This window comes from Triticum aestivum, chromosome 6D (genome assembly GCF_018294505.1).
Source record: "Triticum aestivum cultivar Chinese Spring chromosome 6D, IWGSC CS RefSeq v2.1, whole genome shotgun sequence".
In the NCBI taxonomy this organism is placed as follows: domain Eukaryota; kingdom Viridiplantae; phylum Streptophyta; class Magnoliopsida; order Poales; family Poaceae; genus Triticum; species Triticum aestivum.
This window is the reverse complement of record NC_057811.1, coordinates 494,000,536-494,072,624: the sequence shown is the minus strand read 5'-3', so window position 1 is coordinate 494,072,624 and position 72,089 is coordinate 494,000,536. Positions and strand designations below refer to the sequence as shown.

The following is a 72,089-nucleotide window of genomic DNA, read 5'->3' as shown; positions in this document are numbered from 1 at the left end:
TTTTTGGTTGGTTCATTTGTTGTTATACGCTCATTACTCTTTACTCAGTGGTTCATTCTCACATTCATGTAACTAAGGCTTCATTTGGCATTGTGATGGACTCCGGTTACCTCCCTTGTCCTTTCCTACTTTATTTTTTTTTGCCTCACTTTCATCTACTTTGGTGCCAATGTTTCATATTGAATTATATAAAATAAGTACATCACACCACATTTTAGAAACTGGTTAAATCGAAACACAACCGGGTGATCCAAGCTGAGAGTGTGAGCACCTTAAGGCCTTGTATAAAGCTATGTGTTTAGGGAGGTGCTTAGAAAAATAAATCGAATTTTTCTGAAGCACCAGTGCCTATTTCTATAGGGGAGACGCCTAATTAAGCGTCTACCCGGTACAAATAAGCACCGGTTCTTAAGGAAAATATAATTTATTTCTTCTTTCGGATCTGATGGTTGACTCCGACGGGCAGATACAAACTATGGAGAATGACTTGACGCAAAGGGATGTTTGTGCAGCGGCTGTGGTCCACACCACATGTAGCTGCTGGGATCGCGGAAAAGTGGTGGAGGCAAATCACAACAGACATTGATGGCGGTGCTACTCGAACACCGGCCCGGTCTCGAGCTCCGGGGTGAAAACCTAGGTTTGAACTTCGTTGTTTATACCTGGCAATGGCGATATTTTTATGTCGTTACCTTGTTGAAGGCATTGCTCAGATGTGTTCGGACCGATTCTTCAGGGTGAAAACCTAGATTCTGGCCTTGAGTGGTGGATCCGGTGACGGCGGCGGTTGAGCGCCGCTACCTTCCTGAAGGTGTTGCTGTTGAAGAATCTCGTCGTCCTGTGTTGTCATGAGATGGTTGGTGCGGATATGGTCATTGTTGTAGTTTGTCAATCGCGGATCTGATCGCGTTGAGGTTTTTTCTTTTTATTTTCACCGCCTACGCATAGCTTCGGTCTTACATGACTTTGCTATTTGCCGGCGTATTTTTTTTGAGTGTGCGTTGATGTTGGCTGTGTGCATCTTAGTCATGCAGAGGCCGGGTGTGTACTCATTGTGTTTGTATCCCCTTGATGCTTCATTTTGAGCCAATAAATGTCACCGTTTGTCGAAAATTTTCTTCAAGCACCTCTCCTAAGCACCTTGCATTGTACAAGGCCTAAGAGCGCGCGATCAAATCTCGAAGCTATATCGTGACTGCTGGAGCGAAAGGCCCGATAAATATATTTCGTACCATCTTTCAATCTTCTTAGCCAAATAAGTACTTTCTCATGAGTTGGTTAAAACAGTGCAGCTGAAATTAAGAGAGGAACCATGTAGATGTGTGTGAGAGAGAGAGATATATCATCAATTCAGTGTCCACGTACACATCCATGATCGATGGGGGCACGAATGAATTATTTGCATCCGTGTAGCTCCTTTTGCCTCCTTCCCTTCCTCCCTTAATTGGTTAATTAACCACCGCATCACCACTGCCGTCTCAATCGATCATGACTAAGTGATGTGTTAGTCCAACTCAACTGCGCGTATCATTAATCTCACCCCCCCCCCCCCCCCCCCCTGCACATGCAACACACCGAGTGCTGGACGAGCGTTTTCTTCAGGATCATTGCGTGTGCGTGTGCGTGATTCGTCTGCCTTTTTGAAAGACTAAAAAGATGGAACGAAGAAACGTTCGTGATCGACAAAAGGAAGCAGACTTTTTTTTTTGGAGGACAAAAGGAAGCAGACTAGCTGGTGGGTGAGATGGAAATGACATTTTCCTGGGATCTTGGAAATAATCTCTATCGTTTGCAAGCAACGTGGCAGGGAAGCGAGATGCCCATATATAATAGTACGTCGATCTCATGCACGTGTGTTGAAATTAATAATTGCACTCCACCATGTTCTAGCCGACCGATCTCGCTCTTAATTTTACTGAGAACGCAAGGTTAGCTACCTAGCTTTGGCCAACAGGAGTATGAGTACGTTATACTCTTTTTTTTTTTACTTTGAAATGTTCAAATATCTACTCCGAACTAGGAGGCCGGCCGTGGAAAAGAAGTATTCTACGCAATGGCGTCGAAAAATAGCTGTAGATTCCCCTTATCGTAGCATTTTCTAGATCTCTAATGACTAAGCGTGAATATTTTTTTCACATAAAAGACACCATAATCAGCGAATAGGGGCTTAGAACACAATCCTTATATAATGTTATGCCATCAGGGTTTAATTCATAGATTTGGCACTGGTGCTCGTATTTTCCTGGATCCTTATATAATGTTATGCCACCAGGGTTTAATTCATAGACTTGGCACTGGTTCTCGTATTTTCCTGGATTTATTCCATGGCTTCCGACGATGTGCGTTCAGTGGGAGGAGACGTTCCCATCGATTACGAAAGCTTCGGCAATGACTACGTAAATCTAAAAATGTTGCATCGGCTCAGTATCAGGTATATACTCATAGGGGTAAGGTGTGCGTGCATGCGTGCGTTTGTAGGGGTGATTGTATACACGTGCATGTTGGCATATGCATTGTATTGCGTTAAAAAAAAAGTAGCAAACACACAAAAAAACCAGTACGTAGGGTGAACCGACCTATGGTTGGATGGTTAGGAGGACAGTGATATTCCCTACCCACCAGGGTTCAAGTCCTAGACTTGACATTCGTACTCGCATTTTTCTAGATTTATTGTAGGCCTTCCGGCGATGTGCGCTCACTGAGAGGATGTATTCGTCGACTATGTAAGTGTATCTGGAGACTTCGTCAATCTCGAGATGATATGACAGTGCAATCTCTCGGAGGTGCTCATGTGGTAGGGTGTGCGTGCATGCGTTTGTAGGATGAATGTGTGTGTGTATGAACGAGCGTATGCGTCTGTACTATGTTAAAAAAAACAGTACACAATCTGCAGTCAATCTGAAGATAATGTGGCGGCTCAGTCTCTCGGATATGCTCATGTGGATATGGTGTGCGTGCCTGTGTTCATATGCATGAGTGTATGTGTGTACGTATGGCCATATGTGTCTATATTGTATTAAAAAACCAGTGTAATTTATACTGTGTTAAGAAAAATAGTACAGACTAAACCAAATGAAAAATCGGAACACGTGTCAACAGGAAAGGCACTCTCGCCAATACAAACAAACGATAGCGTTGCCAGCTTAGCAGCTTTAATACAGTAGTATATGCAACAGTTGCAGGACCATATGCTGGAGCCTAGCTTGACGGTTACGATCAAATGATTTCAATCAGTCCATTTTTTTTCGAAAAGAAGGTTAAACTCCCAGCCTCTGAATCAAGCGATACACACAACCAAATTGTTATATTGTGCAACAATACCTTACAAGATAAAACTTCGATCCTTCCGAATCCATCTTCTATGCAACAAAAGTCACTTCACCTACAAACGTGATGATAATGACGATCATGATCAGGGCCGGCTGCATACATTCATCTCAATCCAACTGTGTTTCGTTAATTATGTCTTTATGTGTTTGCTCACCATAACATAATGCATGCACTTATAGAAAATTAACTTGTGTCGAGGCCCGAGTGTCCACGTACACATCCTCGATACAAAACAAGTAGGAGAATAGTTTCCCATATGTGTCGTCGTACCGACATTATTTCGTATATGACGTGTCAGAAAGACCGAGGCTGGACACGATACCAATGGAAGAACAAGGAGGCATAAGCCTCCCACAACAAGAACAATTTATTTTGACCCAAGGCCTGTCTGCCCAATATTTCATTCCATGATAACTGAGCAACATTCATGTTCAACACAAAAAACCCATTTAAATTTTCTTTTCCTTTTGTGGAGAAGTGGCCCATTTAAATCAGCTGGCGCAAACCGCCACACTGACCTAACAAAAAAGTCCCACAAAAGGACCTAGTGCTATAGTTATTTGTTTCAGGCAATAGATGGTATCTATATTTTAAGGTGAGCAATACTAACTATTTAAAGCAGGAATATGTGATATGCAATAGTTGCAAGAGCGCACGCATATACAACATCCTACTTAGCTTACTTAGCTTGTTGATTACCATCGGTCCGTGCATGCACCTTTGTTTGGTTCATTCCGTCTGTATGTATTTGTTCACTGTAACATCATGCATGCTTGTTTGTTATTGGATATGCATGTCGGCCTGGGGTTCTTCCACCCTTGAGAAAAATCAGCTACCATCTTAATGAGTTCTCTACAAGGAGCTTTTCTAAGATTGTCATGGAATTGTTCAATCTCAGACACTCTAGTCTTAAAGTTACAGTTGAGAGGAAATTAGGCACTTTGCAGAATATATTTAAGGCCTTTGATCTGAAGCTACTTCACCCTTTCCCAACACAAGTTAAGTTTGTTCTTCCATGTTGCATTCTTCAAATCTGGATCTTAGGGTTTAGTATTGCTGGTATGTGACGAATGAGGATGATGTGGTGGCCGATGATATTGACCAAGGCCATGTTGTGGAGGCACATGATAAAGAAGCTTGGAAGTGCAAAAGGACGGGGTAGGGGTGGTCTGCTTATGCAACATACGACCACACCCGCATTTCCTTATGGTGCATTTCCTGTCTCTCCTCTTCTATTGCCCTTTCAAAGTCACTTGCTGAGAAGAGCCTAGGTTCCCTATTTTCCTCCGTCTAGGCATAGCTTTGGTCTTGTATGACTTTCATTTTTGCCAGTGTGATCATTCATGTGTGTTGATGTTGGTTATGTGCATCCTACTCATACAGAGTCTGGGGGTGTGCCCATTATGTTTGTATCCCCATGATGTTATATTATGAGTCAATAAAAGTCACCTTTTTAAGAAAAAAAGTGCCCAAACTTGGATTCAATTCATTGCAGAGAATGCCCATAGTTTCTTTAGGAGAGAAAGAGGGAGCAAGAGAAAAAAAATCACCTGGCTCATGGCCCATGTACACTGTTCTTTTCCTCAATCCACTCATTCACACGCGGTCCCTATTTAGAGCGTACGTCAATGGATAGACAACAAATGCATACCCCCTATGTCACGTCCACTCTTTTCTTGGTCGGCCCACTTTATTTGGGTCGAATTGTTTTGGGATATCCATACCTTTCGGTTTTGGGAAGGTGTTTATTTATGAAATAACCAGAAGAAACCAATAGGAAAACACGAAAGAGAAAAAGGAATTAGGAATATCCCAAACAATTATTTTGGGTTGAATTAGGAATATCCTAACACCTTCTATACACATTTTATTTTTTTAAATGTTTGATTAACATTTTTAAATCCATGTTCAACATTTTATTTGTAAACACTTTTAAACTACTTTTCAAATGCTTGATTATTATTTTTAAGAAATAAGTTAAACACTTTCTAATACGTGGTCAACGGTTTTTCTATGCACATTTAATATTTTTTCAAATGCTTGATTAACATTTATTAAATGCAATAGTAACATTTTTTGAACACATAGGCAACCGTTTTTGTAAACATTAAACATTTTTAAATGATTGATTAACATTTTTCAAATACTTGTTCAACATTTTTCCAAATGCTTGACTAGCCGTTTTATATACATGATCAAAAAATTCGTCATTGTCAATAAATGGTCAACATTATTTCTATACACATTTAACATTTTGAAATGCTTGACTAAATTTTTTCGAATACTTGTTCAACAAATATTTGAAATTCTTGATTAATATCTTTCATATGCATAATGAAAAGATTCACCATTTGTTTTATACGTGGACAACATTTTTACTATGCACATTTAATATTTTTTAAATGTTTGATTAAGATTTTTCAAACACCTGTTCAAATGTTTTTCAAATGCTTGATCAATATTTTCTGAAAACAATTTTTTCTTACATTTTTTTGTACGTGATAAACATTTTATTTATATACATTCAACATTTTAAAATATTTTGTATATAGTTGTTTTTGTAATATATATATTTACAATATAAGTATTAACAGAAGTACAAAAATAAAGCGAATTTTTTTGGCATACATAAAAAAAAGGAGGCTGTAGCCTCCCGGGTGGTTGGGCTGGCACACACAACTAGAGCTGACCCGACACAAGACTTCCCTCTGTCTTGCTTACAGCGAAACATAGGGGCGCCAGTTGCTTTACCGCACGCATAACCCCCTGTGCGCGTGCGGACCGGACCATTTTGGTCTTTCCATACCCAGTTTTGGAGGGGTCTAGAACCTTCCCTGAACCGGTTTTTCTTTTTATATCTTTGTATTCTTCCATTTCATTTTTATTACATTTCTCAATATTCCATTTTCTTTTTGTAATATATATTTTCTCAAGTTCTTTTTTATTTCTTTTTCATTTTTTTCTTTTCTTTTTCATTCTTGCCAACATCTTTTATAAAGTGGCAAGTTGTTTCGGATAGAGAATTTTTTTCTAAAATTGTGAACATTTTTTTAATTCGTGAAGTGTACTTATTAAACATTAAAAAAAATTAGAATCACGAATGTTTTGAAAACATGTATTTTGTAATTTTGAACTTATTTCGGAAAAGGTGAACATTTTGTGAACCGATGAATATATTTTGAATCAGCGAACTTTTTGGAATCTATGTACACTTTTTAAAGGGTAAACATTTTTTTGAACCGAGAACCATTATTTGAATTGGCAAATGTTTTTGAATTGCTGAATAGTTTTTGAAATTCGTGAACATTCTTTGTTCAATGAAAATTATTTTTAAAATGCAAGAACATTTTGAATCAGCGAAGATTTTTTGACTCGGTGAACTTTTTGTAATTCCTGAACTTTTTTATTTTTGTGAACATTTAGAAAATCGTGAACAATTTTAAATTAGCAATTTTTTTGCTCATACTTACAAGCAAATTATAAATATGTGAACATTTTTGGAAAGTCAATTTTTCTAAAATCCAAAGCATTTTTTTGAGATGTAGAATTTTTTTGAAATCCCAAAATATTTTAAAGAAGAAAAATGACAAAAGGAAATAAAATATAGCAAAAAAAGGAAAAATACGAGATAAAAAAAAAGGCTCGCATCCAGCCCCACTGATGGGCCGGCTCAATAGGGCGCGTGGGAGGGGAGCGGGTGTGCTCCGGCTTGTTCGCGATCGCGTCATGCGCTAAATAGGGGTTCCGTTACATATATATGTAGCTTCTTATAAAAAAAAATACTATGTAGCTCCGATCTTTTTTTTGCGAGAGTAAAGGAGTTTTTATTCCATATAACAATAGGGTTACAATCGTGACGTAATAGTTCCTCTATACACGGTGGTCGTTTGTCAGGCCATACAGCAGTAGTACTCTCTGTACAAATATACATTGCCAACCATCATACTATCATATTTTGCTCACGTTTTATTTTCATTGGAATAAACTCCCTGTCTACCATAAAATGCTTGATCTCAACTAAGTTGAAGAATGCATTATTTTCTTTTCGAATAGTAGTGACGTAATGTTCCTACAAAATAGTTTTTTTAAAGAGGTACTATCCCTCGGTCTCCACCCTAAAACATAGTAATGATGTAATAATTCGTCACTCTGTGTATCTTAAGATGCATACAACCACCAATATAATGTGGAACTTAATCAGCCTGTCACTGGTCGTCTTCTCAAAGACGAAATTCCCGCTTGCATGTAAGGCCTTGCCCTTTCTCTCCGATGGTGTACCTCCTAGATCTACATTGAGTCCGATTGTATGGAGTTAGTCATCATTTGGATAGGAGTAGAGGCAGATGTTGCCAAGATGGCGGATTCAGGCATATTGTTGTTCTATTTTGTAAGGTCTTCGAGAATAATCAATAAAATGGCCGCATGCATCTCCCAGATGCAGAGGCCGGGGGTCATCCTCCTTTTCTAAAAACATGATGAAGTGTACCGGAAGAGATCACTCCACGTCTCTGCTTATGCTAGGTCGATTAGTGAGATAGAGCACTTGATGTCTAGTAGGCAGATTGCATAACTCTTTTTAGTGGTTTCCAAAACACTGTAAGGGATTTATGGAAGGTTTGCCTGCATCGCCTGCACCACATGTTGACAAGCTGTGTCAGGCGGATTGTAATATGCATTCTGAGTAATACGGTCACCTTTTAGGCGAAAAAAAATTAGCCTGTCACTGCAAACTATTCTCTCAAGTATCAATCAGTTTTTGGTTTCGGTAAATATAGTAACCTTTTATTCGGATGTGATCAAGATCTAGATTGGTACGAGTTGGACTAATTCATAGTGCAACCGTGTCATTTGTGTTTCTGCATTAAAGATCTTCCCTTGAGACTCGAGAGACATCGAAGACAAGGCTGTGCTATGCCATGGAAACCATGGGATAATCTCGATCAGTGCAACAAACCAGCCGCCCCATGACCATGTGACAACATGTGCTACTGCCATGGATCCACCTTCGGTTAACGTGAACAGACGGTTCATCGATCGACACATCAAAGCAATGGTGAGTTGTTTAATTGAGATCTCGATCGATTCCCCAAGTCTAGTCAAGTTGTCTGTATCATGTTCAATCCTGCAGGCTCCCTTAACTACCGGGTCTTCTCAAAGCTAGGTCTCGTTTCACAGGTAATTAATGATGATTAGCCAGTTGATCTAGAGCTGGATGATTGCTCGATCTGGAATGGTTGTTGTCCAAACGAAGGTGAGTCATCTTCCTTCTTAGAGAATGCTACAACAGTGGATGCGAAGTGAGCATTGGCTCAGTGATTAGGCATGCGCTTATGCAGACTAACGACCCGAGTTTAATTCTTAGAACTAACTTGTTAGCATTTCAACAGTGTATGTTTAGTGAGTATGTGTCACTTTGTTACGCCAACTCCGCCAGACAGGCGGGCCCAACCGATTAGTGACGTCATCAAACTTGTTAGCATTTTCCATTAGTATGTTTTTGCCACCGTCAACGATAGCGTTCGGTGTGAAGTGTCACGTTTTGTAAAGTGGTGGTTTTTCGAGAGCTATGACGCTAATGTGGTGGTTCTGTGCATTTCACTCCCCGCATACACCATACGGCCACCAACACGCTTATTAGTTAGCCAGTCACTGCTCCTCTTAAGTATGTACAGTGCAAGCCCAGCCACCTCTGCAACCCTTGGTCGCCCACTAGTAGAAAACAAGGCTTTGGTCACAGCTCAATGCACCCTTTAGTCCTGGTTGCATTACGAACTGGGATTAATGTGAGCATTAGTCCCGGTTAGAGTGGCTAGGGAGTCGGGAAGGCATTAGTCCCGGTTCAAATGGGACCTTTTGTCCCGGTTTGAGATAGTCCCGGTTTGTATCTCAAACCGGGAATAAAGATTAGACCTTTAGTTGCGGTTTGAGACACGAACCGGGACTAAAGGGTGCGATGCCCTTTAGTCCCGGTTCGTGTCTCAAACCGGGACTAAAGGGGTTCAAACTATCCCCCCCCCACCCCACCCTTCGAGATGTAGTTATGTTACTACATCTACTAGTTAGGAAAATTTAAAAACATAAATTTGGACATGTTCTGCAAAAAAATTGTGATGAAAAAGTAAAACGACTATATCTTTTGCACACGATGTCGAAAAAAACCGTATTGAGCTGTGACCGGTCGGGAAGTTAGACGATTTGGAATGATGAGGGATGATTAGAGATTAGAGATTAAATTGGGCAGTGACGAGGGGTGATTAGAGATTAAATTCAAATAATTCAAAAAAATTGAAAATCAAGAAAAAAAATCATTTTTTCAAAAAAAATTAAAAAATTCCTTTAGTCCCGGTTGGTGTTACAACTGGGACTAAAGGTCGAGCTCCAGACAGCGGCCACGTGGAACCCCTTTAGTCCCGGTTCGTAAGAGAACCGGGACTAAAGGTTTTGGGCTTTAGTCCTGGTTCCAGAACCGGGACTAAAGGCCCATTTTCTACTAGTGGCCCCTGCCTAGAGTGACACGAGGGCGACGCCTCCATCCGCCGCCGGTCCTCGATATCCTCCCTTCCTCCTCGCCGCCCCATTAGACCGACGACAGGCAAGCCCACGACGCAACCAGGGACTATGGTGGTGGGGCTTGCGCTGCTCCTCCTGATCTGGGGCATAGGGCCATGGATCATGGGCGGCGGCCCCCTAGTATGGCCCCCCGATCCGGTGGCGCGGCGGGGCGGGAGGGCTGCCAGGGGTTGACTCGGGTGGTCATCGATCCACAAGCGGGTTGGTGCCACGACTTGCTGTCCCGGTGGCCAACAGTGTCGATCTATTTCTTGCTCCATTCCCTGCTACATGCACTCTGTCTCACCGGACATGTCCACGCTGCTAGCCGGTCACGGGCAGGGCGGAGTGGGAGGTGGGGATCCGGATTGAGATAATTCCCTGGTCGGCTCTTGTCGCCCGCGACTGCGACGACGCCCAAGGGTGCCAATCTTCTTCTTGGAGACGTCGTTCGGGTCCGCCCTGCGTCTTCCCACTTGACTACTTCTCGCGTGAAAACCCTAACTACGATGGGTGGCGACGACACTCATGACGTCATGTTCTCCTTGAAGGCATCGTCATGAGAGCTATGCGGTGGTGGGCACCATTTGTGTTCGTGGGCAGTTGCAGATGGCGTGCCCATCTTCCTTCACGGGGCATTTGTTCTGGGGGAAACCCTAGATCTTGGTCTCCCGGATCAGATGATGACGGAGACTGTGGTGTCGTTCTGCCTTCTGAGGGAATTGTTTAGGAGCAGAGGTTCACTAGAGGGACCAACGGATGGAGCGGTGTTACATCTACCGCATTGAAGACGACGGGTCTCGTCGGCGTGGAGCAGTTGAGTCTTAGTGTTGGATGTGGTTTGATGGACGCATGCAAGCTGGTAGCGTTGTCTGGCGTCATGGTCCGTCAACGTCAGATCGGCCTGGCAAGATCTATGGAATGATCCCTCCTGAAGATGGGACGGCGGAAGATGGCGGCGGTAGATCCTAGAGCATGCGGTGCGCGTTGTGGGACGCCTAGACCGGTTGGTACTCTAAACTTGCCAGTCGGTCGAGGGAGGGGGGGGGGGGGGCTGCTTCTTGAGGCCACTGGATTAGATGGTGTCCGTTGATGCGGTCAGGACACATCTTTATACTTGTAGGTTTAGTGACTTTTTCACCTCGAAGGTGTCTTTAGGTTGATCTTTGTATTTATTTTGTCAGACTCTGATGGATAAATTAATAACGATGCATGCATGCACTACTTTGATCCAAAGCCCAGGGTAATGTTCCTTTTCGGAAAAAACCTGTACAATATATAGTATGTATTTTTGGTTCCTTGAGAGATGACGAAGACGAGGCTGTGTTGCGCCATGAAACATGTCCAATAATCTCGATCAGAGCTATAAACCAACCCCATGTGGGCATGTGACAACAGGTGCTATAGTGGCCATGATCCACGTTAGGTTAACGTGAACAGAGTGTCCATCGAACCGGCTCAGAACCAATATTGATCTTTTAGATTATGACTTGATCGATTCCTCAAGTCTGTCAAGCCTAGCCAAGTTGTATGTGTCACGTTCATACCTGCTGGCTTCCTTCATTAGTTAGTAGGACTTCGACCCATCCCAAGTCTTCTCAAATCAAGATCTTGCTTAACAGTTACTCCCTCCGTCTTATAATATAAGATATTTTTTACATTATGGGACGGAGGGAGTAATTAATAAGAGTACTTGCCAGTTTGATGGAGAGCTGGCTGATAGCTTGTATTGACATATGATCGATCTGGAATGGTTGTTGTCATCCTTTCAGAGTTTGTTATAGCTGTGGTTGCACTGCAGGCTTTACCAAAATGTTGACCTGTGCGATGGTAATTAGAGAATAAGCTTTTGTGCCACTTTATAGATGGTACTTAATTAATGGAAAAAATAACATACACACTCCCAATTACAATAAATATCGAAATAGAGATTGAAATATTGTCATGTTTACAATCTGGGGCATGCATCCTTCCTACTCCCTCTGTTCCTAAATATAAGTCCTTTTAGAGATTCTACTATAGACTACATACGGAACAAAAGTCAACTTGATTCGTAGCTGGCTAGTAGAAAATTAATTCAAAATACAGTAGTATATCAGCTGCGGGTACAGGTGCCCAGTTGCTTAAGCCATCCGGTAGTTGAATCTTAGATGTAAATCAATGATTTAACAAACTCGGCTAATCAAGAAACTCAAATGTGTTTCTTAATTAGGTCCTCTGTCAATGTCAGGACTTAGCCACTTCTTAGTTACATATAAACCTAGACTGCGTGGAGGTCTACTTTGATATGCATCTTAATAGCTTAATTTGAGAATTCATCATCACACTCAAGATGGAGCTGGATAATAGCTAGCAGCTCAACTCTCAAGTATAAACTTATGACCGGTGGGCCATTGTCTTTTTAGTTGTTTATAAGTATGCCTGCCGATTGAGTAATCGTCTAATGCGCAATTGACATGATATCTGATGGATGATCCCATGATTAACAAAAAGAACTTAAAGACGAGTAAAAGTTAAGAGGAAAAAATATTCACCAAAATTATTGTTAAGAGTTTTGGCTACAATTTAGACATTAATAAACCCTTTTCCATGAAACATCATTCTTTTACTAAAAATGTATGTTCAAACTGTTTATTGGGACCAAAGACACAATAAATAAACACTACTAATCCCTCGCAAAAAAAAAACTAGTAATACTTAGAATAGTAATTGTCCGTCCAAAAGTGAACCTTTTTATTCATGCATATTAGCTCCAATGAATCTACCTTTAATTGATCCAACTATTTGCTTAATCGTGTACAAAAAATATGGATGATGATGTCTAAATGATATGTATATATGGATTAGACCAAGGATATTGTAGTATGTTTAGACAGTGTATTGATGTTTAATCCAAAAATGGTTCATTTAACTTATCACATAATGACAGCGGGCTTCCCAGTCCCAGATTATAAAGACAAGTCCAGCCCGGGTGAGAAGACCATTACCAATTTTCCAGCTGCGCTCTTCCTCCTCCAACCAACGAACAAACCAAGGTTTTCTTGAAGCTCCTCGAGGATGGAGAGCGTGGCACAGTCCATCGTCAGCAAGGTCGGGCAGGTGCTGGTGGAGGAGCTAAAGGAGATCCGTGGTGTCGGCGACAAGGTCAGGCACCTGCGGGACGAGCTGGCAACCATGAACGCCGTCCTCCGCGTCATCTCCGAAGCTGAGGAGGGCTCCGTCAACCACGTCGTACGTGAATGGAAGAAGCAGGTGCACGATCTTGTCTATGACGCCGAGGACTGCACCGACATGTACTCGCTCCGCATCATCCGCCCCATCCCACTCCTGACAGCAGATGACATAGGCGGCACGCGGCTCACCTTCTGGGCCAGATAGCTGTTTGCCCGCATCAAGCACATTGTCGGATATAGGTATGAGAGACTTGTGCTGCAGCGCACGCTCGCTGCTGATATCAACGCCCTCCTTGCCCGTACCACCATCGTCAGCGAACGTCGCGCTCGCTACAGCATCGACCAGGTGGCGCTACCAAGATCTGCCGAAGACCCTATATCGGCGGTCCGTTTCTCCGCGTTTGCCCTCCGCTCTGCCGACCACCCTGTTGTCGGCATCACGGAACAGGTCAACTACCTGGCTGAGAAGATCAAGGCGCGCTCGGTCCATGGACGTCTGGAGGTGTTCTCCATTGTGGGGTTTGGAGGGCTAGGGAAGACAACCCTGGCCATGGAGTTGTGCCGGCACCTGGATGCAGACTTCTCCCGTCAGGCACGGATATCCGTGTCACGAGCATTCCATGCCCAGAAGGACATGAAGGAATTGCTGGTACGACTGCTAAAGCAGATCCTCAAGAAGAAACCATTTGATGAGCAAATCCACCGAATGGATGTGGAAGAGCTGTCCAGACAGATCAAGGAGCTCCTCGAGCACACGAGGTATAGACTATCGTCCCCCAAAATTTTTTGATCTCTGCTCAACATCATTTTTTATAAATATAATACAAGCACAATCAAAATTAAATCTTATGTCGACATCATCTTTATAAATATTGCAAACTCTTGGATCACCTTCTCAAGTACTCTCTCTGTCCCATAATATGAGAGCGTTTTTAACGAAAATACAAAGGTGAACATGGGTGCGCACCCATGTGAATAGTAAATTCATAAAAAATACTGGAAAAAAAAAAATCTGAAATATCGCGGTATGAATCTTAGTCGACCATTCTACTCATCGTGTGAAGTTTCATGATGTATTAACACCCATGGTATTCTTAGTGAAGAAAATACAAATGCGATCATACTATTCATTAAACAGTGTTTTTTAATATAGCTTCGATTTTGTCATTTTTGTCCAGAATACCACGGATGTGATTTCTTCGTGAAACTTCATATGTGAGTATACCGGTTGACTATGTATATTTAAAAAATAAATTCATATTTTTTTGATTTTTCTACCTTTCTTTGAATTTACTATTCATAAAGGGTGCGCGCGCATCCATGTTCACCAAATCCGCGTCCTGTTTTTAACACTATTATGGGACAGAGAAGAGTAGTACGTAATTCTACTAGTCTTGAGGACATGCGCATGCGGCCTAGCAGCTTTTCTGAAATGCAAGCACTAAAAAGTATTCCAGTTTTTAGTAAATTTGCTACTAGTGATAAACTGGGATAGTGTGCAGTGCAGAATTAAGATTTTCTATTTTCTGCTGCAGTGCATTATCTTTCAATTTCTTGTTGCAAAATTGTGTAATAAATATCAGTACGCAATGCATTATATATCTTTCTATATTCATTTTTATTTTTGAGGGGGGGGGGGGGGGGGATCATTTCATTTCATTCAATCAACAGCGGGAGTACAATCATTTGAAGCAACAATGCTAATCTCCTGGGGGGAGTTTGCTAAGCAACAAGCCATACACTGTTGACCACGACCCATCGCTGCCATAGCATGCACAGCCTATTTTTGTGATTTATATTGATATTTCTTGCAACATCTCAGAGACGGCCTCCACCTGAAACATATTCCTTGATCTTCTTTTGAACCTGATTCAAGGAGCTTCATGACCTTTGCACAGTCTGTCTCCATATGGATTGGTAGGGGAGTCCAGTGCAATGCTAACTTCAGGACTCACACGCCGATAGCTCCCCCTCCGGTGCACCCGGGCAGTTCGGGAGTCATGTGCATGCCGCGTAGATAACTGCACCCATGTGATCACGTAGGATCATACCGGCACCGGTCGTTCCATATCTTTTTTGTATCTGTATGTTGCTCACTTCATACATTTCTTATTGCACAAGTTTGGATAGAAATCACCAAAAAGGAGGACATTATTGCAACAAATGGACAAAAAAAAATTAGATTGCAGAGAAATCAAAATCCATTTTTCTGGGAAAAGGAACTGATAAACTCCTTAATTTTTGTAAATGTTGTTGGTATTTCTAGTTGAGCAACAATTTGCAATGCCATTTTTGCACATAGACAAAATTTCTAACTCCAAGCGTGTACATGGCCAATTAAACCAAGTATTTTATTGCACTAGTAGAAAAAGGGTCAAATGTGAAGCACATTAGTGCTGGTTTGATTTTGAGCCGGCACTAATGTGTCCATTAGTGCCGGTTCCAACGGCTAGGCGGGAGGAGCTCTTTAGTACCGGTTCGTGGCGAACCTTTAGCACCGGTTCGTGCCACGAACCGGTACTAATGAGGTTGTGGCCCCACGAGCACCTTTAGTACCGGTTCGTGGCATGAACCGGTACTAGAGTTTCTTACTAAGCTGTTTTTAGTCCCACCTCGCGAAGAGAGAGGCACTAGGAGCGGTTTATAAGCCCTGAATGCAGAGACGATAAAGAAGAGGCGCAGTGCTCACCTTCACGTTGCTTAGCTTCAAGCCTTGAGGCTGCAGTGCAGTCTACACTATTCCGAAAGGCTTGAAGCTAATTAACGAGCATTGCGCCTTTTTTTTAATTTTTAATAACTTATTACAACTCCGGACTTCTTGTGTTACGGCAAAAACTGGATGCACTTCGTGTATAAACTGGACAATACGACAAAAACTGGATGCACTTCGTGTACAAACTGGTCAATCTCTTTCGAAGTATCAGGGCCGGTTTCGGACGAAAACTCATCTGTTACACCGGCACTTCATTTTTTTAAACTTATTACAACTCCAGACTTTTTTTGTGTTCAGTACGTACCATTCAAAGCGACGTCATCAATTTTCAACACGTTCTGACATCATTTGCTATTTTTCAGTCATTTACCGATTTGTTTTCAGAGCTAAATGACCGTGAAATTGAAAATCGCTACAAAATGAACTCTGAAAATGTTGAAACTTGGCATGGTATCATCATTTCACCCGCATAGCATGTGCAAGAGAGTAGAGAGGGTTACGGCAAAAACTGGACGCACTTCGTGTACAAACTGGACAATCTCTTTCGGAGTATCAGGGTTTCGGACAAGAACTCATCTGTTACACGGGCACTTCAATGTTTTTTAAACTTATTTGAACTCCAGCATATTTTTGCGTTCAGTATGCATCATAATAAAACAGAAAATAAATAAAACAGAAAAGACAAAAACTATATAAAAATAGTTGACAACAAATTTCTATTGACAGCTTATTTCCATTCAAGCAAACATGTCCAACGCTTGATAGACAGGACCTACTACAGTCCCGGAGCTGAACTAAACTGCGAGAAGATAAGTCATTATGTTTCATGGCTTGAGGATCTTCATACTGTCAAGACAAATTTTCTTCCTGCACTTAGAAATGTTAGTACTCAAAACGTGCGACCAATAGTGATCGTATTAAACTACGGTCACATCTATTTACGAAAGATGGTAAGATTTTTACTATTTGTCCTCAGTGCATCTTTTGCATACATTATTTTTTTGCTAAACTTTCATTGCTAAGTATATTAATTACTATATGATGTTCTTTAACAGGGACTCCCGATGACAGTTGTGCCTGAGTGGATCGAGACTAAAGGTCACATGTCAATGGTTAGCTTACGGCCAAGATATCCTACATTGCCCATGAGTGCATTCAGGATTTCTAATAGCGATGAATGCTTAATAGTGAAAGATTGGAGCAAAATTGTTAATGATCCCAGAGAAGTACTAGGGGGCACCAATGAGAAGCGCAGCCCACGATTAGGAGACAGGTTCATCTGCATGCTCCAGTATGATGAATCAGGAGAGCTATACATGTTCTATGCTATTTTACCTGAGAGAGAGCAGCAGGAGTGATTTAGCTAGTTCATGCTCTTAGTACTTTTGTCCTTTCATGTCCGTGTTCTTCGTCCTGAACTTAATCTCAACGGGTGATTTAATTTTGTGGTGTTATGAACGCTTATAATATGATGACCATGTTAAACTCGATGATATCTTTGCTTCTGGTACAAGTGAATATTTTTTTCTTTAAGCTAGTGTTGGTGCTGATTAGATAGCGGTAATGACTATGATGGTTAAACAGTGGTAATGACGACTATGATGATTTTTAGCTAGCTAATTTACTGTTGTTGATGATATGATGCAAGAGTTTTTATATTAATATGATGATGATGATGATGAGTTATTATATCATTTATAAAAGAAACCGCAGATTAGTTTCAGCTGGATGGATCCTAGCTAAGTGATCAAGTATATGCCATATCCATATTATACTTGATCACTTAATTATAGGTGATCAAGTATAATATGGATATGACATATACTTGATCACTTAGCTCGGATCCACATGCATCCAGTCGAAACTAATCTGCGGTACTTTCACCTAATGATTTAACAACTAAAATAATCACTAAATTAAATTGAAAACACAAAATTAAAGAAAAAATAAAAAATAATACCAAAACACCCCCAAACATTTAGTACCGGTTGGTGTTACCAACCGGTACTAATGTCCTGCACGCACCTGGGCCTGGCTCGTGCCACGTGGTGGCACTTTAGCACCGGTTCGTGATGAACCGGTGCTAAAGGGGGGGGGACCTTTAGTCCCCACTCTTTAGTGTCGGTTGTGGAACCGGCACTAAAGACCCTTACGAACCGGCGCTAAAGCCCGGTTCTGCACTAGTGTTGTGATCGATGATGTATGGACTGTATCAGCTTGGGGAGCCATCTGCAAGAGATTGCCGGAAAATAATTGCAGTAGCAGAATCATTTTGACAACCCGGACACGGGCGCTGACCGAGGCAGCGAGTGTCAACTTTGTCCATCATAGAAACTGTTCATGAAGAGAGTATTTGGCTCCATGGATGCATGCCCTGATGGATTGGAATCAGTCATGCACGAGGTTTTGAATAAATGTGGTGGGTTGCCGCTGGTCATCATTAGCATCGCCGGCCTTCTGTCTAGCTATGTGTCGGCCGAAGCCAAAGAGATGTGGGAAGTAGTTTCCAGATCAATTGGTTCTCAGATGGAGAGATATCCTACCATGAAGGAGACGAGGCAGATGATTACACTCTGTTATGACCACCTACCACGTCAGCTCAAGGCTTGCATGATACTATATCTAAGCATTTTCCCGGAGGATTATGTGACTGCCAAGGATAGGCTGCTATACAGATGGATTGCTGAAGGTTTAGTCCCTGAGATCTTAGGGTTGACCATGTTGGAGATTGCAGAAGCATACTTGGATGAGTTGATAAGGAGGAACATGATTCAACTAGAGAAGTTTGTACGTATTGATGGCCCTTATTGTAGAGAAGTTGAGGTGGAGGGGTGTCGGGTGTCGGGTGCATGACATCATCCTTGAGGTCTTGGTGTCCAAATCCAAGGAGTCTAACTTTGTTAGCTTGGTGGGAAGACAATGCAGAGGAATGCCACATGGACATGATAGGGTCCGCCACCTATCCTTACATGGATATGACCATGACGAGCAGCATCATGGGGTGTCTGGCATTGGCACGATGAAGGTACGGTATATCCGATCACTGACCACATTTATGCACTATAGCCTCAGCCCTAGCAAACTGTTGGATCGTATAGCCGAGTTCAAATTGCTGAGGGTACTTGACCTTGAGGATTGCAAGGCCCTACAAGACAAGCACATGAGAGATGTATGCGGATTGTATCTTCTAAGGTTTTTGAGCTTGAGGGGTACAAACGTCTCAAAGATACCTCGGAAAGTTGGCAATCTAGAGCACTTGGAGATTCTTGATATAAAAAACACAGGTATCGGGATGCTCCTACCCCAAACTGTGACAGAACTTAGCAAGCTAGAGCGCCTAAGGTCCAATGGGTGGCTTCTTCCAGAGGGGTTGTGGAAGATGAATGCACTGCGCGAGATGGAAAATGGAGTTCTGAAAGGCGGCGATATTAGGGTTGCCAAGGAGATCGGTGAACTTCCACATTTGGTGGCACTAAGTATCAGAATTGAGAGCCAGCACGAGCATGCGGAGTATTTGTGTGTGCTTGCCTCCTCCCTGAGCAAGACAGACGCTCTCCAGTCACTCTATCTGGACCCGTCAGTCCTCCAATGCCTTAGTTTGAATGGCAAGATTAGCCAATTGCCAAACTGGATTTCATCACTCACACACCTCAGAAAGTTTCAAATGGGTTGGACAAGACTTGCTGGCGACCAGTTATTTGATGACTTATGTAGATTGCCCAACCTGCAGAGCGTCCAATTGACGGAAAATTTCTACCAAGACCCAGAATTGGTTGCACGTATCTCACACAACTTCCCGGTGCTGAGGATCCTAGAGTTGTCATCAACTCCCACCTTGACAAAGCTCACATTCGAGGAAGGATCAATGGGAAAGCTCGAGACACTTGTTTTGGGATTTGACAACGAGGAGATGAGCATTGTTGGCATCCAGAACTTGAAGAGCCTTAAACAAGTCAAGATCCGTGGCAAGAAAGGCAACTTGGCAATGGAATGTGCAGTGGAGCAGCTCAGGACTGGCTCCACTGAGTCCAATCCGATCAAAGTGATAGTGGACTTCAGCTGAGGTGTGCATTTTAGGAGTTGTTCGGGAATCCACCAGCTCCCTGGAATATAAGAATTTGTGGAGTACCTGTTCGCTCACTCCGTAGTTTTTAACTAGAACTTCACCTGCTCCGGGAGCGGCGGCGTGGAGCGGAGGGACTCCAAACATGCCCTTAACTAGGAACTGCTTCTCCTCCTGTATGTTTTCTAGGGCCTTAATTGGTGTTTGCTTTTCCTTTCAACTGCATCTATGTGTCTTTTCTAGCTAAATTTCTGTCCACACTTGAGGCTCGATCGAGCATCTATTTGTACTATCGTTCTTCATGTTAGTGAAGTGTGCTACCAAATAAAACAGGTTGTATGTATGTTGTAACGTGGGTGCAAGTATGTCGCAAAATTCATTGCTATTTTTCCAATTTTGCTGTTACTTGTGATGATGGGCTCCTGTGCGAGCATCTCCTTTATTACTTCTTTTTGCTAGGAGTCTGTTGTTTTTGGCTGTCCGCAATATCATCAGTGAGGTGAATGACGGAGGCGAACGGGGCGGAAACGCCGTCACCTGAGGCGGCAGACACGTTCCCGTCGCTGGCGGCCGGCCCTCCGCCGCCGCTGGTAGCCGGCCTTTCGCCACTGCCGTCACATGCCTCGAAGGGGGAGCCGATGGGTGGATCGCTCAGATCGCACGACCCAAGAGCCTCTTTGGCAGGGGTGTCGGGCAGAAGGGCGACAGAGGCGGGATCGCGCGATGACCACGGCTCCCCGGCGCTGCTTGAGATCGGGCGGGGCCAGGAGAAATTCACGCAATGGCGTGTTCACTTCTGCGCCGAGACGGATCCTGAGAATTGAATTGAAGGCCGCGTCCGTTTTACTCCTCATTCGCGTTGGCTGGCTCTCTTCGATTTGGAGAATGATGTCGTTGCCGGCGACTACTTGCAGGACGGCGACTCGATCGAGGTAGGGCGTCGTTTCAAGATTGATGGATTTGACGTGCTGGTTGATGAATGTGTGCAGGTGGATCTTCGTCCGAAGAGACCAGAGCTGATTGATCTGACGGAAACGATGCTTCAAGGAAAACTGGGAGGGCGATTTTGGGCTCTTATTGACAGCGACGATGAAGATCAAGGGAAAGATCACAGCTTCTCACGTACTGAGGTGTGTCCACAGGGTACGGAACCGACGGAGATGCCGGCGCTCTTAGGGGCACCAGATCATCGTCATTCGAATCAAAATGTCAAGCCGAAAATGAAGCTTTGGATCGGTCCAATTCCTAAGGTATTCCGCGAACCCGTCACTTTGTCAGACTTTTTGCCAGATTCTTGGACTCTTGTTACTCGAAAGAAGAAGAAAGGAAAGAAGAGTCGATCGTCACCGCCGCATAGGTCGCCGGTGGCGAGGTCGATGAGCGAGATTCGAACTGCCAGACGGGCCCGTTTGAATTCGCTATTGGGTCCTGAGACTGTGTTGGATGCGGAAACGGTCGTGGGCTCCCTAGCCTCGGGCGAGGCCCAGCTAGGAGTCCAAGCCTTGCCCGATCCAGCACGTACATACATGCATGTATCGTCACCGCCGCCTATCGTTGCTGCGTCTAGGGTTATCGATTCAGGATTCCCTACGCTGGGCGAGGGTCGCGCGCGGAGGATCTCTTGCACCGGCCGCATGGTTGGACGCGGGCCGCCGCCCAGCAAGCGAGGGCCGCCACCCGTCGTTGGTGCCGCTGCTGCCGCTGGTGCTGGGCGTGGCACTCCGCCCGTCGCTGCTGCGGGAGTTGCCGGGGGCAGCCGTGCCGTTCCCATCGCCAATAATGGTGGTGGTGCTGGACGTGGGGGGCTCATCCCGCAGGCGCAGCACACCGGAGCAGCTGCCGGCCGTGGTGCTCAACCACCCGCGCGAGGATCTCTGACGCATCCCCGGGCTATCGCAAGTCAGACTGATGAAACGGTACAGCAGCCAGTAGCAAAGGTGCCGGCCCTTGGCAGGGGTCGCGGTGCTAACAATGGATGGGACGGTCAAGGGCGGGGTGGATACAATAGAGACGGTCCGAGGTACAACCGTTATGGACAGTGGGGAGACGACGGATATGAAGCATATGGTCCGGGGCTGCACCGTGGATCATCATCCGGTGGCGGCCGCGGTTCCAACTGGCACAATGGGGACGGTCCGGGACATTTTCAAGGTCCACCCGGTGACTTTGTTGAGGGCCTATCCGGTCCCAATGACCGTTACCGGGGAGGCTATCGGCGGGGCGGGAGGGGCAGGCGTCCACCTCCACCACGACAGCCTCCACCTCCACCACACGTTGCAGACTCATCTACGGGAGCGGAGCTCGACCACACAGCTGATACGGCAGCCGCTTCATCCTCGTTGCCCACGGCTGCGGTGGATGCAGTCAAGGCGTTGGCAGCGGTCACTGTTCCGGTAGCATCCGGTGCCGGTAAGATTGACAAAGGGACGGACAAATATGAGGGAGAGAAACTTACAAAGTGGGCAATTAAGAAGAAAAAGCTGCCTTGCTATAGATGTGGTGAACCGGGTCATTTCATGGCAGAGTGTACGAATGAGCTTTGTGATTATTGCCTCCGCTCCCAGCATGTGACCGGGGAATGCCCTCTCCTTTCCGGTCCTAAGCCTGGCATTAACATTTTTGGGGTCTGCTGTAAGGAGCTGATGTTTTTTGAGACACCGGAGGTGGATCCTCTACCATAGATGGTTGAGAGTTCCTTCCCGGTAGTTATCAGAGTCACTAATGGACAGTTGACCGAGGCTCAGATTGTCAGACAGTTACGTGAGTTAGTGCCGGGTAATTATCAGTGGCATCTGGAGCAGTTAGAAGGTCAGTCTTATAAGGTTGACTTTCCCACTAAAGAGGATCAGATGCATTTTCTTAAGTGGGGTTTATGCAGAGTTACGAGCACAAACATTGTTATCGCTTTCGACGAGTGGAAGCAGGAGGAACCTGAGGGTACACCTTTGGAGAAGGTGTGGGTTCATTTTTATGGCGTGCCACCTAAATATGTAAAACATTTTCTGATTGCTTGGAGTTTGGGTGGTCTGATTGGTGAGACAGAAAAGGTTGACATGCCATTCACTCGCGCACAAAATGCTGTGAGGCTGTTGGTCAGTGTTGTGAGTGTTGAGCATATACTAGACGTGGTCAGATGGACACATGCTAGAGTCACTTATGTCTTAGAGCTTGATCGAGGATACTGCAGTTTCCGAGGATGGGGATGGGACACAAGACATGGATACGACTGAGGGTGGCGGCGCACCCGGGAACCAGGAGAAGGGGGCCGATGATACACTGCCGGAGGCGGATAAGGGGCCTGATACACAGCCAGATAAGGTAGCCAGCTCTACCAAAGAGGCGCCCCCGTCCACTACTCCGATGAACACGCTTCGCTTTGGTTCATTTTCACCGGGGTCGGCTCCTAGCCGGTTATGGAGCACCAGGGTCGAGGCAGACGACCCGACAGAGCTTGAGCTGCCACCAGTGCCGAGTCTAGTCGGCGATGTGACGACTGCGGAGTCTACACCCGGGGCGCGGGTCGCCCCTGATGGGTTGGCCGCGGGAGGGGCGCCTGGACAGGAGGTCTATAGCGTTCTTCCCACTTCGTCGTCTTCGGTCGAGTGGGGGGTGAGGTGCGGGAAGGAGCCCCGTGCTATAACCCCTCCACAGGACCGCACCATCCACAGTGGCGAGCCGGGGATGAGATGCGGGAAGGAGTCCCGTGTCGTAACCCCTCCGCAGTATTGCACCGAGCAGGGTGGCCGAGGGACGACGGTTTCCGTGGGTGATAAGGGGGACGGGATCAGTGAGCAGGCGGCTCCACGATCCTCCTCCCCCTTGCCACTTGCAGCGGAGGTTCACTCCACCACGCCCTACCCTCCTTCACCGATGATAAGGGAGGGGCATGGGAGTCCTGACCGCACCCCTCGCGACAGGACCACGGAGGAGCTCATCGCTTTTGGTGGGATTGCGGATCCGGTGATGGCTGGTAGGCGTGTCAGCAACCGGATCCAGGGACAGCCGGGTGCGGACGACCTGCAGCTAGCGCGTGCCAAGAGGGCCGCCATGCTTCGTCATGCCGAGACTACTGCAGGTACGTCCTTTGATAAAAGTTGTTCCATTTTACACTTCTCTGAGAATGAAATAGTTGATAAGGCAAACGACTTAGGCATTTCTTTGGGATCAAATGAAACCGAGGTCGTCACATCCGTTAATGATCTTTTAGACTTGGAAGCGGAGAGGGCTTCTGAGATCATTCGTAATCTTGCCTCTATCCAACCTATGAATGACAATGACATGAATAATTTAGGAATTAATGATCTTGCAAATATATGTAATAATCTGTTGCCTAGTGTCGAGGCTGAGGATGAGGAGGATGTTGAGAACACAGATACGGTAGAGCCTCTCTTGATAGATGAGGCAGTGTCTGTCATAGATAATATTATCGTCCCGCAGGGTGTTGAGGAGAAGCCCAAACGACCCTGGAAGAGGAAAATCTATCCTGCTTCGGCAGTACGTAGAAGTGCTAGAGTTAAACTTAAGAAAAAATTTCATGATGACTTATGAAAGGACTCTTTTGGAATAGCAGAGGTCTAGCAGACTTGGCTAAACAACGGTTCTTAGCAGAGACAACGTTAGAGCATCACTTAGATTTCGTTGCACTTTTGGAAACTGGAAGAGATAATTTCACATCCCAATTCCTTCAAACCCTCTCCAGTGGTATCGATTTTGACTGGCACATTCTACCTCCTAGAGGAAGATCCGGCGGGATTTTACTAGGAGTACGATGTGAGACGTTAGAGGTGCTTAATGTAGTGCAGGGAGACTTTTCGGTTAAATTCAGGGTGAGATCAAAATTGGATGGGTTCCGATGGTCGCTAGTTGCGGTATATGGGGCAGCGCAACCTGAATTTAAACCTGATTTTCTTGCCGATTTAGTGCGGATTTGTGGAGATGAAAATCTGCCACTACTAGTCGGGGGGGGGGGGATTTTAATATCATTCGGAGACGAGAAGAAAAGAATAATGACAAATTCGATGGACGTTGGTCTATGATGTTTAACATGATTATCGAGAGCCTCAATTTGAGAGAAATTGAGCTCACCGGTAGACAGTTTACATGGGCCAGTTCGTTACCTGTTCCGACTTATGAAAAGTTGGATAGGGTACTTGCTAGTGTGGAGTGGGAACAAAAATATCCGTTGGTGTCGGTTCATGCGATGCAGAGAGCGATCTCGGATCATACACCACTCTTTTTAGATTCGGGAGAGGCTACCCATGTTGCAAACAAAAATACCTTCTCCTTCGAGCAAAGCTGGTTTGAGCGAGAAGGATTTATGGAGATGATTGCACGCGAATGGGTTAAGCCGGTTACGGGAAGGACACATGTCGACAGATTGCAGAATAAGATTAGACACCTCCGACAATTTCTGAGAGGATGGGCCAGGAATGAGAGTGGGATCTATAAGCAGAAAAAAGAACGCCTAACTCAACTCATTGAGGCACTAGATGTAAAGGCTGAAACCACTCTTCTTCTGTTAATGAGCATCGAACTAAGTCCGAGGCGGAGCAAGGCCTACGTGCTCTCCTGAGAGAGGAGGAACTCAAGTGGGCGTTGCGTGCGAAAACGCTTAAGGTTGTCCAAGGGGACGACAACACACAGTTCTTCCATATGGTTGCAAATGGTAAACATAGGAAGAAGAAGATCATTCAGCTTGAATAGGACGAGGGGACAATAGTGGGGCATGAAAATCTGAAAGCGTATATTTCCAACTATTATAAAAGCCTTTTTGGACCTCCGAATACTTCCACGGTGGCTCTTGATGAGTCTGTGATTGATGATATACCTTAGTTACAGGTAGCGGAGAACGATGTTCTCTCTGCACCGTTTACTGAAAAAGAAGTTCACCTGGCCATAACTCAAATGAAGCCGAATAAAGCATCGGGACCAGATGGGTTTCCAGCTGAATTCTATAAGAAATGCTGGCATATCATTAAAGATGATCTTATGCCTATGTTTCACAATTTTTTTGATGGCCATTTGGAGTTGTTTCATCTCAACTTTGGTACGATAACGTTATTACCCAAGAAGAATGAGGCGGTCCGGATAGAACAATTCAGACCCATTTGCCTGCTGATTGTGAGTTTTAAAATTTTCACAAAGGTAGGAACCAATAGATTGACACAAATTGCTCACTCAGTGGTTCAACCTAGTCGGACAGCTTTCATGCCTGGACGACACATACTCGAAGGAGTGGTTGTCTTACATGAAACACTTCATGAGATTCACTCGAAGAAACTAGATGGGGTTATCTTAAAAGGGAATTTCGAGAAGGCTTATGATAAAGTAAATTGGCCTTTTCTTCAGCAGGCAATGCGCATGAAGGGTTTTAGTGAAACCTGGAGGCACCAGGTAGATACTCAAGTCCAGAAAGGTAGTGTCGGAATTAAGGTGAACGATGACATCGGTCACTACTTCCAGACGCATAAGGGGTTGAGACAAGGGGAGGTGGAAGACTCCTCCCCTCGTGATCCTAAAAAAAACATTTAGCTTATTTTAGTAACATACATGCTAAATCGTTATTCATGTATTTAAACAAATGTCATTTGACATGCACGTGGACTAAAATATGCTAAATCGTTAGAACATTCACGCCCCGTTGCAACACATGGGCAATTGAATAGTATGACGATAAAAAAGGCAGTGCATTCTCTTTTGTTTTTTTCTATTTGGCCGATTTTTCTTCATTTTTCATCTAAGATGCCATGTTACAATTTTTGTGATTTTTTTTCCAAATTCTATTTTTTTTTCAACCCGTGAATTTTCTCAATTTTTTGAATTTATTATCCATGATTTTGTTAAAAAAATACATGCACTTTTAGCTCGAGAACTTTTTCCAAGTTCGTGTTTTCCATATTTCATGAACTTCTTTTAAAATTGCTGAATTTTTTTATTTTTTTTGAAATTTCAGTTTTCAGTAATTGTTTTTTCAAATTTTCGAACTTTTTTCAAACCAGCGAACGTTTTATGAAAATCGTGAATTTTCGTCGTGAGCTTTTTTTAAAGCCGCGATCTTTTTTTCAAACTTGTTAGTTTTCTAGCCGTGAACTTTTTTGGCATCCTTGAAATGGCCTCAAATTTTTTAGAGATTCATCGAATGGCCTCAATTTTTTTCATGGCCTTATATGATAAATTCAAGGCACCATATTAAGATGTTTTGGTTTTCAACTTTTTTTTTTGCATTTTTGAAGTTTTCTCATTGAAAAAAGCCTGATAAATCGCCCGACATGACAGAACATGCATATGGTGGTGGAGTTCGTTCAAACCAGGCATGGGTGCCTATCTTGGGCATGCACACCTGGTGTGAAAAGTTGAGGTCATTTCACGCATGTCCAAAAATGGACCATGTTCAACGAAGAGTGTTCGGATAGGGCAGAAGTGTCTGTCTCAGAGGTCTTATTTTACATATATCAAATGGCTAGAATTTGTTCTGTGGCTTTGTATGACCAATTTATCGCATCATGCCAAGTTGTTTTGGTTTTCAACAGATTTTGCATTTTCTGTAGTTTTCTCGGTAAAAAAGACCGATAAATGGTTGGGCGTGTTGCAACTTGTATACGTTGTCGGAAATTGTCCAAATCGGACATGGAAGTCTTCCATGCGCATGTCCACTTGCTTGCAAAAGTTCGGGTGATTTGAAAGATATCCAAAATATACCATGTTCAACGGAGGGTGTTCTGGTAGGCCAGTACACTCCATCTGAGAGCATGTTGTTTCTCTACATCCTTAAAATGACCCCAATTTTTTTCATTCGCCTTTTATGACCAATTCAAGACATCATGCCAATTTATTTTGGTTTCTCAACAAATTTTGCATTTTCTGGAGTTTTCTCAGTAAAATAGGTGGATAAATGGTTCGACGTGTTGTAACATGCATAATGTGTCGAAAATCGTTTGAACCTAACATAGATGCCTATCATCAGCATGCCCACCTGTTTGCCAAAGCTGGGGCCATTTGAAGGATGTCAAAAAATAGATCATGTTCAAAAAGGGTGTCCGAGTAGACCAGTAGGATCCATCTGAGAACACGTTGCTCGTCTACATCCTTGAAACGATCACTACAAGGAATGTGTTAATCCATGACAGATTTTTAATGACATTCCCAAGAACCGTCATGACCGATGACAGATTGTTTAGTTCGTCATGAGATCCGTCAGGGATTAACGAGATGAGAACAAACCCAACTACAATGGCGCCCTTACGATGGACCGTCACGAATCGGCCAGCTGTACACCAAACAGACCGTCATGGATGGCTCATGCTGATGTGTCAAAGGTCTTCGACCCACATATGTCGGCCTTAGTTTTTTTAAGTTGTTCGAACTGTCACAGCTGGCCTTCTAGTGCTTTGTTTTAGGAAAACGGAATGTTGCTGTTGTGTGTCCCGACATTGCTTTTTTAGGAAAAAAGGGACTGCTGCTTTTTTTAGGCAAAAAAAGGACTGTTGCTGTCTTCCCAATGTTGGGCTGCTCTAAGTTTTTTTGTACAGAAAAACATGACGGGCCTTCTGGTGCTTTTTTTTAGGAAAAAGGAATGCTGCTGTTGCGTGTGCCGTTTCGACATTGGGCTGCGCTAAGTTTTCTTTCGAGAGAAAAATTGTATGATTTCTTTAATAAATCTTTATCGTTAAATTAAAAAAAAAGGAGAAACAGCTAGAAGGGATCAAACTAGGGACATTGCGCCCGCGCACACACACATATACATATATACCTAAATGCTTTTATATGTTCTTACAGATAATGTCCTGCAAAAAAAGTTCTTATAGATAACAAGAGCCAAGTTTTTCAGTTTTAAAAAAAGGTGATTGAACGGGGATTTGAACCACGTAGCAATAACCTCTACATTCCAACAAGCCAAGTTCTTATGTACAACGAGCCAAGTTTTATATATAGTTTTTATAGTACTTTTCACGGCAGGCAACAATATGTTTTTTCTTTTGTGAAAAGACAATAGTTATGTACTGTACTTTTCACGGTAGGCAACAACATGTATAGCAAACATTCGTGAATTCTCCAAAAAAAATTTGCGCCCCTCTAATAAATTAATAACGTTGTTCATGCCCATTTATAAGAATTGTCTATTGTATTTTGATATTATTATCATCTTTTTCTAATAGGTTGCGAATAGGAGTTTTGAGTTATCCCTAAGTATCTTCTGACATTTTCATAAGTTTCTAGGATATGAGCTAAAATAAAACATAATTCCTTAAATATTTTTTTTGAAATGTTTAATCCTTATTGACTTACATATACATCAAAATGGCAATACTTCCGGTATGCACACATAATTCATTTAAACCATAGAAAATATTAAATAATCTCTAAAATTGTTGAAACTCCTACAAAACAAAATATATGTATTATAGTACATGTGTAAATTCTATAGGAGTACGAGGCATGTTTTAATTAAAAAAGGAACATCACATGAATAGAACTCGAACCCGAGACATGAATTTTAAGCGGTCAGCACCTTCCCACTTGGCAACTTGTATTTTAAAAATGTTGAAAAAAGTTTCAAATAAACTCCAAACATGTATTTTGAAAAATAAAATCATCGTATATTTAAAAAATGTTCAACGTGTATCAAAAAATGCATTGTGTGCATATGAAAAGTCTACAAGGACTATTGGATAAAGTTGACATGTATTTTAAAAAAATAAATTGAAAATGGATAAAAATACAAGAAAATGAAAATAAAAATTCAAAATGTTTCATCAATATTTTCAACATTTTTAAAATCCTTATTAACATTTTTGAAATGCAAGATTAACATTTTTTAATCTATCATCTATAATTTTTTTAAACTTTTCAAATGCTTGATTAAGATTATAAAAAAATAAGATGAACATTTTCTAATACATGTTTAACATTTTTTCTATGCACATTTAATATTTTATCAAATACTTGATTAATATTTATGAAATGCAATATTAACATTTTGTTAAACACATGGTCAACATTTTTCCTAAACACATTGAACATTTTTATATGATTGATTAACATATTTCAATACTTGTTCAACATTTTTCTAGATGCTTGATTATCATTTTTCTATACATGATAAAACAATTCATGATAAAAATGTTTTCCATACACATTTAACATTTCCATATCCTTGATTTACTTTTTTGATAAATAATTGTTCAAGAAATTTTTTAAATTTTGATTAGCATGTTTTATATACATACTAAAAAAGTTCATCATTTGTTTCAAACATGGTTAATATTTTTTCAAACATATTGAACATTTTCCAAATGCTTGATTAACATTTTCAAATACTTGTTCAAATGATTTTCAAATGCATGATTAACAGTTTCTGAATACATGATCAATCATTGTGTACATCTTTCGTATATGTGATAAACATTTTATTTTTACACATTTAATATTTTGGAAATGTTTTGTAAAGAGTTTTTTTGTAATATATATATCTATAATGTTTTCAAGTATAAAAAGAAGTAAAAAATAAAGCAAAAACAAAAAAGAAAATATATAAAAGGAGGATGTAGTCTCCCGGGCTGGCCCACCGACGCGAAGCTTTCTATATGGCGCGTATGTGCTTGTCTAGTGACATAATGCATAACCCATGCCTGCCGATTGACCGCCCAGTCTGGTTTTGTGATGGGTCTAGAACTTTCCCAGAATCGGTTTTTCTTTGGATATCTTTTTATTCTTCTATTTTTATTTCTTTAATATTTCTCATTTTGTGCTTTTTCTTTTATATTTTTAGTTCTTATATTTTATATTTTTTCATTTACATTTTTTCTTTCTCAATTTGTCAAGTTTGTTTTTTAATTTATTTTCCTTTTCCCTGTTCTTTTCTTTCTTTTTTGTTTTCCCTTTTGACTTTCTTTTTCATTTATGCCCACATCATTTTCAACGTAGTGATTTTTTTGGGATAGATAACTTTTTTTCTAAAATCGTGAACATTTTTTAATTCCCGAATAGTATTTATTAAACATTGAGAAATTTTTAAGGCGCGAATATTTTCTGAAAAGTTTTGCAAACATTTGTTTTCGTAATTTTGAAATTATTTTTGAATATATGAACTATTTTCAATTGATGAGTATTTTTCGAATCAGCAAACTTTTTAGAGTCTATGTATATTTTTGAATGGCAAACATTTTTTTGAATCGATAACCATTATTTGAATCAGCAATTTTTTTAACTGATGAATAGTTTTTGAAATTCATGAACATTCTTTGTTTGACGAACATTATTCTTGAACTGTATGAACATGTTTATTGAGCGAACATTTTTTTAAATCGGTGAACTTTTCTGTATTCACTGCAATGTTTTATTTTTTTGAATATTTAAGAAAAATTATGAACATTTTTTGTGTTAGCAAAACTTTTGTTCATAATCACACAAAAAAATCAATATGTTAAGTTTTTGTAAAATCATGAACATTTTCTCTAATCCACTAGCAGTTTACGATTTCTGAAACATTTTTCTGAGGTCCTGAATTATTTTAAAGAATAAAAAAGAAAATAAGAAATAGTAAAAACAAAAATATACGAAGTGAAAAAGGCGGGCGTCCAGCCCCGCTGATGGGCCCGTGGGAGGGGAGCGGGTGCGCACTGGCTTGTTTGCCAGCGTGTCACACGCTAAATAGGGGCTCGCGTCCGTAGCTTGTTCTGGAAAAAAAATTACTACATAACTCTCATCTTTTTGTTTGTGAGGGTAAAGGAGTTTTTATTCCATTCCTCTATACACGGTGGACCTCTATCAAGCCATATAGCAGTAGTGCTCTCTGTACTCTCCTATTTTGCTCACTTTTAATTTTTAGAGGAATAAACTCCCTATCTACCATAAGATGCTTGATCTCAGCTACCAATTGATGCTAAGTTGAAGAATGCATTATTTTCTTTTCCAATAGTACTGACATAATGTTCCTAAAAAAATAGTTTTTTAAAGAGGGGCTATCCCTCTGTCTCTACCCTAAAAAAATAGTAATGATGTAATAATTTGTCATTTTGTGTATCTTAAGATGCATACAACCATCAACGTGGAACTTTATTAGCTTGTCATTGCTCGTCGTCTCAAAGCCGAAATTGTCGCTTGCATGGAAGGCCTTGCCTTTCTCTCCAATTGTCTAGAGTCCGATTGTCTGGAGTTAGTCAATATGGTGAAGCGGACTGGAAGAGATCGGTCTGCTTATGCCAGGTCGATTAGTGAGATAGAGCACTTGATGTCTAGTAGGGAGATTGCATAACTCCTTTTAGTGGATTCCAAAACACTGTAAGGTTTGCCTGCATCGCTTGCACCATAATTGCTTGGCTCCACTCTAGATGTGGTGATGTTGACAAGCTGTGTCAAGCGGATTGTAATATGTATTCCGAGTAATACTGTCACCTTTTATGCAAAAAATAATAATTTGGCCTGTCACTGCAAACCATTCTCTCAAGTATCATTAATGAGTTTCTGGTCTCGGTAAATATAGTCACCTTTTATTCGGATGTGATCAAGATCTAGATTGGTATGAGTTGGACTAATACGTAGTGCAACCACGTCATTTGTGTTTCTACATTAATCAAGATCTTCCCTTGAGACTCGAGAGACATCGAAGACAAGGCTATGCTATGCCATGGAAACCATGGGATAATCTTGATCACAGTGCAACAAACCAGCCCCATGACCATGTGACAACATGTGATAGTGTCATGGATCCACCTTCGGTTAATGTCAACAGATGACCCATCCATCGACACATCAAAGCAATGATGAGTTGTTTAATTCAGATCTGGATCGATTCCCCAAGTCTAGTCGAGTTGCCTGTATCACGTTCAGTCCTGCAGGCTCCCTTAACTACCGGGTCTTCTCAAAGCTAGGTCTCGTTTCACAGTTAATTAAGGATGACTAGTAGGAGTATTGATTGAGAGCATATGGTGGATCTGGGATGGTTGTTGTCCAAAGGAAGGTGAGTCATCTTCCCCCATCCGGCTTGGCACAACTGTGGTTGCACATCAGGCTTTTCCAAACTAAAGATCTATGTGATGGCAATTAGAGAACAACCTTTTGCCCTAAAGCACAATAGTATCAGATTTGTAGTCCCAAATACATGACAATTTGGTGGGTGATGGCAGCGTTGGGCACTGGCCATCAGATTTGGCATGTAGTAGCAAATTAATTAGAGTAGTCCGGTAAATTACTTAGTTGACTTTCAGTTGTATATGCATGCTTTCCAAATTGGATTAATGTGAATGGAAGCTCCATTGATTGGCTAATCAAATAAAGGAGTTTCTTTTTTCACAAAGAAAAACTGAGTTTCTTAATTAGGACCTTGGTCCATATCAAGACTTAACTGTTATAGATCGAGACTACGTAGAGGTACGCAAGAAAAACAAGGTCTACTTTGATGATGCAACTCAGCTTGATTTTATAGATCTAATAATGACGTACTATTTTACCACCCTGTAAATAGTAGATTGATGCATATCATACAACAGTAGTACTCTCTGTACAAATATACATTGCCAACCATCATACTATCATATTTTGCTCACGTTTTATTTTTAGCGGAATAAACTCCCTATCTACCAGAAAATGATTGATCTCAACTACGTTGAAGAATGCATTATTTTCTTTTCCAATAGTAGTGATGTAATGTTCTACAAAATAGTTTTTTTAAGAGGGACTATCCCTTGGTCTCTACCCTAAAAAATAGTAATGATGTAATAATTTGTCACTCTGTGTATCTTAAGATGCATACAACCACCAATGTGGAACTTAATTACCCTGTCACTGGTCGTCTTCTCAAAGACGAACTTGCCGCTTGCATGGAAGGCCTTGCCTTTCTCTCCAATTGTCTGGAGTTAGTCAATATGGTGAAGTGGACTGGAAGAGACTGGTCTGCTTATGCCAGGTCGATTAGTGAGATAGAGCACTTGATGTCTAGTAGGGAGATTGCGTAACTCCTTTTAGTGGATTCCAAAACACTGTAAGGGATTATATGGAAGGTTTGCCTGCATCGCTTGCACCATAGTTGCTTGGCTCCACTCTAGATGTGGTGATGTTGACAAGCTGTGTCAGGCAGATTGTAATATGTATTCCGAGTAATACGGTCACCTTTTACGCAAAAAGTAATAATTTGGCCTGTCACTGCAAACCATTCTCTCAAGTATCATTAATGAGTTTCTGGTCTTGGTAAATATAGTCACCTTTTATTCGGATGTGATCAAGATCTAGATTGGTATGAGTTGGACTAATAGGTAGTGCAACCGCGTCATTTGTGTTTCTACATTAATCAAGATCTTCCCTTGAGACTCGAGAGACATCGAAGACAAGGCTATGCTATGCCATGGAAACCATGGGATAATCTCGATCAGTGCAACAAACCAGCCCCATGACCATGTGACAACATGTGATAGTGTCATGGATCCACCTTCAGTTAATGTCAACAGATGACCCATCCATCGACACATCAAAGCAATGATGAGTTGTTTAATTCAGATCTGGATCGATTCCCCAAGTCTAGTCGAGTTGCCTGTATCATGTTCAGTCCTGCTGGCTCCCTTAACTACCGGGTCTTCTCAAAGCTAGGTCTCGTTTCACAGTTAAATAAGGATGACTAGTAGGAGTATTGATTGAGAGCATATGGTGGATCTGGGATGGTTGTTGTCCAAAGGAAGGTGAGTTATCTTCCCCCATCCGGCTTGGCACAACTGTGGTTGCACATCAGGCTTTTCCAAATTGGAGATCTATGTGATGGCAATTAGAGAACAACACGCCTTTGCCCTAGAGCACAATAGGATCAGATTTATACTCCCAAATACAGTTCCTAAGACGTCCTTCTTACACTTTCAGTTCTTATAACGAAGCTTTTTTTTAGCGGGGTTATAACGAAGCTATATGACGGCTAGACACAAAGGTCAACTAAATTTGGTGATGTTAGGCACTGGCCATCACATTTGGCAGGTAGCAAATTAATTAGAGTAGTCCGGTAAAAATTACTTAGTTGACTTTCAGTTGTACATGCATGATTTACCAAATTGGATTATGGTGAATGGAAGCTCCATTGATGGGCTAATCAAATAAAGGAGTTTCTTTTTTCACGAAGAAAAACCAAGTTTCTTAATTAGGACATTGGTCCATATCAAGACTTAACTGTTATAGATCGAGACTACGTAGAGGTATGCAAGAAAAACAAGGTCTACTTTCATGATGCATCTCAGCTTGATTTGAGAATCCAATCACCCATCACACTTAGATCTAGCTGGATAATAGACTTGTGAAAGCGCAACATTGTATTTCGAGTTGTTTAAGCCGGCCTGCTAGTGACTAACCGTGCACCTCATCTAATCACATCCAAATAGATCTCGTGCAGCGCAGATTCAAGCAAATGGCTATGATATTAAGCATGTTGATTAATGTCATACCTAATATCAACATGTATTACATGTATACAATACTAATTTGTCAAATGGAAGCTCTGATCAATGGTAAGGCTAATTTAAGGATGCATTGTTTTCTTTTCTATAATAATGGCGTACTATTTTATCACCATGTGCATCTTAACGTGCATACGCCATACGGCCACCAACATGTCTATTAGTTAGCCTGTCACTGCTCCTTCCTTATCCTAAGCACTACTATATGTACTTTTGGTTCCTTCAGAGACGACGAAGACGATGTTATATTGTGCCATGAAAAATGTCCAATAATTTCGATCAGAACAACAAACCAACCCATGTGGGCCTATGACAACAGGTGCTAGTGGCCAAGATCCACGTCCGACTAACGTGAACAGAGTGTCCATCGATCGGTTCATCGAAGCCAGTAATGAATTTATTAATTACGACGTCGATCGATTCGTCAAGTCTGTCAAGTCGAGCCATGTTTTCTGTGTCACGTTCATACCTGTAGGCTCCCTTGATTAACTAGTCGGACCTCGATCCAACTCCAAGTCCTCTTCAAGCTAAGATTTTGTTTAACAGTTAGTTCATGATGATTAGCAGTTGATCGAGAGCTGACTGATAGGTCATATTGAAATATATGTGATTGATCTTCCCTATCCCTTGGGAGGGACGCTCTCTTCATTTGTGAAGCCATGACAGTTCAATCCGCACTAATTTAAGTACCTGCAAGGCTATTTGTTTACTAGTTTATATTTATTTATTTATTGCGGGGAAAACAAGGTAAAGTTATGTTGCAGGCAGTCACTTCAAAACACTAGCTTTTAGAATAAGTATTCCTGACAGAGTTCCATGAAACGCAAGCTACTGGCACATTGTCTAACGCCTCTTAACAAGTAAAATGATAAATTTTCGCACAAAAAAAGTAAAATGATAACTTTTTTTGCTAAAAAAATTAAAATGATAACTAAAAATATCATCTTTGGACACTAGCAGAGGAAAATGCAGAAACCATCGTGTTTTGGGTTGCTTTTGCACATGTTATGTAGTACTCGTCGTGTTTATTGCAAGAGAACACCAACTATTGGTATAATCATTTTGCAGCCATGTCTAATTTAATTTTTACCATCATTAACATGATTTCTAATTAATGGATCCGACAGTAGACAAAACAATCTCAAAAAGCATAAAATTCATAGGGAAAAGTACTCATCCAAAAAAAATTGGATATGTTTTTTATATGAAGCATCAATGTTCAAGAAAATTACATTCGGATTGTTTTGGACCAAAAATCTCAAAAAAAAAACCACTAAACATCGCACAAAACTAATTGTCAGCCCAATATTTTAAGGATATTTTTTAGGTTCTAAGGAACCTACTTTTGATCAAATAAAAAATTACTTAAACTTGTGGCAAAAACCTATATCTGACTATATGTAAATGAAATTTATACAAGGATTGGAACTCAGATAATATAGCATGTTTAAGCAAACATTGGTATTCAATCAAAAAATAGCTTCACTATAAACACAAATAACCATCCTATTTTACTTAATCTGGCGTATGTACACTAACAACCACCTATTTTACCAATAGTACTATTGTACTTACCACATGTTGAGAGTGTACTTGCCTGATGATAATGCAAGTCCACAGCCCTAGTGTGAGGAGCACCGCCATTTGCATTCTTCCTCTACCACCAAACAAACAATCATAAATTGTAATCATAATCATAATTCAAAATGCGTTAAAAGTCCATACAAATAAACCATTCATCCAAAAAATTGAAATCTTTCGTGGCAATAATTTAGGCAGTAATAGACTAAAAATGTGTGGTTAATAAGTTATGTCAAACCAAGAAAACCTAATGAACATATTAAAATACATAGAAAACTAATTGTTCGCAAAAAATATTTTATTGATGATTATTAGTGTGTCAAGGACCTACTTTTGATAAAATACAAATATTTACTTAAACATGTGCCAAAAATCTTATCGGTGATGTGTAAATGAAATTTATCCATGGACTAAGGCTCAGATATAATGTAGTAAACTTAAGTATATATTGATATTAATTTCATAGAAAATAGATTGATTAGACTAACAACCATCCTATTTTACTTGACCTGATTGAGCCCCGAATTTATTATTTAACTTACAACATGTATGTTGACAGTGCGCTTCCCAGATTATCTAAAAGGCAAGTTCGGCACGGGTGAGAGGAGCGTCTCCATTTGTGTTCTTCCTCTTCCAAGTTCCAACCAAAGCAACCAACCAACTAAGCTCCGTTCAGAATGGAGAGAGCGGCAGTGCCGGTCCTGAGCAAGGTCGGGCAGGTGCTGGTGGACGAGCTCCAGGACATCCGCGGCGTAGGCAACAAGGTCATCCAACTCCGGGACGAGCTGGCCACCATGAACGCCGTCCTCCGCGTTATCTCCGAGGCGAAGGAGGGCTCCGTCGACCACATCGTCCGGGAGTGGGAGAAGCAGGTGCACGACCTCGTCTACGATGCCGAGGACTGCACCGACACCTACTCGCTCTGCATCAGCCGCCCCATGGCGCGCCCGTCCATCTACGCCCGCGCCAAGCGCGTTGCCAGGTATCCGTACAAGAAGCTTGTGCTGCAGCGCGCCCTCGCCGCAGACATCAAGGATCTCCTGGTGCGTACCACTGCCGTCAGCGAACGCCGTGCTCGCTACAACATCGACCGGGCCACGCTGCCAAGAGCTGCCTTCTTGGCCCCCGTCTCGGCAGCGTCTATCTCCACGAATGCTCTCCGCCGTGTCAACGACCCTGATCAGTTCGTGGGCATAACAGAGCAGGCCGACACCCTGGCTACTAAGATCAAGGGGCCTATGCATGTTCAGCATGACGAGAGCACGGCTCCGGTCCATGATGAGGATGGCCAGATCAATGTGGAGGTCCATGATGAGGATGGCAAGAGTCTCAAGGTGCTCTCCATTGTGGGGTTCGGAGGGCTGGGGAAGACAACCCTGGCCATGGAGTTGTGCCGGCAGCTGGACATGGACTTCCCCTGCCAGGCGACGGTGTCCGTCTCACAAGCATTCAATGTAGAGAAGGACATGGAGGGACTGCTGAAACGACTGCTCCAGCAGCTCAGCAATAAGAAAGGGGATGATAAGCAAACCAACCCGATGGATGTGGAAGGGCCATCCAGCAGGATCATGAAGCTCCTCAAGGAGACGAGGTATAGACTACCATCCCCAAACACAAGTTTAAACTCTGCTCAATATCATCTTTATAAATATAGCAATATAATGTATCAAACACTAAAAATCAATTCTGTTAGTATGCGTGAGTATCAATGAAAGTATCACAAACCAAGGGATTGGTTTCTCAAGGAGTATGTAATTCTGTTAGACTTCATAACATGTGCACCAAGGCTCGCAGCCATTTCAAAACACTAAAAAGTTTTCCAGCTTTTAGTTACTAGTACAAGTGAGAAAATGGTTCATCGAACAGCGCTAAATAGGGATTTCCAATTGCTCGTTGCAAAATTGCAAAATAAACCACTTTCGTACATTGCTTATCGTACTTGTAGAGTAGAGCAAACACAAACAAAATTCAAAATGATTGAAAAGTTTTTGCAGCTTTTTTTGGGGAGCGGGGGTGGTCTTCGTCTTTGGGCTTTCGATCTTCATAAACACAATGCTCCTTGTGTGCCATTTTCTGGACGTCTCACGCTACTGTTTCATTTGAACCTGAACCTTTTTTATGAAGGCCCTGCTAGCTGTACATGTACTAAGAATCACGGGCCTTAGTATCCTCAATCCAAAGAAAAATATAACATCTGAGTACACTATCGCAACACATAGACCAAGAACTTTAACTACCGTAGAAGGAATACAGAGGGAGATTGGTGGAATTCAATGTTTATTGCTTGAGCCTTGTGGGCATATATATAGGAGTACATGATCAACTTGGAGTACAAGACACGGTAGAAATAAATCCTAATCTACCCTATACTTCTTAATAATCATGATACTCAACATCACCTGCAGTAACAGACAGTGGCGGCCAGGAAAAATTAGGAGCCGCGGCGGAGGGCAAACTAACTAAAAAAACAGAGAATATGCCATGCTTCTTATTTCAACCTTTTTTTTTGCCAGACTGTCAACATCTTTGCAACCAGAAAATGCAACATGATTTATCAAAGGGTGCGGCTAGGTCTCAGTCGACTGAGATTGAACCAAGTATAAGTCAAATGACATAACATGCAAGAGAAAAAAAGAAAAACCAGAAATTTTCTTTTGCACGAATCTCAATGTAAAATCTCATGGATATAGCATCGACTGAGACTTCGTTAAGTCTTAGTCGACTGAGACTTAGCAAGACTGTTTATCAAATGACAAACATAAGTCTCAAGTTTGTCCCTCAATATTGACTGTAACTATTTGAGAAAAATGTAATACATACTTCAGCAAGCCAAGAATGATTCTTTACATCAAACATGGAAAAAGAGTTCTTGGGATAAGAAACACAGAATTACCTCTTGAATTGAGTCACTGAAGGTCTAAAGCGATGATTCATCTCAACATAAATTAACGACATAAAAAATCTCAGCCTGGTAAAAATGAAGACTGGTGATAGTCCTTCCCTCTAGCTAGCTCCGATAATAACAACTTCAGGTTAAATTTTGATGATCTGGAATGATTAGGCTAGGGGTGTTGAGGAGAAGCAATATCTATGCGGAGTGGAGATCGATTTATCTTCGGTGAACCTGTTTGGAACGATGGAATCTCCAAATTCCTATGTCCCTGCAAATACAAACCAACATTAAAATCTCCAAATCAAAGGAGTGAAGTCCCATCCCAAAAATGTGCGTGTGCGTTCAGCTTACACCGATTGAAATCCCCAAATCTAATTGAACTTAACTCACCTCGCCTAAGGGCATGTACAATGATGTACAGTCAGCCGTATGTAACACCAGAAACACAAGGAAAAAAATGACGTACGGACAGAGAAAGGGAAAAAACACCCAGGCATTGGAATAGTCTGCAGATGACATATGGATGGGCAAATCCTATTTGGCGCTGTAGGCGTCCATTATAGGCAAATTTACAAACGGGCGCTGCAGGCGCTCCACGCTGGGCTGGCCCATTACTGCGTACGTTAATTAGCAAAAGAAAGAAACAGCCACGCTGCCAATCGTACCCGCATCCTCTCTCTTCAATCACCGCAGCAACCACCGCACTACAGTTCGGCACCTGTTGAGCTTCAACTCTTCTTTGCTTTTATTCCTTCTCTGTTTTCTTTTTTTCTTTTTTCTTTTTTCCATTTTTGTTTTCTGTTTTTCTTTTTTTCTTCTTCCACATTTCCTCCCTCATCGATTCTCATGTTTTTTTTTTCTTACATGCGTGAACTTTTTCCAAATCGATGATGTTTTATTATAGTTTGATAAAATTTTGTTTTCAAAATGAATGAACTTTTTTTAATGAATTATTTTTAACAATTGATGACTTATTTTCAAATTTGATGAACTTTTTTAAAAATCAATGAACTTTTTAAAATTTGATAAAATTTTCAACATTGATGAACTTTTTTCAAATTCAATGGACTTATTTTCAATGGACTTTTTCTAAAATTCGACGAACTTTTTTTCAAATTGATGAACTTTTTTTCAAATTCGGGGATCTTTTCTGAAAATTGGTGAACTTATTTATAAATTCGGTGAACTTTTTTCAAAACCGATGAACTTTTCAAATTCGGTAAACTTTTTTTCATATCCGATGAACTTTTTTCAAATTCAATGAACTTTTTTTAATTCAATGAACTTTTTCTCAAATGGGTGAACTTTCTTGCATTTGATGATATTTTTCAAATTCTATAATCTTTTTATTCCAAAATCGATGAAGTTCTTTCACATCTTGTGAACTTTTTCCAAAATTGGTGAATTTTTTTCTGATAGATGAACTTTTCTTATCAAATTTGATGAACTTTTCTAATTCGTGATCGTTTTTCAAAATTTGATAAACTTTGTTTTATAAAAAATATAAGAATGTAAGTTCTGGATAATAAATAACGCGGCTGAAGTAGTTCTTTAAGTGTCCGCGTTGTTGTTTGTCACAATGGTCTAGTGGCTGCAGTGGTTAGCTGAACCATCTCCTATAGGGGCGATGCAAGTTTGACTACTCCTACTCGCAAGTTTTTGCGTGTCTTTTTTTCTTGAAACTGCTTCTGCGCTGGTGCATTGGTGGGCCGGCCCACTTGGCGTTTTCTGTAGGCGCCGGTTGACTTGTGGGGCGCTTAAAGCGCTCAATAGGAGCTTCCTATGGACGGATCCTGCGGACGTACGGTGGCCGACTGAACCAATGTACATGCCCTAATCAGTGGGCATGACTTCTTTTCCGCTGGGAAGAGCTACGCCCGTGCCCGGTGAATCCCCGGTGGGTTTTGCCTTATCCGACTACACTACGACTACCGAAGTAGTCGGACGAACCGTCACGACGATCGAACTGGTTGAGACTTAGCTTGAAATAGGCTTTCGCCCTGCTTTATAAATAAAGCAACAAACCAGAGTACATGGCCGAATGATACAATATGGTGGGGATGCCCCCTTACACAACAGATCAACAGATAAAACATAAGCCTAGAACAAGCCTAACACCTCGCCGAGGCACGGACATAAACCCCTAAGCTCAAAGACAACGCCCCCAGGAGGGTTACGACGCGAAGCGTCGGTGCTGCCGAGTCTGAGAGAACACAACGATTTTCACCATGAGCCCTGGCATAGGTACTGGATCCACGACGCCGTCTTCAAGAAGCAAGCGACACCCACATGTGTCGTCGTCGCCGGCGCCAGAAGCGTGGAGCTTTCGCTCGGCCACTCGCCTGCACCACCACAAGGAGACCAGACCAGTACCACAACGAGGGCAGTCCTGGGCCTCCCGCCATTACATCCCTAGTCGCCCTCACGACCTAAATATGGAGCCACCACCGCCACCACGGAGCCTGCCAGAAAGCCAACCGTGAGACCCGCCGTCTGGGGCCGCCGCCCCGGCATCCATGCCCCTAGGAACCGCCGACCATCTCCGTCACGAGCACCCGACCACAGTAGTAAGAGTGAAAGGGACCACCTTTCACCCCTAGCCCGACATCAGCCAGCGGGTTTGGGTCGGCACCTCCACAGTAGGAGGCGCCCACGCCCGTATCCCCATCCGGTCCCGGTGGACCAGGGGGAGATAACCTGGTGACTACCGACGGCCACCGCGAGCACGCTCGAACGATGCCATGTCCGTCGTCAATGGTGCCGATCTGTCCGACGGCACGACGCCGCCCGACGAGCAACCTCGGACCGGGCAACAAGAGAGAAGAGCACTAACGCATAAGCTTGCACCCGTGCGGACCAAGTCGGCTCCCTACACCTGCGCGCCGACGAATGACATCCACCACCGCATATCGGATCCGCACCGTCACGACACGTCGGAGACACAAACCGTCAGCACCGACCTCCTGAAGCACGGACCACCGCTGCCAAGGAGCAGCAGGCCGCCCCACTGCCGCCCGAGGGATCCCGGCAGCACCACCTCGCTGAACCCGCGCCGCCCTACCAGATCTGGCCCAGATCCAGGCCGCCGGCTCGAGTCCGCCGCCCACCATGCCACCCGCCCGAAGAGCGAGCAGCTGCTTCCCGTGGCGCCCTAGACCAGGCCGCCACGGCCCGGCGCCCGCGCCGCCCGCCAGGCCACCAGAACGGGCGACCCGACGGCGCCCGCATCCGCCAGAGAGCCGCCGCACGAAGCCGCCGCACAACCCGCACACGCGCTTGGCCCCGCCGCCCATTGCCGCCGCGCACACCGTCACCACCCGCATCTGCTACCGCGCCGCCGGCCCCTCGCGAGCGCGGCGCCCCCGCCCGGCCAGATCGTCCCGCGCCAACCCTAGGCTGAGCAAAAAGAGGGGGGAGCTTCCCGCCGGCGCCGGCGCCACCAGGGCTTTGCCCAGCGGCGCTAGCCGTCGGCGGCGGGGGGAGGGAGACGGGAGGTGAAGAGGGAGAGGCCGACGGCTAGGGTTGCCCCGCTCGGCCGCCCGCGGGGGCGAGGCGAGGGGAGAGGGGAGGGGGAGAGGCAGCCTAAGCAATCGGGATTCGAGAGCTTTGGGCAGGGCGACGCGAGGGGGAGAGGGGAGGGTTGAGACTTAGCTGCCTTGTAACTTTTTTGTGCACGCGTGTTGCCGACTACCTCTACGTGCAACCATGTGTCAGTTAATTAGATGGGCCCAGAATCATTAAGTAGGGCCCAAGAGCTATATGCCCGGGCAATCGTGGTAAACCAGGCTAATTATACTCGGCGTCATAGCCTAGTTTATATTGCAGTTGGCTCGTGAGCCCAGACAGCTGCCCCCGAATGGTCCGCCCCTGGTCACAACGATAGCGACGCAGACAGTGAGACTGAAGAAAAATCTGAATGCAAGCCGATGGACATCCCCCCTCCCTCACATAGTTGTAACATTTGATGCATCGCGGAAGTCATGGCTGGAGTAAAAAAGCAACGAGATTGCCCAAGCAAGACGACAGCCCTTTAATTTGCGTCGATGTCGATGTAGCCGAGAGCGTAGGGTGGTGTAGCTGTCGTCGACGTAGCCATGCGAGGGACGCCGTGGTCGATGTCGAGTCGAGATGGCCGGTGTCGAGGTAGTCGTCGTGGAGCCACGGGCGCACGGCAGCGCCGAGTTAGTCATGGCTGCAATTGTGCACCGAAAAGAAGACGGTGTTCACGAGGTGTTGCGCCGGGTTCGACACCCCAAGGACATATCGTGGACAAGGATACGCATCGGTGTTGCCAGCACCAGGCATGCGTAGATGGACGAAGTTGATGTTGACAAGGTGTTGCACCATGCTTGCTAGGCTGGGGACATGTCGTGGACGAGGGCACGCGTCCGTGTTGCTAGCGCCGGGCAAGCGTAAAAGGGGATATGCACGAGCTGTACGCCATGTCGGAGGGGACCAACAGAGAAGGACTCGACGATGGTTGCGATGCCAGTTGACATGGGGTAGAAGGTGCCGATGTCGACCGTGGTTTTCGGAGTAGATGAAGTGGACGGGGAAGATGACGATGACGGTAGAGATGAGTTGGTGCAGGACGAACACAAAGATGATGCACGACGAAGTAGGCGGCGATACTAGAGGCAGCCCATGGGGGCCACGTCGGTCGCCGGTAGGAGCATGGCCGCGCGGAGGAAAAAGAGCGGCGATGGCTAGGTGAGCGCGGCGGCGATACTCGAAGTAGGAAAGGAAGAACCCGATAAAGTGTCAAGGATCGAGCACGGGCGGTGGTGTTCCCACGCCTAGTGAGGCGACGCGGTGCATACCACGCGAAAGTCAATGCGCGGGAATGGAGGAGTGGACCGAGCGCCGTGGCACTTTCTACTTCTTGAGCTTGCGTTGATTTTTCCCTTGAATAGGAAAGGGTGATGCAGCAAAGTAGAGATAAGTATTTCCCTCAGTTGAGAACCAAGGTATCAATCCAGTAGGAGGCACAAGCAAGTCTCCAATCTATGCACCTGTACAAACTAACAAACACTTGTACACAACACGAAAAAGGGGATGTCAATCCCTTCATGGTCACTTGCAATAGTGAGATCTGATAGAGATAGATTTAAAATAAAAGTAAAAGGCAAAATAAAGTAAACACAAAATAATTGCAACAAGGTATTTTTGGGGTTTTGGTTTTATAGATCTGAAAATATATGATGAAAAATAGACCCGGGGTCAAAGGTTTCACTAGAGGCTTCTCTCTGGGAGAAAGCAAACGGTGGGTAAAAAAGTTAATGTCGAGCAATTGATAGAAAAACGCAAAGTAATGACGGCATCCAAGGCAATGATCATGAATATAGGCATCACGTCCGTCACAAGTAGACCGACTCCTGCCTGCATCTACTACTATTACTTCACTCATCGACCGCTATCCAGGATGCATCTAGAGTATTAAGTTATAAAATGGAGTAATGCCTTAAGCAAGATAACATGATATAGAGGGATAAACTTACGCAATATGATATAAACCCCATCTTTTATCCTTAATGGCAACAATACAATACGGGCCTCGCTGCCCCTTCTGTCAGTGGGTGAGGACACCGCAAGATTGAACCTATTATAAAGCACCTCTCCCATTGCAAGAAAAACCAATCTAGTTGGCCAAACCAAATCAATAGATCGAAGAGAAATACAAAGCTATCTTAATCATGCATAAAAGAGTTCAGAGAAAACTCAAATAATATTCATAGATGATCTGATCATAAATTCATAATTCCTCGGATCTCAACAGACACACCGCGAAAGAAGATTACATCGAATAGATCTACAAGAACATCGAGGAGAACATTGTATTGAAGATCAAAGAGAGAGAAATAAACATCTAGCTACTAGCTATGGACCCGTAGGTCTGTGGTAAACTACTCACACATCATCGAAAGGGCAACAAGGTTGATGTAGATGCCCTCCGTGATCGAAACCCCCTCCGGTGGAGTACCGGAAAAGGCCCCAAGATGGGATCTCACGGGAACAGAGACCTGCAGCGGTGGAAAAGTATATTTAGCGACTCCACTAGGGTTTCTGGAATATTTGGAAATTTATAGGCCAAAGAGTCGGTGCATGGGACTCCCGAGGGGGCCACAAGCCCAGGGGCGCCCCCCTTAAGTCGCCCCCCTACGGCTTGTCGTCGCCTCATGGGTCCTTTGGCCCCCACTCGAAGTCTCATAGGTGTCTTCTGGTCCAAGAAAAATCATCGTAAAGTTTTGTTTTATTTGGACTCCGTTTGATATTCCTTTTCAGCGAAAGCCAAAAAATAAGGAAAAAACAGAAATTGGCATTAGGCACTGAGTTAATAAGTTAGTCCCAAAAATAATATAAAATAGCATATAAATGCATATAAAATATCTAAAGTTGATAATATAATAGCATGGAGCAATCAAAAATTATAGATATGTTAAAGACGTGTCAGCTCTATGGCCCGAAGGGGCGATGCAATGAGATTGCGTGGGTCGGGACGATGACGAGGAAGACCTCGGGGCGGCAGCGTGGACCGTGTGATGCGGCGCTATGACTCGAAGTGGCGATGTATCAGCAGCGCACGGGTTGGTGCGATCGCTGGGATGGCTTCAGGGCGGTGGCATGGACCGCATGCTGATGCGCTATGACCCGAAGGGGTGATGCTGCAACAGCGCACGGGTTGGTGCGATCGTGGGCACGGCCTCGTGGTAGTGGAGTGAACCATGTGCCGCGGCGCTACGGCCCGAAGGGGCGACATAACGGCGGCGTGCGAGTCGATGCAGCCGTAGGAAGAACATGAGGCGGGGGCACTGCGGCCTATGGGGCGACGCAGCGGTAAGCCGTTGCTCGGTCGGTGGACGGGCGCGCTGGACGCAGGGACGATCTTCACGGGACCTGCTAAGGTGCTCGCAAGCGAATAACTAGGTCAGTCACGCGACGCGGAGGAGCAAATGAGGCCGCGCGCAGACGGATGTGTGACAGCCAGAACTGTAGATACGGGCCGTGCGGCTCCCGGTACGATCATGAAGATCGAATGCCCCGAGGACGGCGCGGTGCGGAAGTGGTTGCGACGCTGGGATTTTGGATCAGAGTTAGGTTGATACCATGTAGAAAGAATCGAGAGGGAGATTGGTGGAATTTGATGTTTATTACTTGAGCCTCGTGGACATATATATAGGAGTATATGATCAACTTTGAGTACAAGACAAGGTAGAAATAAATCCTAGTGTATCATATACTTTCTAATAATCATGATACTCAACAACTGTCGCTTGCAGAGAAACAAAAGTTCTTTTGTTTTCTGCTAAAAATAAACCAAGTCCTTAATTTTCTATGAGTATTGTTAGTATTTCTATTTTAACTACTATTTCTAATTATTATTTTGCTTGTACACAAACTTTCTAACTCCAAGCATGCATATGTCAAATAAAACCAGGTATCTCATTTTGATCGATGATGTATGGAGGCTACCAGCCTGGGAAGCTATTTGGAACATATTTCCAAAGAATAATTGTGGCAGCAGAATCATTGTGACAACTCGGATAAAGGCAGTGGCTGCGGCCTCTAGTGTCGACTTTGTCCATCATATGAAGCCCCTATTAAAAGAATCATCTGAGAAATTATTTGTCAGAAGAGTGTTTAGCTCCGCAAAGAAGGGTGATTGCCCCAAAGAACTTCAAGAAACCATGGATATAATTTTGAAAAAATGTGGTGGCTTGCCGTTGGCCATCGTTAGCATCGCTAGCCTTCTGCCAAGCTCTACGTCAGCTGAGAGCATAGATATGTGGAAACAAGCTTCTAGATCAATTAGTTCTCATATGGAAAGCAACCGTGCCCTCGAGGGGATGAGGCAGTTGATTACACTCAGCTATGACTACCTACCTCATTATCTGAAGGCTTGCATGATGTATGTGAGCATTTTCCCGGAGGATTATATGATTGCCAAGGATAGACTGCTATACAGATGGATTGCTGAAGGTCTGGTCACTGAGAAACGGGGCTTGACTTTGTTGGAGGTTGCAGAAGAATACTTCAACGAGTTGATAAGTAGGAACATGATTCAACTAGACAAGTTTGTGTACCAGTTAAAACATTCTAGAGAAGTGGAGGTACAGGGGTGCCGGGTGCATGACATGATCCTTGAGGTCATGGTGTCCAAATCCCATGAGTCTAACTTTGTTAGCTTGGTAGGGCGTGAATTTGGAGGGAAGACAGATGGACATGGCAAGGTCCGCCGCCTCTCCATCCACGATAATGGCCATGACGAGCATCATCATTCAAGGCATGGCATTGAGGCGATGAAGCTACAGCATGTCCGGTCATTGACCACATTTCAGCGTGACGGTTTTGGCAAGCTACTGGATCACCTAGGTGAGTTCAAATTGCTGAGAGTACTTGACCTGGAAGATTGCCAGGCCCTGAGAAACAAGCACATGAGAGATGTCTGCCGACTGTATCTTCTCAAGTTCTTGAGCTTGAGGAATACAAACGTCGCAAAGATGCCTCGCAAAGTTGGCAATCTAGAGCACTTGGAGACCCTTGATGTAAAACACTCACACATCTGGAAGTTGCCACGAACTGTGACAAAGCTAAGCAAACTAGAGCGCCTACGGTCCAACAGGTGGAATCTGCCACGAGGGGTCTGGAAGATGAAAGCGCTACGCGAGGTGGACGTAGGAGTTGTTGACAGTCCATCGGTTGCCCAAGAGATTGGTAAGCTGACACAATTGCAGTTGCTAAGTATCGTAATCCATGCAGAAGTCGATGATGGGTGTTTGACTAACCTTGCCTCCTCCTTGAGCAAGACAAGCAGCCTCCGGTTGCTAAATGTGAAATTCGGGAGGAGTAGTTGTTTGGAGTTTCTCCCTATCTTCTCCAAGCCGCCGCCACTTCTCCAATGCCTTGGTGTGTTTGACCGAGGCATTAGCCAATTGCCCGACTGGATCTCATCACTCACACACCTCACAAAGATTGAAGTGGGAGAGGCAAAAGAACTTGATGGTGACAAGTTATTTAATGTCTTGTGTAAGGTGCCCAAGCTTCACAGTGTTCGTCTGAAGGACATTGACTGCAAAAACGGAAGAGAACTGGTTGCACGCGGCAAACACAGCTTCCCGGTGCTAAGGATCCTGAAGGTGGTCGGATTTTCCAGCAAGCTCGTGTTCGAGAGAGGATCAATGACAAAGCTGGAGACCCTTGTGTTGTTTTTTTATAGCGAGAGGATGAGCGTTGTTGGCCTCAAGAACTTGGAAAGCCTTAAAGAGGCCAAGCTCAGTGGTAGTAAAAGCAACCTGGAAATGGAACGTGCGGTGGAGCAGCTCAGGACTCACCCCAATCAGGTCAAACTTGTAGTGGAGTATTGGGACTGAGGTGCGCATCTTGGGGGCTGCTTCTCCTGTTCGTTTTCTACAGCCTTAATTAGTGTAATTTTCCTTTCAACTGCTTGTGTGTGTGTGTGTGTGTGTTCCCTAGCTAAATTCTGTTTAGAGTTCAGACTCGATCGAGCATTTATTTGTACTATGGTTTTTCATGTGTGTGAACTGGACTACTGAAGTGCCAAATAAAACACCTTGTATGTTGTAAGGTGAGCGTAATTCTACAAGCATGTCGTGCTATTTCATCTTTTTGTTGTTACCAGTGATGATGGGCTCCTGCATGAGATGTTGGTTTGGCCCGGACCATGCCTTTGGTGGATGATATGTTGCAAATGTTGTACCTACTAAACCCACCGGATTGCTGCAGCTGCTGTCTATATGAAGCCGTGCCATATGACAGTTTCTCTAAAATACAATCTACTGTACAATCTAGCGAAAAACTCAGGACAAGTTTGATATAAAAGAAAGTCACTTGTCCTTCGTTTTGAGGTGATAATGTGTAATTGACTGAAAAGCTTTGCCACTGTCTAAGCTTCAGCGGAAGCATCCGTTTTGTCAGCGCTGATGACATGAGAATTTGGGTGCTAACTTTATTTCAGGAACTCACCTAGAGATTTTCATAACCTTTCAACTGAAGGGAATTTTCAGAGAGAGAGAGAGAAGCTAAGAAAAATTACCTACTAAAGCTTTTTCCAATTGAAGCCATCAGCTAGCATTCCATATCTTTATGGTGTGTGTGGTCGGATGCTGCTGCAAGGTACCTACGCCCACTTCCAAATATGTCATATGAATGGCTAAGAAACATAGATTAAAATAGCCGCGATAGCTGCCCAGGAGCCTTGCCGCTACGCTATGGCTGCTGCCGCGAAATCCTCCGCAACTCCCTGTAAATGGTTCAGCAATGAGCAAAACCCTCCGGAAATCATCTCTCCCGTCAGAAAAATTTCCGCTATTTGCCGCGATTGCGTGCTATGGCAGCCACTATAGCTGCTGGGAGAGGCCGCCGCGAAATCGTTTCTCCCGTGATTTTAATCTATGCTAAGAAAGCTAGTCATCTTCAAAACCATATACTCCCTCCGTTCCTAAATATAAGTCTTTCTAGAGATTTCACTATAGACTACATACGGAGCAAAATGAGTGAGTCTACACTCTAAAATGCATATATATACATCCGTATGTGGTCCATAGTGAAATATCTACAAAAACCTATATTTAGGAACGGAGGGAGTATATACCTGTTTGCGGTCACATAATCCAGGTGAAGGCATGCAAGTTTTGTTGACGAAATCGCTCATGACTTGAGAATTTGTGTGCTTATGTTATTTCAGGATTTCACCTAAAGATTTTCACAATCTTTAAACTGAAGGGAATGTTTATAGAGAGAAAAAGGCAGAGACATTTTACCTAGTAAAGCTCTTTCCAACTTGAAGCCATCAACATTCCCTATATTTACGGTGCCTGTGCTCAGATGGTGCTTACCTACTGCCAATTCCAAGTATATCATGTGAATTGCTAGAAACCAGAGAAACCAATATCAACATGTTAGGAAACATGAAGGTGAAAGCAAGTCATTTTCTGAACATATGTTGGTCATTGAATGTTGATTACAGAGACATACTAGGCCAGTAGTAGTATTATGCTTTGTTCAACATATGTTGGTCAGCCTTCAGTTTCTGAATCTTGAGATAGTGGGCTGTAGCACTAGCACCTACACCGGCGAGGGTTTCGACTGGCTGATTGAGAATCAGGACATTGCATCTCGCGTCTATGTCCTCGACTGAAACAAACAAAACTCTGCTGATTCCCCAACAGGCCATCTGCCCTACTCTGAGTGGGTGATTCAAATCAATTGTGTAATTTGTAAGCCTGAGTACCAAGGACTTTCTCATAAAAAAATTACTAGCTGCACTAAAGAATGGAGTCGATGCAGGAGTCGAGGCGTCTGGACTTGTGCTTGACCACCCGGAGCCTGGATCCTTACGCCTGATATGACTACGGCGCAGAAATGGTGGTGAGACCCGACCTCAATGCCGACAGGAGGTCATCATCCAGCTCAGGGACATGCAAGGCGCGGGACAGGAAGGGCAGCGTGTCACCGGCCCTTTCGTCGATGAACGGCTGAAGGAGATGCGGAGGGTGCTGCTGGACCAGCCATCATGGCCATGGAGGAGTCCACGGTGGGGGCACGGAGAGCTGGCGCTAGTGCCATGCGTACATGTGGGTGCCCCTGTGGTTTCGCCGCTTTTCTGATAAAGAGCACTTTTCATAACTAGAAATGTGGCATCAAGTGGATTCAAAGCATAATGTGCAACCCTCGATCTTTTGCATAGCTAACAGCATCTTCAGTCGTTTGGCGTCCCAGGGACTGTGTTAGAATTAAATCCGAGGCGCTCCGTCGACCTATCAAGGACCAAGCAATCACACAATCATGGCTACGTCCTCGGGGCCTGACTACGGGCGCTCCTCCCATGACACCGTCACAATACCGCACCACGGCTGCCCGGGCACCGACACATGTCGCTGGTTCCCCCGCGTGCCTGCGCTATTATGTTAGCATAGGTTACATCATGTGTCTACCCCCACTATATATGAGAGGCCTAGGATACAGGTGTCCTATTAGGACACAACTTCTATTCTGTCTACACACAGTCCAAAACCAAGTCCAACTATAACCTACCTTGTACAATAATATTCGATACAACTCTAACAGACTGAAATAGTGCCTTCTGGGTGCTAGCCAGCGCTATTTTCGCCCCCAGATGATACAAGCCCACGGGGAACTTGAAGAAAATGACACAAGCCCACGGGGAATTTGGACGAAATTCAGGCGGTTTTCATTCATGTTTGTACATAATTTAAAAGACTTAATTAAAACCCTAAAAACTACACCGCCGCTGTCCCGAGCCTTAAAATGCCGACGAGCTTGTAGAAGGCGGTGTAGTCGCCGTCCTGCACTCCGCCGTCCTTGCTGCATCCCTGTCCTGGGTCGCCAAGGCGGACGGAGTTGGACAACGCCGGCGCCTCCTCGTCGCTGTCGAGGACGACGATGCCGTCCTCGTTGCGGCCGCGGCGCCGAGCGGCGATCTCCTCCAGTTCGCTGCGATGGCGCTCCATCTCCTCCCGCACGTAGTCATCCCATGCCCATTTCAGGCCGGTCTCGAGGTCGGTGGCCATGGCGATGTGCTGCTGCATGACGACGACGGGCAGCGTCGCCGGCTCCTTCTTCGGCCGGACCAGGCAAAAATAGTGGCCGCGGGGAGGAGGGGAAGATTGGCGGCGGCGGCCCTCGTGTATGACGAGGCTACCGTTGCGCCGGCGCACCGGCGTCTCTTGGGGCTCGGCCTTGACGGCGGCGAGCGGCGTCGGTGTGCCGGAGGAGTGGGAGTGGGAGCCGGAGGAAGAGGAGGACGCGCCCGCCATGCGCTTCGACAGCCACAAGCTGCCGCTCCTGCGCCAGAAGGACGGAGCCGGGTACTCCATCCGTGGCGAGTTGCCGCCCTCGATGTACTCGAGGACGACATGGAGAGTGTGCCCGAGGATGCCCCACCACTGACGTCGGCCATCGGAGTTGTGGCGCCCCCGTGGTGCCGAAGCGCCGTTCGTTGACGTGAAGTGGTCGGCGTGGCGGCGCTCGAAGTACGCCATCCACAGGGCATTGTCGTCGGGGGCGTACCTCACCTGCTGCCGCGCCTCCTCCGGTAGCGCCGACCGGATCCCCGCGATCTCGCCGCGTCGTTCAGCGCCGCTGGGCGGCGGGGGCACGGGGACTCCTCCGGCGCTAAGCCTCCGCGAGCCCGGCACGCGCATGTCGGGCGGCGCCGGGTAGTGTGTCTCGTGGAGGAGGCGCGCCTCCCACTCGGGCAGATGGCGGCGGCCGAAGCCGTTGGCCGTCACTCCGTCGCCGGGGAAACGCTCGGCCGTCTGGGAAGGAGGAGAGAGGGCGAGCAAAGGGCGCAGAGGGGAAGAAGGTGGTTGGCGGCGAGAGAGCTGTGGGAGGCGGGTGTACGGCCAATGGCAACGATGGGCGATTTTTATAGCGGCGAGGGGCGGCAGCAGTGTGGACGCATGGATGGAATGGGGCGGGACGCGAGGCGGCGCGCCTTCACTGCACCACCCGTGTGATCAATGGAAGGCTGACCGGCGGCGCGCCTTCACTGCACCACCCGTGTGATCAATGGAAGGCTGACCGGCGGCAGCCTTCACATTGATTTACGCGGGAGCCGAGGCGGGGCGCTGAGGACGATGATGCAGCCGCTGACTCAGCGGGCCCATAGGGTGGGAATCCAGCGCGGGAAGGTTTTGGTGTGTTTTTTCTTTCACCCGGAGCCCCCGGTCGGCCCCCAGCGCGATGGGTTCGCCCTGGGTCCGCTGGCACCAATTTCGGCCCTAACAGGCGAAATTTGGGTTCCTGGGGCGCGACTGGGCCGTTTTTTTAGCGCCGGTGATAAAAAGCGGCCTGGTTGGGCCTGTTGGGGGGGGGGGGAGAATGGAGATGCTCTAAGATGCACACAGTCAACACCAACAAACAGATAAAGAAAAACTAACATATTGGCAACAGAAGAGTCAATTGACGGACACTATGCTTGCATCGAAGAGAGTGGTGGACTGGTCCGGAGATTATGTTATCACCCATGTTAGATAAAAACCTCCATAGTCACATTCTTCAACCGCATACACATCGCTTTGAACAGGGGTTGGCACTCCGCTCGATATAGCATGTACGAAGCAAGTGTGTACAGATGAGAATAACCTGCTAAAGAGAATAGTTTTTGCCATCAAAGACCAAACCGTTTCTACATAGCCAAAGTGGCCATAAGAAGGCATACACTCTCATCCTTATTTGTGATAGACTTGGTCAAACAAAAATATAGCCAAGTTGCTATTTGAACGTCACGTTCAGGCCTACAGGTTTCTTCATTTGTAGGACCTCATCAATCCATCCCCAAGTCTTCTCAAAGCCAGGTCCTCTTTAACAGCTAATTAATGATGACTGGCCAGTTGGTTTGGAAAGGTTCTTGTCCAAACAAAGGTGAGTCATCTTCCTCTCCTTGGGTGGTTATGCTCTTTTCATTTGTGTTGAAGCAAGCATATTTGCCTAGGCTATCTGGTTCAGACCGCACTAATTACCTAGGTCTGCTTGGCTATCTGGTTTAAAACGTTGCTCATTGGAACATGTTCATGTTGCACAGGAAAAGCCCTATGTTTCACCTTGGTTCCATTCCAAGTGGTAGTAGCTCAAACTAACAGAACCGTCATCTTCGACAAACAGCTTTGAGAGGAAGCACCCGTGCTTCCTTCCTATTTAGATTTAAAGATCAAAGCATATATGTTCCAGCCAGGTCTAGATGTGTCATTAATGTAATTAATTCTTGGCTCATTCCACATTCAGATCTACTATTGATCCACGTCAAACTATTAGAAATCTTGTCATGCGTACAATCTGGGACATCTGTCGTTCACCTCAACAGGTGGTCAGTTGCTAAGCCATTCGGTAAGTTTCTTTTTTCTGCGGAAAAGGGTGCAGACCTATTATAACAGTTCATCACAAGTGCAAAGGACTCTGGACATAATAAAAGTTACATTGACCTCCTTCGACAATTGAACGGCCACTACTGTCGCTAGAACGAGTCGCCTAACTGAATTTCAGTTGTAATTCCATGATTCAGCCAGTTCAGTTAACGTGAATGGAGGCAGCATCATCCACTAATCAGATACTTAAGTAAGTTCCTTGATTAGGTCGCCCAAAACATTGGTGAGTTGAATTCCGAGCCCAAATAAGACACAACACACAACAGAAAAAAAGGGATCTTGAAGCAGCAATCAATGGTCAGAAAAATCGACTGACCATAATTCAATTTTCAAGCAACTTACATCTTTATCTTTATCTAATAATAAAGCAAATTGGGTTTCTGGTCGTCCGTCATGGCATTTTTCAGAAAAGTTCCTCTATTCCAGAGAATTCAACCTGCAGTCCTGTTTTAAGTTAAAATGAATCGTTTTTTCGTATTTTACACAAAAGTCCCTGTATTTTCTTGAAATCAACCCAGCAGTCGGGAATTAAGTCACAACCGAACCATTATTTTACATTGTTTGAAACCCCCCCGATGTTTTAGGTAATTCATCCGTGGATCATATTTAAGTAAAACAAATGCTTTCTTAAATCTACCATATCTTTTAAATTGTAACTCCGATTTGAACATGTTATATATGAAATTTGATTAGAAAAATATGTAGAATATGAATATGAGATTATTTTTACTTCTTAAGTATTTTTAAATATTATTTTGGAATATCTTCAAATCAAAGAAATGATTTTCTAAATTATCCGTATCTTTTAAACCGTAACTTCGATTTTAACATATTATTATATATTAAATTTTATTAGAAAAATGTGTGGAATCTAAATATGATGTTAATTTTACCTGTTAAATATTTTTAAAATATTGTTTTGGAAGCAAACTTATAATTTATAGCGCAAGATCCGTTTTTCTTTCGTACCGGCGGCGATCCGGATTGCAAATAAACACCCCACTATAACCATATAGGGAAAAAACATCAATAACTACACAAGCATACCTCTGAAAAACATCGCAGGGGAAAACAACAGATTTCTCATCGCGAGAGTGAGAGAAAGCGAGAGACAGAGAGAGAGAGAGAGGGAGAAGGAGAGGGAGAGGGAGAGAGAGAGGGAGAGGGAGGAGAGAGGGAGAGAGAGAGATGCCTCAAGATTAACCATATTCAAACACGTTTTTTGTTGTTTTGTGTGAACACCGAGGCCATCGCCGGCGAGGGTGAGAAGGAGGATAAGCAGGAACACAAATATGATGCCTCACAAAAATAAAGGAGATGGACCTATTGTGGTCTTGAGTGATGGTTGTCGGGTTAAGAGCGTGTGTTATGTTTTCTCTCCCGTTGCAACGCACGGGCTCTTTTGCTAGTATAGCTAAAGTGAAAAAGTAATACTTCTTTGAAGCTGGAGGAGAAGGAATTTTATGCAGAAAAAATTCTAGCAGCAGAGACCTGAAAGATCTCTCCCAGATCATAGCAGGAGGAAACACAGGCCCATGACCACCCTAACAATGACAAGCTGGGTAGGATCCTAGAGAAAAACCAAGAATGAATATTACACCAAAATGTTGCACCATTTTGTTCCATGCCATGGATCAGGTCAATGCTAGTGGCCAACCACGCATCGCACAATAATTTGTCCTCCCGCATGTTCGAACCTTCTCCTCTACCCCTCTTTTTTGGATCGGCTGGCTAATCCTCTGGATCAAGGTCCTCATCGGCGTTTGTGTTCTGCTCCGGCTGCCGGTGTACGAGTCAGGTTACTGCGTGTACGTGCCTAGCTAATGGGCATACACCTCCAGCTCTGAGCGATCCACTTGTCCATCCTCGAAGCCGCCTCCGCCTTCAGCGTGCATCATCTCCATCAACTCCAGCATGTCTGCATCGTCATATGTTGTATCGTCCGGCTGGGATATAATGGTGAATAGAGAGCGGACACCGAGCTGATCCGTGCCCGGCGTCCGCCGCTGGACAAGCTCCGTAGATGCCGAGTCGGTGAAATGCAACAACGACACATTGATGTCGAAGCTATATGGCACGTACCTTGTGGCAGAGGCCGGGGACTGCTGCTGTCGGCCGAGCTGCCTTGCCATGTAGAATTAGGTTTGCTTAAATTTTTCCAGCCAGGGCGGCCACCTTCTCTGGATCCTTCACCTCCACCATCTCAAGCAGCTCTTTGAACGGGTCCATGCGGCGGTGGAAGGCGAAACATGCAAAATAGTGCGGACCGCTCCCAAATGAGCGGACTCCGCCTCGCTTTTGGGTGGGCTAGGAATGTCAAAGTCAGACCTGACAGAGGTTCGTACCACCACAAAAGCCCCACTTGTTTGCATCCGGTTTGCGGGAAAATGGATGCACGAACATGTCCGCTGACAAATACAGGTCCAGGTTGAATGGCAAACTGCGTCCAGACATCTCGGTCCGGAACATTTGCGAATGTTTGGAGGGTCCGTGTTGGAGATGCGCTAATATCGCAAAATGGCGGGGTCATGTCCTCTGTGTCCACCTAGTTCACTGATTGATAACAAGACCCTACAAAGGAGAACACTATCACGTCCCCGACTTCCAAAGAGGTGTGCTCCCAACTACTCCTATAGAAAATTTCAACCGGATCCACTCTTCCAAGCGACATACCATAGTGAGAACTTTTGGTGTGTGGAAGATGAAATGGCAAATCTCGCTCAAGATACCAAACTACTCGATTGCAACACAAAAAATGATTGTTGCGGCTACCGTTACACTACACAACTATGTCCGCCTCCATGACAAAGAGGATCTCCACTTTCTTCGCTGTGAGAGGGATCCGGATTATGTTCCAACTATTCCTGATAGATACAAGAAGTATTCTATTCCTTCAAATGCATCACATGCTTCAACTGTTGGGGAACGTAGTAATTTCAAAAAAATTCATACGCACACGCAAGATCATGGTGATGCATAGCAACGAGAGGGGAGAGTGTCATCTACGTACCCTCGTAGACCGTAAGCGGAACCGTTATGACAACGCGGTTGATGTAGTCGTACGTCTTCACGATCGACCGATCCCAGCACCGAAGTTACGGCACCTCCGCGGACTGCACATGTTCAGCTCGGCGACGTCCCACGAACTCACGATCCAATAGAGCTTTGAGGGAGAGCTTCGTCAGCACGACGGCGTGATGACGGTGATGATGAAGTTACCGACACAGGGCTTCGCCAAAGCACCGCTACGATATGACCGAGGTGGATTATGGTGGAGGGGGCACCGCACACGGCTAAAGAGATCAATGATCAATTTGTGTGTCTATGGGGTGCCCCCTTGCCACATATATAAAGGAGTGGAGGAGGGGGAGAGGGCCGGCCCCTATGGCGCGCTCTGGAGGAGTCCTACTCTCACTGGGAGTAGGATCCCCCCTTCCCTAGTTGGACTAGGAGAGAGGGAGGAAGGAAAAGGGGTGCGCCGCCCCCCCTCCTAGTCCAATTCGGACCAGAGGAGCAGGGGGCACGCGGCCTGCCCTGGCCTTCCCTCTCTCTCTCCACTATGGCCCACTAAGGCCCATACAATTACCGGGGGGGGGGGGGGAGGGGTTCCGGTAACCTCCTGGTACTCCCGTAAAATCCCGATTTCACACGGAACCATTCCGATGTCCAAATATAGGCTTCCAATATATCGATCTTTACGTCTCGACCATTTCGAGACTCCTCGTCATGTCTGTGATCATAGCAGGAACGCCGAACTACCTTCGGTACATCAAAACACAAAAACTCATAATACCGGTCGTCACCGAACGTTAAGCGTGCGGACCCTACGGGTTCGAGAACTATGTAGACATGACTGAGACACGTCTCCGGTCAATAACCAATAGCAGAACCTGGATGCTCATATTGGTTCCTACATATTCTACGAAGATCTTTATCGGTCAAACCGCATAACAACATATGTTGTTCCCTTTGTCATCGGTATGTAACTTGTCCGAGATTCGATCGTCGGTATCTCAATACCTAGCTCAATCTCGTTACCGGCAAGTCTCTTTACTCGTTCCGTAGTCCGTAACTAACTCATTAGTCACATTGCTTGCAAGGCTTATAGTGATGTGCCTTACCGAGAGGGCCCAGAGATACCTCTCCGACAATCGGAGTGACAAATCCTATTCTCGATCTATGCCAACTCAACGAACACCATTGGAGACACTTGTAGAGCACCTTTATAATCACCAGTTACTTGTGATGTTTGGTAGCACACAAAGTGTTCCTCCGGTATTCGGGAGTTGCATAATCTCATAGTCATAGGAACATGTATAAGTCATGGAGAAAGCAATAGCAGTAAACTAAACGATCAAGTGCTAAGCTAACGAAATGGGTCAAGTCAATCACATCATTCTCCTAATGATGTGATCCCATTAATCAAATGACAACTCATGTCTATGGCTAGGAAACTCAACCATCTTTGATCAACGAGCTAGTCAAGTAGAGGCATACTAGTGACACTATGTTTGTTTATGTATTCACACATGTATTATGTTTCCGGTTAATACAATTCTAGCATGAATAATAAACATTTATCATGATATGAGGAAATAAATAATAACTTTATTATTGCCTCTAGGGCATATTTCCTTCATCAACAACTACATAAAGTGGTCCTAACATGGATTTTCTAGGCATGAACTAGCTACCGTCATTGCTCTTAGTTGGTGAAGTAATCATGTTCATGTCTTTAGATGTGTGGCCATTTGATTTGCAAACTTATATGCAAATGGAGCTTTTGTTGTATGAAACATGACAAAAACTAGTTGTATATCTATATTAGAACTTGTGTTAACAGGGAAATATTTGATCTTTCAAAAATTTGCATTTGTGCTATACGCATCATAGTTCATACAGTACATAAATGCTCTCTATACAGCCTAGATTCGTAGTTAGAAGGCGGAGGGCAGAGAAAGCATGCAGTTGCGGTGCACCTGTGCGGAGATGCACAACGGCGGACGCGCGCGGAGGTGGCCGGTGGAGGGGGGAAACGGGGTGCGACCGCGCTGGCGATGGTGGATCGGACGTGGTCGGCCGTTGGCGGCGAATTATGGAGCCATGCACTAGTAGAAAAAGGGCCTTTTGTCCCGGTTTATAAGGGCCTAAAGGGTCGTTACTAAAGCCTCCCCCTTTAGTCCCGGTTCTTACACGAACCGGGACTAAAGGCCGTCCACATGGCCGCAGCCTGGAGCTCCACCAACACCAACCGGGACTAAAGAAAATTTTATGATTTTTGTTTTCAAATTTTTTTTCAAAATTTTTTTGATTTTCAAATTTCTGAATTATTTTAACCTCTAATCTCTAATCACCACCCCTCATCACTTCTCAATTTAACCTCTAATCTCTAATCACCCCTCATCATTTCAAATCATCTAACTTCCCGGACAGTCACCCATCCTCTCACTACTCCAGCCTGAGCACGCTTAACTTCCGGGTTCTATTCTCTCTCGTTTCCAGGTCTGCACTTGTTGTTTTCCTGACAATAGTAAGATGTCAATCCTATTAACCCTCAGGAATTTAGCTTGAGCATGAAGTCACACATTTCACTATTTAAGTTTGAAATTATTGTTTTAAAAAACTATAATTATTTAGTAACACTAATATTTCTTGAATAAGCAGTTTGACCATAGTTTGACCGGATTTGACCAAAATTAAAAAAAAACTGAAATAATTATTTAGTAACACTAATATTTCTTGAATAAGTAGTTTGACCATAGTTTGACCTGATTTGACCAAAATTCAAAAAAACTGAAATAATTATTTAGTAACACTAATATTTCTTGAATAATTAGTTTGACCATTGTTTGACCACACTTTGACCACAGTTTGACCAGATTTGACCAAAATTCAAAAAAACTAAAATAATTATTTAGTAACACTAATAGTTTTGAATAATTAGTTTGACCATTGTTTGACCACAGTTTGACCAAATTTGACCAAAATTCAAGAAAACTGAAATAATTATTTAGTAACACTAATATTCTTGAATAATTATTTAGTAACACTAATACTTCTTGAATAAGTAGTCTGACCATAGTTCGACCAGATTTAACAAAAATTCAAAAAAAACTGAAATTTGAGCATAACTTTTTTTCCTTTTAGAATTTGAGGGTTCTAAAAATTTGCAAACAGGCAGTAGGCAGTCAAAATCGGATGCGGATTTTCGTGCTGAACATTTTGATATATTATATTTTTTTTTCTGACATCGTATGCAAAAGTTATAGCCGTTTTACATTTTCCGTACACTTTTTGCAAAACATGTCCAAATTTAAGTTTTTAAATTTTCCTAACTAGTACATGTAGTAACATAACTACATCTGGAAGGATTTTAATTTTTGAAGTTTTTATCATTTTCTTTTGCTTTTTACAAAACTGAAAAGGCGATCCACTGGGGGGGGGGTAGAGTTTGAAAATGGGACCTTTAGTACCGGTTCGTGTCATGAACCGGTACTAATGCCTCAAACCCCATTAGTACCGATTGGTGGCTCGAACCGGGACTAAAGGTCTAACCTTTAGTACCTGTTGGTGCCACGAACCGGTACTAATGGGCATCGCACCCTTTAGTCCCGGTTCGTGTCTCAAACCGGGACTAAAGGGCTCAGGTGAACCGGGACTAATGCCTTAGCCGCACGAACCGGGCCAATGCTCACATTAGTCCCGGTTCGTGACTGAACCGGGACTAATGTGAATATTGCCCTGTGACCAAAGCCATGTTTTCTACTAGTGATGGTGTGCGGCGGCGGATCTGGGCCCGATCTGGGCTGACGGCTACGTGCATCCACATCGAATTCCGCTGCTCCAGGCGGCAACGCCGATTGGGAGGCCGCGGGACATGCCAAGTCTGGATCTGATTTGGATCTAACTGGCTATGCTTCTCGGATCAGGTTCGACCATGCGACCTATCTATGCTGGAAGACCAGTGAGTCAGCGGCGTTCATCTCCTCCTCTGCTGCCGGTCGGCGGCGTGGGGGCTGCGGGTCGGCCTGAATAAAGGTGGTTTTGCCTTGTCATTTTTCGAGCGCCATGTCGTCGATTTGCTTCGTACAAGCCTCCTCGGTCAAGACACCGACGAGTTCCGGTCTTCCTCTCGGTGATTACGCCGTTTGGCACATGGTGTCACCGGATATCTAGATTGGAATCGATCCGGTCGTGCGTTCCCTTATATTTGGCCAGTGAGGCGTCATGAGCGAGTGACGCGAAGCTTCGCTTTCGTGACGGCGCCATGGGACATGTCTAGATATAGATTTCCATGCTATTAACAGAGGTGGAGAAGGTCATGGTGACTATGATCGGAGGTTTGTCATGGTGGAGAGGTGCTTTGGTGGCGATGAAGAATGGCGGCACATGTTTTTCCTGTGTGTCGGATGTTGGTCACTTGCATCAGCAACCTTGGAAAGAGGGGGTGGCAGCATAGGTGACTGCATTTTTTATGGTGCTCCTTGAGTATCGAGTCGCGAATTCCAGGGTGAAAACTTAAGGTCTGACCTTCGTTGGTTGTGCCTGGGAATGGCCTTGTTGAAGGCATTGTTTTGTGAACTCGGACTTTCTTCAGGGTGAAAACACAAGATCTTCGATCGGGCGACGACAACACGTGTACTTTGTTCCCTTCCTGGAGGCGTCGTTTTTGGAGAATCTATTGTGCGGTCCGGGTGTTGTCTTCGGTGGTGGTTAGAGTGTTGTTGTTGCGAATGATTCGTCATCGCGACAGGGTCTTTGTTTTCTATTTCTCTATTTTTTATTTTTTTTCTTGGTTGTGTGCATCCTTGTTGTCTTTGGACATCTTGTTGGAGCAGAGGCTGGGTGTAATTGATATCTTCCTGATATTAATATATTCCCTTTGTCGAAAAATACAACCTAGATTCGTAGTTAGAAGTTCCCTGTGAAAAACACTGGTTCTCTGTGGAAAAAAACTGGTTAGAATCCCAACCATTTTTCCTCATGATTAGCCTTGTTTTCCTAGGCTGGGTGACTTGGGCTGGTTCCAACTGGCCATTATGGCTGGCAACCAGAGAAGGTAGCGATCACTGCCGAGGGTTTCAACGTTTTTCAAAGTTTTCTTTCCCCTACGACGACTGCCTAGGGTTTCGACGTACTCCGGCACCGCCACCGGTTTTTACGTCCTTTTCCCCGGTAGATCTTGCTGGTGAACCCTTGGACTCGGGCTGATCAAGGGAGGTCCCCTGTGACCTTTCCCAGCCTTGGTTCGTATGGTTTTCGGGCAGATCAATCTAGGGTTTTGATGGTGACGGCTAGATCAGTTTGCTTATGGCGGCTGAGTCAAGTTTGTAGGGACGGCAGGGGAAGGAGACGACGGAGGAACTACTTGCAAGGTTGAATTTGCAGGAGGAGCAAGATGATGACTTTGTGTGGGAGGAGGAACTGTCGGACCTGGGAGCGCCGAGGAAGTGGCTTGCTATTGTTAGGGTACACACTCCAAAGACTTTCAGCCCTAATGCTCTATACGGGGACATGCGTGCCGCATGGAACCCTGCGAAAACGGTGGTTTGGAGGAAGATTAAGGACAACTTGTTCACAGCTCAATTTGGATGCCTAGGAGATTGGAACAAGGCCATGGTCGAGGGGCCGTGGCTTTTCAGAGACCAGGCGGTTATCATGGTTGAGTATGATGGTTTCGAAAACCTTGATAGCATCAAGCTGGATAAGCTGGCAGTGTGGGCACAAATCCATCGGCTGCCAGACAATTTCTTAATCGAGCCTGCAGTCAGGGGGATGGCATCACGCATTGGTGAGGTTGAGGAAGTTCAGCTGAAGCTACCGACAGGCTTTTTTGGTGAATTTGTCCGGGTTAGGGTGAAGACTGATATCAATGCTAAAATTAAGAGGTTCGTCACTGGTAAGAAGGGAGATGGAAGAGTTAGATACCGATTGAAGTATGAAAAATTACCAGTCTTTTGTTACAACTGCGGTGAGTGTGGGCATTGGCATGAGGAGTGCGGCGATGGAGTGCATGATGCAACAAAGTTTGAGTGGGGCCACTTTGTGTTGGCCGACAATGTTCGCTTCAGGCAAGCGGGAAGAGGTGGTTTTGGTACACAGAGGGGTCAAGGAGGCCCAAGGAACGCAGGAGGAAGAGGCAGAGGGCGAGAGCAATATAACCCCAATCAGAGCTGGCGCTTCAACGCATATCAGAGTGAACCCCGCAGTGAGCAAGGCCAGCAGGATGCAAGGGTGATACGTCTCCGTCGTATCTATAATTTTTGATTGTTCCATGCCAACATTATACAACTTTCATATATTTTTGGCAACTTTTTATATTATTTTTGGGACTAACATATTGATCCAGTGCCCAGTGCCAGTTCATATTTGTTGCATGTTTTTGTTTCGCAGAATATCCATATCAAACGGAGTCCAAACGGGATAAAAACGGACGGAGAATTATTTTGGAATATTTATTATTTTTGGGAAGTAAAATCAACGCGAGACGGTGCCCGAGGGGGCCACGAGGCAGGGGGCGTGCCCCAGGGGGGCAGGCGCGCCCTGGACCCTCGTGGGCACCCCGTAAGGCGGTTGACGCTCTTCTTTTGCCGCAAAAAAACTAATTTTATGAGAAAAATCTGGGCGAAAGATTCAACCCAATCGGAGTTACGGATCTCCGGATATAAAAGAAACAATGAAAGGGCAGCAGAAGGGTGCGCAGAAACAGAGAGAGACAGAGAGACAGATCCAATCTCGGAGGGGCTCTCGCCCCTCCCACGCCATGGAGGCCATGGACCAGAGGGGAAACCCTTCTCCCACCTAGGGAGAAGGTCAAGGAAGAAGAAGAAGGAGGGGGGCTCTCTCCCCCTCGCTTCCGGTGGCACCGGAACGCCGCCGGGGGCCATCATCATCACCGTCATCTTCGCCAACACCTCTCATCACCGTCATCTTCGCCAACACCTCCGCCATCTTCACCAACATCTCCATCACCTTCCCCCCTCTATCTACAGCGGTCCACTCTCCCGCAACCCGCTGTACCCTCTACTTGAACATGGTGCTTTATGCTTCATATTATTATCCAATGATGTGTTGCCATCCTATGATGTCTGAGTAGATTTTCGTTGTCCTATCGGTGGTTGATGAATTGCTATGATTGGTTTAATTTGCTTGTGGTTATGTTGCTGTCCTTTGGTGCCCATCATATGAGCGCGCGCGTGGATCACACCATATGGTTAGTTGTATGTTGATAGGACTATGTATTGGAGGGCAAGAGTGACAGAAGCTTCAACCTAGCATAGAAATTGATGCATACGGGATTGAAGGGGGACCAATATATCTTAATACTATGGTTGGGTTTTACCTTAATGAACGTTAGTAGTTGCGGATGCTTGCTAATAGTTCCAATCATAAGTGCATAGAATTCCAAGTCAGGGATGACATGCTAGCAGTGGCCTCTCCAACATAAAACTTACTATTGGTCTAGTAAAGTAGTCAATTGCTTAGGGACAATTTCGCAACTCCTACCACCACTTTCCCACACTTGCTATACTAACTTTAGTTGTGTCTTTATCTAAACAGCCCCTAGTTTTTATTCTCGTGCTCTTTATTATCTTGCAAACCATTCCAAAAACTCCTACAAAGTACTTCTCGTTTCATACTTGTTTTCGGTAAAGCGAACGTCAAGTGTGCGTAGAGTTGTATCGGTGGTCGATAGAACTTGAGGGAATATTTGTTCTACCTTTAGCTCCTCGTTGGGTTCGACACTCTTACTTATCGAAAGAGGCTACAATTGATCCCCTATACTTGTGGGTTATCAAAGGGCAGGTACTGCACCGACACCTGGTGAATCGGGGCCGAGTGAGCCCCCTGTGATGATCGACGCACCGAGTACTATGGCGCTGGTGGCACCGATAGGAAGTAACAAGAGGCAGTCATTTGAAAACAATCTACCTTGAGGGACAGCTCAGTCCACAAAGGGGAAAGATGATGTTGTGGGGTCTGTGAGCTCTACAGCTCTTGTAGTCAAAGATAAGCCCATTAGGGTGCCCCCATTGCCGCCCGTTTATGTCTCTCCAAGGAAAGAGGTGAAGCGACCCAAGAAGGATGTTGGTAATAAAGGGGCTCTGTTCAATGAACTATCTGCTACAAATGGGACGACGAGCAAGGAGACAGAAGGTTTGGAAACCGGAAACGATAGAACTACAGGATCGCCGGGCTCCTTCGAGGAGTGCCGCCGGGCACAATGAGTTCCCTATGTTGGAACTATCGCGGTGCGGGAAAAGCCGCCACAGTTCGTGAACTTTGCGAACTGGCGAAGAAATTTACCCCTACCGTGCTATGCATCGTTGAAACACAAATAAAGGGTGCGCATGTAGAAGGTTTAGCTAATACTTTGGGCTATGACAATGCCTATGCAATAGATAGCCAAGGTAGAAGTGGAGGACTATGAATTTTTTGGAATAATACAATAAGCCTTGAGATTTTGGGTGATTCTGTTTATCATATTGATGCAAAGGTTGTAGAGGATGGGCGAGACCCATGGAGGTTGACATGCGTGTATGGCGAGGCTCAGACTCACCTAAGACACCAGACATGGGATCTTTTAAAGGGGTTAGCATCTTTGAATAACCTCCCTTGGCTGTGCATGGGGGATTTCAACGAAGTGTTATGTCCAGATGAACATGAGGGAGTTGCTAACCGGAGTAATGCACAAATACAATGTTTTCGTGATGCGGTTGATGTTTGCATGTTGATGGACATGGGCTATCAAGGCACATTTTGGACGTTCGAGAAGAAAGTGGCGGGTGGCTCTTACACCCGCGTGAGGCTAGACAGGGCGCTGGCCATGGCGGACTGGGCGGCGCGATACCCTATGGCCAATGTAACACACTTAACATGGGCCTCTTCGGATCATGGACCTATACTTGTGCAGTTCGAAGAGACTTTGCCACGGCCAAATCCAAGCTTCCGTTACGAGGTGATGTGGGAGTCACATGAATCCTGTCGTGACACCATTAGTTCAGGATGGAATGAACATCAAGGCGATCAAGGGGTGGAAGCACTTCGCGGAAAGCTTGAGTTACTATCGAAAAACCTCACGGCATGGAATGAGGACACCTTTGGGAATGTGAGAAAGGAAATCAAGAAGGACAAGCTGAACTAGAAAGGCTCCGAAGTGTTCCATCACGGACGTCTCCAAACCATCCCGAGTTGAAGCTCAATGAACGACTGGTTGAGCTATATCACAGGGAGGAAATAATGTGGAGACAGAGATCAAGAATACAATGGCTAGCTGCGGGTGATAGAAATACAATTTTTTTTTCACATGAGGGCAAACATGAGGAGGAAGAAGAACATGATCCGGGCTCTACATAATGCGCGGGGCATACGTGTAGACGACAAGGCTGAGAAGAAACAACTTGTGACAGATTTCCGTAGAGCTTTGTACACGATAGAGGGAGTGCAGGGGACGGATGACGTGCTACAACATGCGCCTCGGAAAGTAACACCAGAGATGAATGCTTCACTATGCGCCCCTTACACAAATGAGGAGGTGAAGCAGGCCCTGTGTTTCAGATGTTTCCCACGAAGGCCCCAGGCCCAGATGGGTTCCCTGCACATTTCTATCAGCGCCATTGGGATATTTGTGGGGAGGAGATTACTAATGTGGTGCTTCGGATTGTCTGAGGAGAGGAGAGTGCAGCCAGTATTAATGACACGGTCCTTGTGTTGATCCTCAAGGTACCAAACCCCACTATTCTTTCCCAGTTTAGGCCCATTAGCCAATGCAATGTGATTTATAAGATTGCCTTGACAGTGGTAGCAAATAGATTAAAAATGATACTGCCAGATATTATCTCAAAGGAGCAATCAGCCTTCGTCCCAGGAAGGTTAATCACAGATAATATCATATGTTCCTATGAATGCTTGCACTTTATGAAGAGAAACAGATCCAAGACAAATAGTTTTTGTGCACTCAAGCTGGACATGATGAAGGCGTATGATAGACTAGAGTGGCCTTACCTAAAGGCCATTATGGGTAAGCTTGGATTTGCTTCAGAGTGGATTCACACAGTCATGAGTATGGTTACTTCTGTTTTGTTCTCGGTCTTGTTTAATGGAGAGAGATTGGAGAGCTTCTCACCATCCAGAGGTATTAGGCAGGGAGATCCTATTTCCCCTTACTTATTCTGGATTGCAGCGGAGGGCCTTTCGTGCCTCTTAAAACACAGTTCTCAGTCATTAGTGCTCGGTGGCATAAAGGTGGCACCCACAGCTCCGGCAGTGAATCACCTTTTGTTTGCAGATGATAGCCTGCTGCTTTTTAAGTCTAGTGTCCAGGGGCAAATGAGGTATCAAACCTACTTGATGCATATTGCTTGGCTTCAGGTCAAAGAGTAAACTATGATAAATCGTAGATCTTCTTCAGTGAAGGGTGCCCGGAGACCCTTAGAGTGGAAATAAAGAATATACTCAATGTGCAGAATGAATCTCTTAGTGAGAAGTATTTGGGTATGCCGACTGATGTGGGACAGTCAAAGAATGGCACTTTCAAATATTTACGAGACAGAGTTTGGGAAAAGATAAAAGGATGGATGGAGAAACTTTTATCTGTTGCCGGAAAGGAGGTTCTAATAAAATTTGTGGCCCAAGCTATACCAGTTTTTTTGATGTCGTGCTTCAGACTACCTAGAGGCCTTTGTGAAAGTGTTACTTCACTTATCCGTCAGTTTTGGTGGGGAAGTAAGAGAGGTAAGAGGAAACCATGCTGGGTAGCTTGGGATTTGATGACTCGATCGAAAACTTTGGGAGGACTGGGATTTCGGGACATAGAGATCTTCAACTTGGAACTTCTGTCCAGACAAGTGTGGAGATTACTGAATGATTCTTCTTCTCTGAGTGCACAAATTCTTAAGGCAGTATAATTTCCTCAATGCTCTGTGCTAGAAGCTCAGTTAGGCCCACATCCTCCACAGATTTGGCGACCCATACTAGATGGGAGGGATATTATCACCCAAGGAGCGGTCAGAAGAATTGGAGATGGAGCGTCCACGCACATATGGAACCATAATTGGATTCCACGAAATGGACTGATGAGGCTGTTCGCTTCTTTAGTGGATGAACCACCGCAACTGGTTTCAGAGTTGATTGATCATACTATGGCTGAATGGCGGGAGGACCTGGTCAGACAAGTTTTCATACCTCTCGACGCGGAGGCTATTTCACAGATCCCTTTATGTACGCGGCAGGTGGAAGATTTTTGGGCATGGAATGATGATCCTAAGGGACGCTTCTCGGTCCGGTCAGCTTATAAGATGATTGTCAGAATCAAGATCGGGCGCGAGGCATGGCTAGAGGAACGGGAGGATCCCTCAAACTCCGAAGCTGAGATGAGGGGGTGGAACTCCCTTTGGAAGACGGCAGTCCCACCAAAGCTCAGATTTTTCATATGGCGATTGGCGCAACACTCGCTCCCCACGGGCGACGTTCTAAGCCATCGTCACATGGCTACTTCGAGTGTTTTCCCACTATGCGGAGGGCAGGACAGCTGGCGCCACTCCTTGCTGGATTGTAGTGCGTCTCCATGCGTTTGGGCACTGCTAGATGCCGAGTTGGTCGAGCACATGCTGGCAACAACGAAACCAGATGCAAGGCTATGGCTTTTTGCTATGAGCGAGTCACTTCCAACGGAGCAGTTTACGTTGATGATCGTCACACTGTGGGCTATCTGGAGTGCACGACGAAGGGCCATACATGAAGAGATCTTCCAGACCCCTTTTGCCACTGACAGCTTCATCAAGTCCTACTTGTCAGACATAGAATTCTTGAAGAAGAAGGAGAGAACACAGGTGAGAGCAATACCACGGCCGAGGACGTGGGTACCGCCACCTTCTAACCACTTCAAGTTTAATGTGGACGCAGCCGTGTCTCGCTCGGGCATTTTTGGCGCAGTTGGAGTGGTTTGCAGAGATGCAGAGGGGCTATTCATGGGAGCTTCGGCACTCGTTCTGAGGGGCCTACGTGATCCTCGGGTTCTTGAAACACTAGCTATACGGGAGGCTTTGGCACTCTCAGAGGATCGCTATCTCAACCAAATTTGGGTGGCCTCGGATTCTAAAGTGGTGATAGATGCGATCAGGGAAGGAAGCTCAGCAAACTTCGGTGCCATTGTCCAGGAGATCAAGGCTAGATCAAATACCTTTATTTCATGTTCTTTTAGTCATGAGTATAGGACCTCCAACATGGAGGCCATAATCTCGCAAAGTATGCTTTATCTTTAGGGTTTGGCTGTCACACCTGGCTAGGCCGGCGATCTTGTTTTTGTACCTATGAACATTCTGATGCAGTAATAAAGCTTTGCGAGATTCTCAAAAAAAAAAAAAAAAGCTGGCTCGCTAGGTGGAGTTCGAAGCTGGGATGGGAAGGTCTGCCTAGCTGGCGGACCTTGCTGCACTCTGGCTGCTGTTTTGTGAGTTGTGGCTTTAGCATATTCACCTGATCCGCAAGCGCCTGATCGACCTCCATGGCGACAGCCTTTTCCAGCTTTATCGAAACCATCCTTTGATCCACAGGGGCAGGTACATCATACTTTGCTGGCTGTTGTGGCTTCCAACGTGGAACACTATTGGAGGAGCAGGTACATCATACACGCTCCTACACTCTTCTCATACGTACATTGTTTTCTTTTCCAATAATGACATGGTACTATTTTATGGTTAGCCTGTAACTGCTCACCGTTCTGGAATGGATTGTTTTGGATGTGAATGAGATCGAGGTCAGTACGACTTGGACTAGCAGTTTGTGGCTGGTGAACCAGTGCCAACCCGCGTCATTAGTTTTCGGGTATCGTCTAATCGAGATATTCCTTTGATACACCAGGAAAAACGAGCATGTATCATGGAAAACGTCCAAAACTCAGTCTCGATCAACGCTGACGAACCAACCCCATGTGACAAAACAAAGGGTCCAAGTCGATCGGCTCATCAAAGCAATGAGAATTTGAATTAGGACATCGATCGATTATATATTCCTCAAGCCTAGTCAGTCAAGTTGTTTGGGCATCACGTTCAGGCCCGGAGGCGAAGCCCCCTTAAATAATTATTAGGACCTTGATACATCCCACAGCCTTTCGTAAAGGTAGGTCTTGTTTAACAGTTAATTCATGATGGTTCGGCAGAATGGTTGTTGTTCAAACAAAGCTGACTCGTCTTCCCTCTTCCTAGTTGGGTGGTTACGCTCTTTTCGTTTGTCATTAAGCCATTGATTGTTCAAACCGCACCTACCTTCTAAGCCATTGTTTACTAGTAGTATGTATTCAAGCAAACATAAAACATGCCTTGCTGATTGGAAAAACAATTCTTACCTTCCACCTTGGTTTCGTTTAAAGTGGTAGTAGCAAATTAACTATAAGTAGACTAGTACGGGTTGCGGGCATGGTACTAAGGGAATATCCAACAGCAACCCCCAAATTTCCTCTCGCATCTGTCTATGGACAGGGGGACCAGTCCACGGACACAAATGCGGGAGGACGTCATCCAACCCTAGCCGCATACATCTGATCAACAATTCGAACCAACCTCACAAGATTAGATCAAACCGGACGGATTTCATTCAAGTTCGGATAAAATGTACATAAAAGCTCGATATTTCGACCATTTAACTACAAAACTAGAAGAAGAAGAAAAAAAATCTAAACCCTATACCGGACGACCACCTCGTACGCATGGCCGCCATGCCTTGCCTCACCACCTTCTCCGACAGTGCCATCGCTGTCGTCGTTGTCGTTGTCCCTCCAGCGGCGGGATGGTGCCGGAGGGCCACGGCAGTCGATGGCTCACGGAGGAGCCGCTGCGCCTCCTGCTGCGTCATGCAGAGTGTCATGGCGGCCACTGCCGACGTGGCCTTGTCGCGACCGTCGTTGGCAGAGTAGTCGCTAAGCGACCCCTCCTCACCCATCTTGGCGAGCTCACCATCAAGGCGGTGGTGACGTCTGCAGCCGTCTCCATGGTGGTCATGGAGCGGTCCAACGCCCACACAGCGTCGAGGTCTGGGTATTTGCAGACCAAGTCCGGCGCCACGTCGCTCTTGGCGAATGCGGAGTGGCGACTGGCATTGTGCCTATCGTACCTCACCTGCTGCCGAGCCGTGTGCTCCGCCTCAGACACGACATCCCTCGAGCCGAGGGACCGCCGTAACTGCCTCCTCCAAGATAGTGGAGGTGGTGCCCCCACGCTTTCTTGATAGCGGGCGGCAGCTCCTGCTTGATGGCGAGCGGCAACGGCGCCTCGATGCAGCCGTACCTGCTGTGTGGCGGGGACGCGGGCTCCTCCTTGAACCGGCATCCGATCTAGACGCTGCGGTGGTGTGGGGTCGAGGCCGGCTCCTGCTCCATGTGGCGTCCGATTTGGACGTCGCGGTTGTGCCAAGGTGAGGTCGACTCCTCCTTCACTGGCAGGAGCGTAGACGCCGACTCG

General features: G+C 44.7%; 1 protein-coding gene and 1 pseudogene across 1 annotated transcript; both read left to right on the top strand.

Annotated features, from left to right (window-relative positions):
• The first annotated feature begins 12,936 nt into the window (after positions 1-12,936).
• Positions 12,937-19,828, top strand: LOC123142828 (disease resistance protein Pik-2-like; annotated as a pseudogene).
• A 17,686-nt stretch (positions 19,829-37,514) lies between these two features.
• Positions 37,515-49,098, top strand: LOC123142827 (disease resistance protein Pik-2-like). Its single transcript, XM_044561564.1, has 3 exons — positions 37,515-38,428; positions 47,166-47,899; positions 48,071-49,098. The coding sequence occupies exons 1-3, from the start codon at positions 37,515-37,517 to the stop codon at positions 49,096-49,098; spliced, it is 2,676 nt and encodes an 891-aa protein (XP_044417499.1).
• Positions 49,099-72,089: the final 22,991 nt, after the last annotated feature.

Excerpts from the sequence above, each read along its gene's own strand:
- LOC123142827 (XM_044561564.1), top strand. The coding sequence starts at position 37,515 with ATGGAGAGAGCGGCAGTGCCGGTCCTGAGCAAGGTCGGGCAGGTGCTG. Across the intron at positions 38,429-47,165 it reads AAGCTCCTCAAGGAGACGAG|GTATCTCATTTTGATCGATG; the intron begins GTATAGACTACC and ends AAATAAAACCAG. Across the intron at positions 47,900-48,070 it reads GGTGTCCAAATCCCATGAGT|ACGGTTTTGGCAAGCTACTG; the intron begins CTAACTTTGTTA and ends CATTTCAGCGTG.